Here is a 72,089-nt window from a genome sequence, read left to right on the forward strand (position 1 = left end):
TTTTGTTAGTGGGGTCTTGTTTCAGTTTCTTGTAAATTGTGGGATCTAGAAGTTGTCTGATTTTTTCTTTGTATTGTTTTGTTTCCATGATTACTGTGGCATTCCCCTTGTCAGCTGGAAGAATGATGATTTCAGGATCTGAGTTGAGATCTTTGATGGCCTGTCTTTCTTTTCTCGTTATGTTGCTGGGGGGGAGTTTTGCATTTCTCAGGATCCTTGCTGTTTCCATTCTTACCTCCTCTGCTTCTTCCTCAGGGAGCTGGTAAATTGCTGATTCAACATTGGCAATGATGTTTTCTACTGGGATCCTGGTGGTGGTGACTGCAAAATTTCCTCCTTTTTCTAGAATGGATACTTGGTCTTCAGTGAGTTGTCTGTCTGTCAGGTTGATGATGGTCCGTGATTTATCCAGTTCTGGCTTTGGCTGTTGCTTACGGCATTTGTCAAATTTTTGTTTTTGTCTCTTGGTGTGGAGAACCATGTCTTTCTCCATTTTCTTGTAGGTAAGGCTGTCTATTTTATCCCAGTCCTGGGTATTCATCTTTTGGCTGATGTTGATGTGGAGGTGCAGCAGTTGTTTGTCTGTGTTTGCGAGTTCTTTACGGATGGTGTGGATTCTCTCTCTCAAGAGGTTGCGTTCCAGGCGGTTGTAAATGCGATGAGCCTGTGGTGTTTTGAAGGTCCTTTTGGCTGCAAGAAATTGTGGGATGGTATCTGTGTCTCTGCAGCGTAGAAGGAAGGTCAGGGAGCACAGTAGATGTGCTTTCCTGGTCCTTAGTTTTTCCAATCTCCGTGTGTCTTGGAACAATTTCTCCCCGTAGAGATGTTCAATGTGTTGTCGAAGGCTTTCATGGCCAGAATCACAGGGTTGTTGTATGTCTTTCGGGCTGTGTGGCCATGTTCCAGAAGCATTCTCTCCTGACGTTTCAAGACCCCACTAACAAAATCAAGACCCCACTAACAAAATCACCAGAAAAACGAACACTCTAATCAAGAACTCCTCCATTAACTTTGACATACGCCAACAGCTGTGCAAATCAGAAGCCCTCCCACCCAGGCTTTACGGACTCCCCAAAATCCACAAGGACTCCATCCCACTCAGACCCATTGTAAGTGCCATTGGATCGCCGACTTACAACCTGGCAAAATTTCTGGCTACACAGCTAATAACCCACATTGGGCTCACTGCACATTATATCAAGGACTCTACACACTTTATAGAAAAGATCAGCAACCTCAATCTAAGTACCAAGGACATCCTGATCAGCTTTGATGTGGTGTCCCTTTTTACCAAAGTCCCAGTAGCTGACACCCTCACACTAATCAAACAAAACTTCCCAGAAGACATCACAGCCCTGTTTCACCATTGCCTCACCACTAGCTACTTTCAGTGGGACACTGGATTCTATGAACAGAAGGATGGAGTGGCCATGGGGAGCCCTCTCAGCCCAGTAGTAGCAAATTTCTATATGGAATACTTTGAAAAACAGGCCCTAGAAACAGCACCAAAAAAGCCAACTGTTTGGTTCAGATACGTAGATGACACCTTCACAATTTGGAGCCATGGAGAGGAAGAACTCAGCAAGTTCCTGGACCATCTTAACAGCATCCACCCAAACATCCAATTCACCATGGAAAAAGAAAAGGAAGGAAAACTGCCATTTCTAGATGTTCTGGTCATCCGCAAACCCAATCAACAATTGGGCCACACAGTTTACAGAAAACCTACACATACAGATAGATACCTTCATAAAAACTCCAACCATCACCCAAGTCAAAAAAGGAGCACAATCAAAGCCCTGACAGACCGTGCACAAAGAATCTGCGAACCTCACCTCCTCCAAGGTGAACTCAACCACCTAAACTGGGCTCTACAGGCCAATGGATACTCCACCACAGACATCAGAAGAGCTGCAAGGCCAAGAACAAGCCATGAGAGTCAAGACAAAGATCCACCCAGAGGAAAGGTGTTCTTACCATACATCAAGGGAACTACTGACCGCATAGGGAAGCTGATGAAGAAGCACAACCTACAAACTATCTACAGACCCACGAAGAAAATCCAACAAATGCTACGGTCAGCGAAGGACAAGAGGGATCCTCTCTCTTCTGCAGGAGTCTACCGGATACCATGCAGCTGTGGACAAGTCTACATAGGGACCACCAAACACAGCGCCCAAACAAGAGTCAAAGAACATGAAAGGCACTGCAGACTAATTCAACCAGAGAAATCAGCCATAGCAGAGCATTTGATGAACCAGCCTGGACACAGAATACTATTTGAGAACACAAAAATGCTGGACCATTCTAACAACTATCATGTCAGACTACACAGAGAAGCCATTGAAATCCACAAGCATGTGGACAACTTCAACAGAAAGGAAGAAACCATGAAAATGAACAAAATCTGGCTACCAGTATTACAAAACTCCAAAATCAAAACAGTAGATGGGAACCAACACAATGAGGACTTGACTGAACAAAGGATGCCCCCAGGCAAGGGACAAAACATTTCCAGTGCCAATTAGGGTGATTAACTGAAACATTAATGCTGGCTCCCAGTGACAAAGAACTCTTGCCACACCTTGGACTCTACACAGATATATATTCTTTCCTTTCCTGACTTAGTTTATCCATACCTCACAACCTCTGAGGATGCCTGCCATAGATGTGGGCGAAACGTCAGGAGAGAATGCTTCTGGAACATGGCCACACAGCCCGAAAGACATACAACAACCATAAGATCCATTTATTTTTTGAACATAAGGAAAATACTCAGTGTGGCAATTCTTAACCATTGGTCTCAATGGTATATTTATAAAGGTTTTCTGTCATTCATTCAGTTGCCTTTCAAGTGAATGGCAAACAGCTTGTCTAGGTTGGTTTTTTAAATCACATACCTTACTAATTGATCAGACTAATTACCAACAGATGGAATTCCAGATCATGCAGGCATTTGGGATAAACTTTATCAATTGTGTTTTAAGAAGAGGCAGTGCAGCTCTTTCATTATTCAGTATATTCCAATGATCTAAGAAATGTCATAGAAATATTGTCCTGCTTTCTCTTTTACTTGGTTCCCATTGAAGTAGAAAAGCTTTTCAATGCAGCACTTAACTATGCATTATAGAATTAGCCTAAATATAAGAGGAGTAGGAGTAGACTCACAACTCATTACATTTATCTTTTTTAAGGATGTGGTAAGTTGGGGGATGTTATCATGTAATAGGCTATAACTTGTGGCCGAGTATGATTTTTCCCTGAGTGTCTTGGGGATGGGCTTATAATTGTCTGTGGAGACCTAACCCAGATCTGCATGATCTTTTGCAGTGAGGGCATACTTTTCTAGATGGAAGGAGGTCCGGACAAGGGTTTGCGTGATGTGCCTTCCTCTTTCCATGTGTCTCCCTTTTGCCCTCTATTCATGCCAGATGGCGTGGTGGACTAAGTGACTTGAAGGTTGGGTTGCTGACCTGAAAGCTGCCAGGTTCGCATCCCACCTGGGGAGAGTGCGGTTGAGCTCCCTCTATCAGCTCCAGCTCCATGCGGGGACATGAGAGAAGCCTCCCACAAGGATGGTAAAAACATCAAAAACATCCGGGCGTCCCCTGGGCAACGTGCTTGCAGACGGCCAATTCTCTCACTCCAGAAGCGACTCAAGTTGCTCCTGACACGAAAAAAAATGCCTTCTCAAAAAGCATAGCAATGTTGGTAACAGCTGATTTCAAGTTAGAATGCTTGATGGCTAGGAATTCCCAGTTCTCAATGTTTATTCCACATTTTTAAGGTTAGTTTTAAGTCCATCGTTAAATCTCTTTTGCTGTCCTCTAACATTCTGCTTTCCTTTCTTGAGCAGAGAGTAAAGTAACTGCTTTGGGAGATGGTGATTGAGCATTTGGACAACGTGGCCAGCCCAGCAAAGTTAATGTCAAAGAATCATGGTTTCAGTGCTGGTAGTCTTTGCTTCTTTCAGAATGCTTATGTTTGTCTGCCTGTCTTCTCAAGAGATTTGCAGGATTTTTCAAAGGCAACACTGATGGAATCATTCCAGAAGCTGAGAGTGCCATTTGGAGATGGTCCATGTTTTGCAGGCCTATAATATAGTTGGAAGGACAATAGCTTTATAAACATTATCATCACCATTTTCAAAAGGGAGAAAGAATAAACTGTGGAAACTCTCAAGGTATCTCCCCTTTAACCTCCACTGGAAAAATCCCCACAAGAATCTTCGCAAACCACCTTCTACCTCCCTGAATCCCAGAATGGCTTCTGCCACTCTTGAGGAACAGTGGACATGATCTTCATTGCGTAACAGCTGCAAGAAAAATGCAGGGAATAAAATCAACCTCTGTACATTGACTTTGCAAAGATCTTCAACACAGTGAATCGTAATGCTCTCTGAACCATCCTCCTGAAAATCGGATGCCTTGATAAATTTGTGAACATCCTGTGGCTCCTCCATGATGACATGATGACAACAGTCTTAGGTGGCAATGGCTCCCAAAGTGATGCATGTGGTGTCAAACAGAGATGCGTTATTACTCCAACCTTATTTCTATCTTCAAAACTATGATTCTAGGCCTTGATGGGAAACTTCCCACTGATGTGGAAATCATATACTGTATCTAGATGGCAAACTTGTTAATCTCCGCAGGTTGAAGCCAAAAAGTAAGGTCACAACAACTTCTGTTATAGAACTCCAATACACTGATGATAATGTTGTCTGTGCTCATTCAGAGGAAGACCTACAACCACTTTAAAAATCTTTGCAGAAGCATATTAAAAGCTTGGTCTCTCAATGAACATTGATAAAACCCAAGTGTGCTACCAGCAGGCACCAACCAATCGCTCTGCAATGCCACAAATAAAGCTTAATAGTGTAATGCTAGAAAATGTTGACCACTTCTGCTACCTAAGCAGCCACCTCTCCATAAAAATCGATATCGATACAAAAATACACTACCATCTGAGCCCTGTCGGTAATGCTCACTCCAAGTAGTGAGGATGTACCGAATTTGGTTGCCAGAAGGCATGGCTGATGACACACAAGGTGCCCTCTCTTGGTAGAGATTGTTCCTGTCACAAAAGAGCCAGAAGATTTTGTCATGAATAGGTCAGATGTGCACATTAAGCATGACAATTGTGTTGATAGCACAACAGAAAAAATGGTATATACTTTCTCTATTTGTCTGTATAGGCTGTCAGTATAGTAAACATTCTTCTTGGGACTGATCCAATCGATAATTTAGTGCACTTTGCCAACAGCTGCACTATTAAATTGATAGCTATCAGAGGGAAATTTTGATGGCTAATAATGGAAAGGTCAGCAGTGAAACTATTTTTTCTAATAGGTAGTTCTTAGTTGTGGTGGATAAATAGGATATTATAGACATGTTTAATAGTTTCAGACTGGAAAGTGCTGATAGTTTGGGGGCATATGGTTGCCTTTTGGACCTTTCAATGACTTATTAACACACCATAACATTCCTCTTCCTTAGAAATCATTTTGTCAAACTATCACCTTCAAGAATGCCTCATGATTGGTCCTACAGTGTGCTTGGATAAACTTTTGGGGAAATGGTTGTGGGCAAACAGATTTGAAAAATCACTAGTGAATCTCCTCTTTTCCTGTTTTATGCAGTTTATCAATAAATCTTTGGTCTTGATTAAAGGCTGGGATGGCATATGATGGTGATAGTTCACATAGCTGAAGCTTTTACGTAGCATTATTATACATGCTGACATTTTAATTTTGATAAGTGGTTGATTTGCAGCCAATGAGAGACACTGAAGGGAAATTATTTTCAAAATGTCCTTTCTGCAAGTGATAAGGGACTCCACTTGTTAAGATTAGTCTTTCCTCCAGATCCTTGTAGAAGGGGAGGAAGCTCTAAAGCATTTACGAATTGAAACAGAAGCCTCTTAAACTTTCAGAGAGATTCGTAAAGATTTGCTGTTTTGGAGATAGGCCAGCACTGCTGGCAATATCTCCCACTTCCTGTGGTGAGTGTGTAAGATCTTGCCGGCACCTTCTCCTTTGTCAGTGGTTTCTCCTGAAACCAAAGCCAAGGCTCCCCTCTGAGGCAAATATGGATGCAACCAAAGCAACAAGCACAAATGGATGGGGCTGTGAGCAGAAACAATGATTGGTGGGAGGTGGGAGATGAGAGGTGAGAGGTGGAAGGTGAGAAGTAAGGAGGCCTATTAGCCCCTTTCTCCTCACTATCAGCTCCCCCTCAGCATCTGTGTGTCTTACCCCAATTTATATTTTCAAAATTCCTACTCCGTACTCAAACTTCACAGCCCTTCCCTTCCATTCTCTTAAAACTGCAGCCCTGTTCTCCTGGCTCAAGCAGAATTCTGGGAAATGTAGTTTGGGGAGGCAAGGACCTCTGTAGCAGAGTATTCAAGAGGCCCCACCCTAAACTACATTTCCCAGAATTCTTTTCACGCCAGGAGAATGGGGCTTCCCACATTAAAGCTCAGTGTAGGTTAATCACATTTCTAAAACTTTGCAGGCTTGATGGCCTGATTATATTGTTGTCGCACCTCAGACTAGTTCACCTTGCTATAGACACCAGGCAGCACACAGTAGATAGTCTTTTGTAATTTTATTGAGCAAAAGCAGAATATATATAGTATCAAAGTAGGCAGAAATATAGTTCCAAAAGTAGTTGCAAAATAGAGTCAGTAAATCCAATAATCCATAAAGAAACAATCCCAAAGATAGTCCATTCCCAAAGATACACAAATCCAAAGGTTACAAGGATTCATGAACAAGAATATATCCAAAGCAGAAGTAGCATGAAGACATAGACCATCCACCCTGATGAAGCAAGAATTTGCTTTGACAAAGATTTGCCCTTCAACACAGTTTTAAAAGCAACCCAAAAATGCATTCTTTTTCCCTTCACTGGCCTCCCTTTTCCCAGCTAATCTAAGACTTCGCCGTGGCATTCCTTTCCATTGTAAATGATCAGCCCGAGAGAGCAACGGGCCTTCAGACTCGCCCTGACCATCAAGGCCAAACTCCTCATTACCATTATCTTGCACCTGAACCTGAGCCTGAGACAGATGAAGCTCATTATTTCCCATGGGAATGTTTCCTTGTGGTTCTCATCCGTGACAGGCTGCATCTGGAACGCATCAACAGGCTGCACTTCTGAACCAGCCTGTGTCTGAATCCCAGAATTCCCCATAGCATCATCCTGAAACTCATCATGAAACCCATCATCTGACATCTGCATCTGTAATCCAAAATCCCCTTCCTCATCTTCACTCTGGAACTGCTGCTGAGTCACAACAATTGTCTCATAGTGCAGAAATTCAAGGGGATATATTTGTAGTTATTATTTTTAAAAATCTACTTGTAAAACCTTTAAAATTTTCCTAAAATTCAGTGGATGAACGAAATGTTCTGAAACTTGGCAGGCTTAAAGTTGTAAATGTTGCCTACAAGCGTTCCAAGTTTCATCCTGATAGCCATAAAATTATAGACAAATGAGCCTCACAATTTCCCCATTGCCGCTAATAGAATAAATATTAATGAACCAATTACAAAGCTTCAGAGATTTGGATTACGAATGGAATTCCTCCGAATCTTTACTAATTGAAGTGGGGCCCTTCCAAATCTCTGAAACAAATTACTAATCAAATTTTAGCCATTTTACATATCTCTATTAATTAGCTCCAAAGTTCGAGAGCCACCAATAAAAAGGTTCTTCCATGTATTGTCATCAATCTAATATACATTAGGAATGTGTCTATAATACTGGGTATATTGATGCCTCAAATATTAGAAGGGTTTCTGGGTATATTTGACCTGCTGATTCCAAAAAAGCTCTAGTTTTTCAGATAGAGAACATATGCCATATACCAGTCGCCATCTGCTCGCCCGTGGAAAATCATGATAACCATATTTAAGAAATGAGAGCTGATGTGGTCTATACAATGCCATTTTTTGACTCCAAATAACCCCAGGATCTGGTCTAAAAACCAACACCAAAGGTTTTTTTTTTTGTTGGTCTATGTAATCCAAGCTTTCATTATACAGGCAGTCCCTGAGTTACAAACATCCAATTTACAAATGACCCATAGTTAAGAATAGAGGTGAGACAATAGGATGTGAGAGAAATCTACCCCTAGGAAGGGAAATTCACTGTTGAAAGAGTTTGTTGTTTTTTTTAAAAAAAAAGCAAGTGTGGGTCACACAGAGTATGAAGATACATTTGTGATTGCTTAAGACTTATAATTTAGAATAATAAGCAAGTGTGATTTCCTGTTTATCTGTGTATGTTGTTTATTTCTAGAACAAGTTGTTTTTTCTATCATTGAACTGAATGGAAAAGTACAAATGCAATTTAATATAACATCCTGATTTGTAAATGAGCAGATATCATATCTCAAAGAAATTTCTTTAAAGTTATGTTTGCACCATATTTTTTCTGAAAGGAGAAATAATAGTTGCAATATGTCAGGCCTACTGTTCAGACTGGAATAAATTTGATTCAGCAATGCTAAATAATTAAAAGATACTTCACATTGGCTTTATTTTTTTAAACATATTTCATGGCTTTTTGGAGGTGTTAAAACTATTTCTAGTATTTGAGTTGTTTTGATGTGTTGCAGCTTGGCTCTACTTATAGCAAGAAAATTGTTTTTTAACATTTGAATTGTTTTGAAGTGTTGCAGCATTTAAATAACTTTTAAAAATATCACTGCAGTCTTTTCAGGCTCAGCACAAACTACTTCTGTCTTTTGAAGTGAGGGAGTGTTTAATAATGCTTTACAAAGTTTTAAAATGATGATGTAGCTTGGGGACAACCCACATATTTTGCTTCCTGGTGAAGAATATCAAATAACAAGCTCCCTCCTATTCACTCAAATCAACAGACATAGAATTTTATCACACAAACCCTCTATTTCATTGCAGTGGATCCATACTGTGTTGAGCACCTTTGGTATTACACCTCTCCTCAATTTCACAGTTGTACCCATTTGAAAAGCAAAAAGGCAAATTCAACATGTAAAATAAACAGAAAATGGAGTGCTCTGGAATAGCGGAGGAGGAAAATTCCATTCCCTAGTCACTTTACACTGTAAAAGTTTACAGCCACTATGCCGAAACAGAAGCAAAATGGATCTCTCTCACCAAAGCAGGAAATGGGAGACATTGTGTAATTGGGAGCTATGTATTTACCCATCAATAGTGAATAGTGGGATAGTCACAGGGAGAAGGCAGGCAGCAATGTACATTGCCAGTTTGGTTGCTCCATGCAATAAAATCCAAAATATCTATCCAAGTTATTTTAGTTCATGAAAAGACCGATCCCACTAATTCCCCTTCATACATGTATGTCTGATAGATGTGTGTGAAATGCCAAAACTCTGTTTCATTTTGAATCAAAAATTTCAAAACTTCATTATTAATTCCTATTAATTAATTCCGCCCATTGGCGCCAATGGAGAAATTTCTGGGGCCCATTTCTCTATCATTTTTAGGGCTATTGGGATTAAACTTGCTACAATCCTAGCACACTTTACCACTATAAGTCCTCCAAGTTTCAGAACGTTTCGCTCATCCACTGATTTTTGGGAAAATTTTGAAATTTTTACAAATAACATTTTAAAAACCTACAAGAGCTATCCCCTTGAATTACTCTACAATGACACCACATAACCAGTGCATCATTTCCCCAAATTTCAGAAAGATTTACACATCTACTGATTTTTAGAGAATTGTTAAACTTTCACCACATTTTTTTAAATAACCCCTATAAGACCTATCCCCTTGGATTTCTGTACAATGGCACAACATAACCAGGGCATCATTCCTGAATGATAGGGGCCAGGTTAATGCACTCAGACACAGATTATTTGCTGTGACCGACTGGTAGAGGCCCGAGTTAACTCACTCAGACAACAGGGGATTTTTTGCCTACATGATGAGATTTCAAAAACCAATGCCTCCACTCCAAATATTTTAGGGTCAAAATAAATCAAATTAAGCTCAAGATGGCATCAGTCCAGTTTTCAGACATTGCTGAGTCATAATATTTTGTTGATGAATATAAAGCAGCAACCAAATATAATGATGATTGGTGATCCAGAAGAGATGATTTCTTGTTAAAAATTTTGCATCTCTAATTCGTCCTTAAAGAAAATCAAATGTGGAGGAATGCCATTCTTGTGGAAATCTCGTGGATGCATGCTATTACCTATGAAAAATAGGTAATTTTTGAAGTTTGCAAGAATATGTTTGATTTGTTCGGTTGCCCCTGTCATGAATGGCTTTACTCTTTCTTGTTTTGTTTATTTGAGTTTGGTTTTGATTGTTTTGATGTATTCTTTGAGGTACATATTGTAAGACTCTTTAGTGAAAGTGTCTCCTGAAGGTGATGGTTTATTACAATGTCAATGCCAGTGTCAACTGTTGCTTCTGCTCCTTCACTTTCTAGACCTTCAACAGACGCATTTCCAACTATTAAAGCATCATCTATTTCACCTTCTTTTCTTTTCACCATCTTTCCCTCCACTTTCAGCCAGATTCCTTTGGCCACTTCTTTAATCTTTAAACCATGGTGATGCAGGTATGGTAGATAATCATGACTGAGGTGTTGGGTGAAGGTGGGCTGAGGCAGTGAGCATTCTGTGGCAGAGCAGCGGCTCAACAGTGGCCCCTAGTGTGAATAGGGGGGGGGCAAGCCCCAAGTGGCTCTCGCTTCTGGCTCCACTCTGGGGACAGCATCAGGTGGGGAGTTTGATTGGGGTGGTACAGCTGTCAAACCATAATGCAGGTGTGATAAGGTGAGCTCAGAAACCTTCCATGGAGCAGAAGGGCAAAAGTTCGCTTAATCTTGATTTTCAGTATAAATACAGACCATGAAAGCAGGGCCTCACAATCCTTCTGACTTTTTGGGTTTTAAGCAGGAGGTGTCGGAAAAGTTTCCACGGGGATAACTGGCTTGTGGCGGCCAAGCGTTCATAGTGATATCATTTTTTGATTCTTTGATGTTGGCTCTTCCTATCATTGTGAAGCAGAACTCACCAAGTGTTGGATTGTTCACCCACTAATAGGGAACGTGAGATAGGTTTAGACCGTGGTGAGGCAGGTTAGTTTTACCCTACTGATGACACATCGTTACACTAGTAATCCTGCTCGGTACAAAAGGAACAGCAGATTCAGACATCTGGGGAATGTACTTGGCTGAGGAGCCAATGGGGGAAGCTACCATCTGTGGGATTATGGCTGAATGCCTCTAAATCAGAATCCCCCCCTAAAGGAAATGATACTGCAGTGCCGAGGAGCCCCGTTGGGCCCTGGTGTGGAGAGCTAAATCATTCGTAGATTACCTGATTCTGGGTCTGGTTTTCATATGTAGGAGAGCAGCTCCCTAGCTGTGAGCTATTGAAATTCAGCCCTCGACACAAACTTTTGTGATTTTTTGTTGTGACTGATTGATAGGGGCCTGAGTTGATGCACTCAGACACTGAGTAGATTCTTTGCCGTTACTGACTGGTAGGGGCCCAAGTTAATGCATTCGGACACCAGAATATATTTTGTTCTTACTGACTGAAGATACCATGCTTGTGTGTAAGAATTAAATTACACCAAAATATTATTAATAATATGCCACTATGCTTTATTCCTGGCAAGGCTGTGTCATGGCAGGAAAAGTAAAGTAAGAAAAAACTGTACTTTCTAGACATATTACACCAAAAATATTATTAATGTGCTCAGGGTTTGAGGTTTTACACAACAAAATATTATTTTTATGCAGCATGCGATGATAAGCCAAAAATTTCTAGAGGTTTTAAGTAAAAAACTTTAAACAAGCACACAAGAAAATATGCAATTCCCAGAAAAAGCCCCCACCCAAAGTAATGGAGCCAAAATGGAGCCAAATAAGATCCAAAAAGGAGCCAGCTGAGGTTGGCTGCTTTCTGTGACTGGCTGGCTGACCTGCTATAGCATTTAAAAGGCTAGTAGGCTCAAGGTAGCAAGGCTATTGCTACTGCTGCTGCTAAAGCAAAAAGCAATGTGCTTTCTCTGTCTCTCTGTCGCTCTCTCTCTCTCTCTCTCTCTCTCTCTCTCTCTCTATATATATATATATATATATATATATATATATATATATATAGAGAGAGAGAGAGAGAGAGAGAGAGAGAGAGATGCTAAGATGGGTCAATGGAGCTCCATCTCACTTGCTCAGCTTTCCCCCTCCGAATGGTGACAACTATGCCACAAGCTTTCCTTTAAAGGTAACCATCGGGGCTCTGCCTCCTCTCCTTCTTCTTCTCTCTCAGACCTGATAGGCTGAGGAGAGCATGTGGTGAGGCAATGTTTGGCTGTGCCTCCAAAGAGGGTTTGCCTGAGTTAGCCAAAGAAGCTGACTCATGGCAACATACGAAATAGAATCGAACATTCCAAAAATTTCAGAGTGCCACCATTTTTTTGTCTGGGTTTGGAGGAGGGCGATCCACATTTGTATGTACGAAACTCCACCAAAATACTTACGAACACAGCAGAATTTTCAAACAGCTCTAATGTTGGACAATAAAATCATGAGTTCAGTAATTGTCAAATCACTGCTGTTCCATGGCACTCCGTGGCACTGGTCCTGATATCCTATAGAGTTTGCATTTTAAAATAAGATTATGATTTACTTGAAACACACACTCCAACATTTCACAGATGAAAACCAGGAGAGATGTGGGCAAACAACATTGCAGTCTAGTCAAGTTATTTATGAGGAAGAACATACAATGAGAAGTTTTATCTGTTTATTTTTGCCTGAGGCTACTGAGAAGAGAAACGACCCAGCCCCTGAGATAATTAACTGTAAACTATTACCTATTTGAACTCATTTTGCAACTACGTAAGTAGTCTGAAGATAAAGAGAGAAAATGGAATGAAGAAATGGAAGCTAGGCCATTGTAAAAGCAACTGAAAGCATGGGATAAAAGATTAATTGGGAGTGTTTCTGACAAATTGGGACATCTGGAAGGTATGATTTCAGCTCGGCCCCCTCAACAGTCTAAGGACCATGAATTGGTTCTCAGCTTTAAAAGTTTGAAGTCCCTTGTATTGCCAGCTATTTTTTTATATTGGTAACTGTAAAGATGTGGGGTAGAGGAGGAATCTTTTATTCACTTTAGATGGTAGCGTAACTTAAGTTAGAATATATGTGACAGAGGCTTAGATGTTAAAGAAAATTAATAAGTTTATTTCAGGTACAGAGCTTAGTGGTTACAATTTGTTTCACGGAGTTTAACTTTCTTAATCTGTTGCAAATATAACTTATGATGAATATTCTCTCAAATACTTCCTCCTTTCCTTTCAAACCAAAGCTATTAACTGATCACTTTGGATCTAACTGGGATTATTTCCCTTTCTCTTCAGACTCTACATATAAACTCAAACAAGTCTCCTAACTTGCTTAATTCAACATCACTAGAGATCTGAGTTTTTCTGGTTTCCCTAACTTGGAACCAGTGTCTTCCCTGTGACTAAAAATCACAGACTAAACTGTTTTTTTAAACATTCCCTCCAAATGGCGGTTGGCTCCGCCCTCGTTGCTATGGCAACCTGCCTCAGAATGCTGAGCTGGTTACCATCCCCCACGAAATAGCAACTAATACTTACCCTTATAAACATAGTTAAACCTGACTTTTAAAACACAATTAAACATGACATCTATAAACTAAAACATCACACTTCTTTACAGTAACCTATCTGTGAACCATAATAGTTAAAACTGATGTCGTTCTTTAGCTTTGAGTAATTGGGAATACTCATAAAATCACTAAATCAGGTTGAATAACTGGGCTGCATCTGGTGCAAAGTGAAGTTAAGGGTTGCATAGGTTCATGTATATGCATGAATACTCCATCTGTAAAAAGTTTCTTTTCTTTTTCTGGACCATAATTTCTAAAATCATCCCATTGTCTATGTCCAAAAATGTACCTTTTCTGAGTACAGAAACTTACCTACATATGCTCCCCCAATGTACTCACATCTGAGTATGTTAAAATAGGGAGGTTAAAATCTCTCCCCCATGCCTGCTAAAATCTTGGGATCAATTATGGAAAATTGCCCCTATCTTCAGCTACTGGAAGCAAGACAACAATGATCCAGCTATCCAAGCCCATACTATTCAAAATAGTGGCTGAAATTATAGCACTTGCTGAACTGCTATAAAATGACAATGCTGTGATCTTTGAAAAGAATATAAATGCAAGAAATAAATGTTCAAAATTGTACAGCAAATCTATACTTTTATTTCTTGGAGGAAAATGACCAGAAGGAACATGAATGAATATCTAGAGCAGGGGTCCCCAAACTAAGGCCCGGGGGCCGGATGCGGCCCATCGAAGCCATTTATCCGGCCCCCACGGCACAAGGGCAGAATGGGGTTGGGCTAAATGACCCAAGAGGTCCCTTCTTCTCTTACAACCCTTATTATTATTATTATTATTATTATTATTATTATTATTATTATTATTATTATTATTATTATTATTAACATTGATTCTGGGTGGTCATCTGTCAGGGGTGCTTTGCTTGTGCTTTTGGTGCACAAAGGCAAAGGGGGATTGGACTCAATGGCCCAAAGGGTCTCTTCCAACCCTCTTATTTATTATTATTGTTATTATTATGATTATTATTGCTCGGTAGCCAACTATAGTCCGGCCCTCCAATGGTCCGAAGGATCGTGAACTGGCCCCCTGTTTAAAAAGTTTGGGGACCCCTGATCTAGAGCATAGTTCTTTTGAAAGCATTATTTTGCAGCCTTGAAATTGACTGAAGGAGAGGAATTTTCTACGTATCAGAAATGACTTACTTTAAGGGTTGCCTGGGGACCCTAAACAGGCAAATGATTTTTGGAAAAAAATAATGGGAAAATATTTATGTTTTCCTTCCCTGGCCTTATCATTTTGAGCTTTCCGGAATTGTTTGTGCTTATTACTTCAGTAAATAGCCAAGCACGTCAAAATTTGCACAGTACCATCTTGAGGGATTTTTTTTGTTTCTATTTCATGCATCATTTAAGCTCTGAAGATAGGCACATACTTAACACAAGGTTAAGAAGTTCCCCCAGTGTTGTGTCTCCTTGAAGGTTTTCCCTATGAAAAAAGGAAACAGATCTCTGTTTTCATTCACTGTTTAAGTTTGTCATTTTTTCTACTCTGTATAAACATAAGATAAAATAAAACTACAAAACAAGTACAACTTTTAACATCCTGGATCACAACTTCCCTCTTCGTGTTACACATCTTAGGGAGTCTCGCCTGTCAGTGTGCTTCAATGCTCTGTTTCAGAAATGTCTGACATTCTAAGAAAGAAAACACCAGGATCTAGAATAATCAGAAATTCATGACAATCTCTCTCTTGTAAACCTACACTTCTCTCTCTGGCTGATTTATTAATTCTGATGGTATGACCCCAACACTGCTATGCTATAGATTCACATACAGTAGAGTCTCACATATCCAACATAAACGGGCTGGCAGAATGTTGGATAAGCGAATATGTTGGATAATAAGGAGAGATTAAGAAAAAGCCTATTAAACATCAAAATAGGTTATGATTTTACAAATTAAGCACCAAAACATCATGTTATGCAACAAACTTGACAGAAAAAGTTGTTGATTACGCATTAATGCTATGTTGTAATTACTGTATTTACGAATTTAGCACCAAAATATCATGATAAATTGAAAACATTGACTACAAAAATGCGTTGGATAATCCAGAACGTTGGATAAGTGAGTGTTGGATAAGTGAGACTCTACTGTACACACAAAAATGGTTCTGAAAAATTCAACGCAGCTCAGTACAACCACTGAATATGATAAAAATGGTGTTAAAAACACAGGCTCCATCTACACTGCCAAATAATGCAATTTGAAACTGCATTATAGGGTCAGCAGCTCAATGCAGTTAAACAGTATGATATTAATATACAGTGATCCTATAATGCAGTTTCAGACTATATTATAGGGGTCACAGAGACAAGAGTGTGGACATTCAGAGTCAAATCTGGCCCTTTGAGCGATCCCAGTATGCTCTCTGACCTTCTCCGGATGCCCCATGTCATCATTAGTTGTTTATTTCCAAGCTTTTGTGTAAGATTTCTTTCTAAAATCCTACCTGTTCTATACTGGCTTTAAAAAAATTGAATCAAAACAAATATTTTAGGGGTATTTTCATCTTGCACAATGATAACACTGTGATTCCATTTTAACTTCCCTGGCTGCATCCTGTGCAACCCCTGTATTTGTAGAAGAACTCTCTACTGAGAACTGTAAATGCCCGTTGCTAACCTGCTAACCATAGGATGCAATTGTGGCAATTAAAATGGAATCGCAGCACTATAGTTCTGTATTGAGGAAAAGGCCATTCATATTTGATGCCTCTCATGAAAATCTAGAATGCCCCCATCCCCATATGTTGTCAAAAACGGAACCTCAAAATAATGAACACCTCAAACCTTAGTGGATGGCTACACCTTAGTTAATATAATCCATTCACAATACCCCAGTAAGACACACAAAACATATAGTGGGTTTATGAAAGAGCCGATGGGTCTTTTCCTGTTTTTCCTGATATGATCTGATTTTATTCCTGGGAACATTTCCTCTCCTACGTTGCCAGATCAGACCCCTACCTGGGGTCTCCATTGAAATTGTCAACACCCTGAGCACCCTTCTTGTTTACCTGACTGGCATCCATTGTATTAACTAGAACTGAGATATCAAAACCCATTTTAGCCTGTTATCTCTTGTCCCACTGCATTCCTTTCCAGTCTCACTCTTCTTTTGGGTGAATCAATAAATGGACACAAACCTTCAAAATAACCCAATGACAGTTGGGACCGCAACTGGGACCAATCAGCAATGACATCAGAAAGAACCTTGGACCTGTCAGGAAGTGGATCGTAGCCTGCACTATTTTAGACCAGTCTTGAATAGCTGTTAAAGTGCTATAAATAAACCTGTATGTTCGCAATTGTGATATGTTAGTATTTGGAGCACAGACCTCTTTGACACCTTTTTGGCCAAGAAGAAAATGCTTTTGATATTGCCTTCAACTCATCTGTGTCTCATTTGATCCTTTGGGATCTAGACATTTTGACCCTGAACCTATGGTTTCAGTGGAACTGAAATATCATAACACATACATAAAGAAATTTGACTGAAATTGAATGTGGCCCTTAGTTTGCAATCTGTTTTTCACCCCTACTTAGCAGTATAGCTCAGAAGTGTGTATCAGGGTCCCCAAATATGAATCTTACCTCTTCAAATACAATTTTCACAAATTTGATTGAAGCAATGACTGACTAAGCAAAGGATGTGGAAGAGCAGAAGGAAAATAAAATATATAAGTCCAGTGAAACTCATACTGTTCCTTCCTGTTATAATGTGATTAGAAATTACTTGTGAGATTGACCTTCCACCTGTATGACAATCCAAATGACAACAGCAGACACAAGAGTTGAGAAGATAAGGCTACAGTCTTATTAATTTCAGAAGTCTGCAGTGCAGCAGGCAATGGGACATGCAGGTACATGTTTATATGTGGGAATCTGATTAAATCAAATTTCCCAGAGATCTTTGGACCTGAAATCCAACCTGAGAGCGGGAGCAGCGAAAATGCCGGAGCTAATGCCACACCACCATAAAGAGCCTAGAGCAGCCCACTCTAATACCAGCACCACAGTACACCCTGGCATAGTCATTGGCCTGGGGATGGCACAATCACCTATTGTAAGTCAGGGTTTTCAACTAACAAACTATAGGTTCATCCATGTCCTCCTGATCCCACCATCCTGGCAATTCCTTTATATGGTAATATTATTGGTTCAATGCATAGATTTTTCACTTTTTCATTTAACATTTCTAGGATCCAAAGAATCAAAGCACTCTGGATTTCTTTGGATGAGGATTACTGACTCGAACTGAATCATCTTGATCTGATCCAATGTAAATTGTTGAAATCAGGTCAATTTGGTTTGAATAGTCCCATTTTTGAAAACACGTATTTCCACATCCAGTGATACAGGTCCCATTAATTGTAATGTGATTTTTACAAACAATTTCCGATTTGTAAACAATTGCCTATTTCTTTTTTATAGGAACTCAGATTACATTGCACACTAAATATATATGAGAATGCATACACTATCTTTTATCCAAACTTATTATTAATCATGTTTTGCATGAATGAGACAACCTAGGGTTCTCCATATATTTCTAAAGAAATATGACATTCTACAAAAGAATATAATTGGCTTAAATATAGCTTATCACCACCACAGTTTTGGCATATTCATCAAGATCATTGGGCAATTTATCTTTCCAAAAATCAGAGTATAGTTTTTCAAACTAAAATCCTACTGATTCCTCGTTTACTTACATCTAGAAGATTATTTGACTTCTTATGATTACCAGTATTTATTTTGATGTCAGGGGCAAGAAAACTGCCAAAACCTGCAATTCTGTTTTAGATTTTGTAAGTGCTGAAACATCAAACAAAATGAAATGCATCACCAGACCAATGCTGCTGGTTATATATGAACAATCCAAGAAATCAATAATTCAGTAAATCATATCCAGATCATGTTTTGCAGGTGTAGGTCTCACTAAAGTGAACTCAGCTTGTAGGACTGACTTGTTTAAAAGAAAGAAAGAATTTGTCCTACAGACATTTGTTTTCTACTTACACACATTTATTAAAATCTCCTGAAAGGCAAAGTCATGTCTGATTTAAGAAATAGGACAGAAAAACTGAAATAGACCCAGAACAAACACTGCATTTCCTAAATGCCCCATCTTGACATGACTTTAGTCAATTTTGATTAGAAGGGCCAACCAACATTTTCATCTTTGCCTCATAATTGTTCTGGCCTCTAAGAACGTTATCACACAAGGCTCCTAAAATGAGCTGTGCCATTGGAAACTCATCTTGCTCAAGACCAGAATATTTGTGTCCCACCCTTCTTCTTACCACACCAAACATTACCAAAAATACTTTGAGAAAGCTCAAAGCACATTTAGCTACCCACTCTCATAACTGTTCCCATGCTGTGCATCCCCCTTCTTCATACATGCCCCCATTTATTTCTCTGAGAATTGCAGAATTCTGGGAATTTGGAGGTTCAGAGCTGCACACCATTCAAATGAATACTTAAAACATTAATTAAAATATAAATGAACATTTTGCAATTAAACTTTTCCCATTGTGTTTTTTCTGCAAGGGGGAGGTATAGTTTTGACTTTTAAACCTTTTTTTAGAGATGCATAATCATGCATGAGCAGGAAGTTTTGCAAAACAGTCTCGTCTTGCAAGAAAATGAAATATTTAATTAAGGTGGAAATTTATGTTAGCGGCTGGTTGCAGCCATAGAGCTCTGCAGTTCCTTAGTATATTTTAAGGATGCAATTGAGGAGAAAAGGATAACTTTTGGCTTTGCAGTCAGACATCTTCTCTGTTGCCTACTGGAATTGTCAATGGCAGTAGATTGGGAGAAAAAAAAAACAGCTGTGGGGAGAAGTAATACCCACAACATGCCCACAAAATGCATTACTAGCCCCAAAGTCACTACAGAATTTTGGGCATGTTGTTTATGAAAGTGAAATGTTTGGGGGGCAGTGATGTGTATTGTGGGCATGTTGCTTATGAAAATGGTCACATCCTAAAATGGGATGTGATCATTTTCATAAATTACTGCTCCAATACAACTGGAATATTTGTTTGCTGTGGATTTATGATGACATCATGCAATTGTAATGATTTTCATTTGTGGTTATGGCACATTATTATTGAAGGATATAAGGAGAAAAGATAGCAGAAATGATGGTTTCTTAAGTCTGGTGCCTTAAACCCAGGTCTAGTTGAAGGATATGAAAAGAAAAAATGACAGAAAGGGAAGCCTGGGAAGTTCCCCCATTGCTGCCAATGGGACAGATCTCAGAGCAAAAATGGATCTTTTGGCTGCCAGATCGAAACATTGAATTTTGCCCACCACTATTCGGGAGGCTGCCAAAGAACTGATCATGGGTGCCACCGAAATCTGGACACCAAAAATGGTATGGGGTTTAGCCAAATTGCACACTCCTACTAACCAGGGCTAATCCTGCTTAGTTTTCAAGGTTAGACAGTATGTAGTGCCCATAGGGTGCTAATTAACAGTGGCATGTATTTGCTACATAATGAGGGCAATCTTATGAACACTTCCTGATTAACTGCATAGAATTCAGTGGCATTTGCTTCTCAGTCAACATGTACAGGCTTACACTGAACGGCTACCTCTTAAGGTGACTGATAGGGGAAAGTGTCACTGGAGTTGGTTGATTTACCTCTAAGCAAACTTGTTTAAGATCATCTTAAAGCACAGATTAATATTTCTAGGTCTCACCAATCAGTTGGTCTGATTGGCAGTTGGAAATGGGAATTCTTGAAGGGTCTGATGCCATTATGTCTACAGAAAATGAAAATAAAACAGAATGAAAATAAAAAGTACATGTGTCTTTGCTTCCAAACTTCCATCCAAAGATATCTTTTGCTTAAAAGTGGGGCTGTTGTGTTTATAATATATACAATGTGTTAGATGCTTTGTTTTTAGATGAAGCCGATTATGGTGCTTATGCATCTCCATAATGGGGATGACCAATGTTGATGTTATTAAGGCCTAATCTGTATTCTAGACAGCAATCTGAAGTCTAAAGCTCTCTCTTACAATGCAAATCTATATATACAGGATTCATATTACTGCAGATAGCATTTAGCAATAAACGTTCTCACTCATGGAGCATCTTCACACACATAAATCATTAGTTGTAAATGAACATATATTAGACATCTGTCATACAGTTGCAAATTCATATATATATATATATATATATATATATATATATATATATAGTGGCAATGTTTGTTCCTTACAACTGGGAAACATTTCTTTTCCTTGAAGTGAAACTGGGATTTTACAAAATCATGACATTTTTATGGTTTGGCAACACAATCAGGAATAAGATACCATTGTTTCTGAGGCCCCTTTCAAACAGTAGACTCAGATAACCTAGTTCAAAGCAGATATTGTGGGGTTTTCTGCCTTGATATTTTGGGTTATATGACTGTGTGGAAGGGCCCTGAGGTATCCATGAAAGTGCATTTTACTGAATTAATGTGCTCTGTGCTAAAGCCTCAAAGGTACAATCCAAAGTGCTGAGCTTATTTAGAAACTGCCCAATGTTATGAGAGCCATCATAACTCATGGATGCATCCCAGCAACCTAAGTGTTGGTCAGAATTTAATTGGGGCTTTTGTCTGCATAGTATTGAGAAGTTCAACAACTTCTCTAGCAAGTGACAATGTTGCGCTATTACATAGGGGACCCAGTAAAATAGTCATTGTGCATCGGAATCAAGACATTCTGTTATGAATCCCTACTATATTTTGTAGGAGAAAATTAAGAGTTTGGAGAAAAGTGGGCTTAACTTCCCACATTTTCCTAGTTTGCATGGCCAGTGGTCTTATTGACTACTGGGACAGCTAAGAAGTCTTGTTCAAACAAGTACTTTTTCCAAGCTGTATTAATATTTGTGGAGTTTGTTTCCAAAAGGTACCAAATCCACCCAAAATGAGAAGCGAGTTATAGGTGGCAGCACATTGTTGGCTATGAGTAGAACATTATGTACAGATCAAAACTATCAAAATGTATCAGATCATTTTGGCACACATACAGATAGATACCTTCATAAAAACTCCAACCATCACCCAAGTCAAAAAAGGAGCACAATCAAAGCCCTGACAGACCGTGCACAAAGAATCTGCGAACCTCACCTCCTCCAAGGTGAACTCAACCACCTAAACTGGGCTCTACAGGCCAATGGATACTCCACCACAGACATCAGAAGAGCTGCAAGGCCAAGAACAAGCCATGAGAGTCAAGACAAAGATCCACCCAGAGGAAAGGTGTTCTTACCATACATCAAGGGAACTACTGACCGCATAGGGAAGCTGATGAAGAAGCACAACCTACAAACTATCTACAGACCCACGAAGAAAATCCAACAAATGCTACGGTCAGCGAAGGACAAGAGGGATCCTCTCTCTTCTGCAGGAGTCTACCGGATACCATGCAGCTGTGGACAAGTCTACATAGGGACCACCAAACACAGCGCCCAAACAAGAGTCAAAGAACATGAAAGGCACTGCAGACTAATTCAACCAGAGAAATCAGCCATAGCAGAGCATTTGATGAACCAGCCTGGACACAGAATACTATTTGAGAACACAAAAATGCTGGACCATTCTAACAACTATCATGTCAGACTACACAGAGAAGCCATTGAAATCCACAAGCATGTGGACAACTTCAACAGAAAGGAAGAAACCATGAAAATGAACAAAATCTGGCTACCAGTATTACAAAACTCCAAAATCAAAACAGTAGATGGGAACCAACACAATGAGGACTTGACTGAACAAAGGATGCCCCCAGGCAAGGGACAAAACATTTCCAGTGCCAATTAGGGTGATTAACTGAAACATTAATGCTGGCTCCCAGTGACAAAGAACTCTTGCCACACCTTGGACTCTACACAGATATATATTCTTTCCTTTCCTGACTTAGTTTATCCATACCTCACAACCTCTGAGGATGCCTGCCATAGATGTGGGCGAAACGTCAGGAGGGAATGCTTCTGGAACATGGCCACACAGCCCGAAAGACATACAACAACCATAAGATCCATTTATTTTTTGAACATAAGGAAAATACTCAGTGTGGCAATTCTTAACCATTGGTCTCAATGGTATATTTATAAAGGTTTTCTGTCATTCATTCAGTTGCCTTTCAAGTGAATGGCAAACAGCTTGTCCAGGTTGGTTTTTTAAATCACATACCTTACTAATTGATCAGACTAATTACCAACAGATGGAATTCCAGATCATGCAGGCATTTGGGATAAACTTTATCAATTGTGTTTTAAGAAGAGGCAGTGCAGCTCTTTCATTATTCAGTATATTCCAATGATCTAAGAAATGTCATAGAAATATTGTCCTGCTTTCTCTTTTACTTGGTTCCCATTGAAGTAGAAAAGCTTTTCAATGCAGCACTTAACTATGCATTATAGAATTAGCCTAAATATAAGAGGAGTAGGAGTAGACTCACAACTCATTACATTTATCTTTTTTAAGGATGTGGTAAGTTGGGGGATGTTATCATGTAATAGGCTATAACTTGTGGCCGAGTATGATTTTTCCCTGAGTGTCTTGGGGATGGGCTTATAATTGTCTGTGGAGACCTAACCCAGATCTGCATGATCTTTTGCAGTGAGGGCATACTTTTCTAGATGGAAGGAGGTCCGGACAAGGGTTTGCGTGATGTGCCTTCCTCTTTCCATGTGTCTCCCTTTTGCCCTCTATTCATGCCAGATGGCGTGGTGGACTAAGTGACTTGAAGGTTGGGTTGCTGACCTGAAAGCTGCCAGGTTCGCATCCCACCTGGGGAGAGTGCGGTTGAGCTCCCTCTATCAGCTCCAGCTCCATGCGGGGACATGAGAGAAGCCTCCCACAAGGATGGTAAAAACATCAAAAACATCCGGGCGTCCCCTGGGCAACGTGCTTGCAGACGGCCAATTCTCTCACTCCAGAAGCGACTCAAGTTGCTCCTGACACGAAAAAAAATGCCTTCTCAAAAAGCATAGCAATGTTGGTAACAGCTGATTTCAAGTTAGAATGCTTGATGGCTAGGAATTCCCAGTTCTCAATGTTTATTCCACATTTTTAAGGTTAGTTTTAAGTCCATCGTTAAATCTCTTTTGCTGTCCTCTAACATTCTGCTTTCCTTTCTTGAGCAGAGAGTAAAGTAACTGCTTTGGGAGATGGTGATTGAGCATTTGGACAACGTGGCCAGCCCAGCAAAGTTAATGTCAAAGAATCATGGTTTCAGTGCTGGTAGTCTTTGCTTCTTTCAGAATGCTTATGTTTGTCTGCCTGTCTTCTCAAGAGATTTGCAGGATTTTTCAAAGGCAACACTGATGGAATCATTCCAGAAGCTGAGAGTGCCATTTGGAGATGGTCCATGTTTTGCAGGCCTATAATATAGTTGGAAGGACAATAGCTTTATAAACATTATCATCACCATTTTCAAAAGGGAGAAAGAATAAACTGTGGAAACTCTCAAGGTATCTCCCCTTTAACCTCCACTGGAAAAATCCCCACAAGAATCTTCGCAAACCACCTTCTACCTCCCTGAATCCCAGAATGGCTTCTGCCACTCTTGAGGAACAGTGGACATGATCTTCATTGCGTAACAGCTGCAAGAAAAATGCAGGGAATAAAATCAACCTCTGTACATTGACTTTGCAAAGATCTTCAACACAGTGAATCGTAATGCTCTCTGAACCATCCTCCTGAAAATCGGATGCCTTGATAAATTTGTGAACATCCTGTGGCTCCTCCATGATGACATGATGACAACAGTCTTAGGTGGCAATGGCTCCCAAAGTGATGCATGTGGTGTCAAACAGAGATGCGTTATTACTCCAACCTTATTTCTATCTTCAAAACTATGATTCTAGGCCTTGATGGGAAACTTCCCACTGATGTGGAAATCATATACTGTATCTAGATGGCAAACTTGTTAATCTCCGCAGGTTGAAGCCAAAAAGTAAGGTCACAACAACTTCTGTTATAGAACTCCAATACACTGATGATAATGTTGTCTGTGCTCATTCAGAGGAAGACCTACAACCACTTTAAAAATCTTTGCAGAAGCATATTAAAAGCTTGGTCTCTCAATGAACATTGATAAAACCCAAGTGTGCTACCAGCAGGCACCAACCAATCGCTCTGCAATGCCACAAATAAAGCTTAATAGTGTAATGCTAGAAAATGTTGACCACTTCTGCTACCTAAGCAGCCACCTCTCCATAAAAATCGATATCGATACAAAAATACACTACCATCTGAGCCCTGTCGGTAATGCTCACTCCAAGTAGTGAGGATGTACCGAATTTGGTTGCCAGAAGGCATGGCTGATGACACACAAGGTGCCCTCTCTTGGTAGAGATTGTTCCTGTCACAAAAGAGCCAGAAGATTTTGTCATGAATAGGTCAGATGTGCACATTAAGCATGACAATTGTGTTGATAGCACAACAGAAAAAATGGTATATACTTTCTCTATTTGTCTGTATAGGCTGTCAGTATAGTAAACATTCTTCTTGGGACTGATCCAATCGATAATTTAGTGCACTTTGCCAACAGCTGCACTATTAAATTGATAGCTATCAGAGGGAAATTTTGATGGCTAATAATGGAAAGGTCAGCAGTGAAACTATTTTTTCTAATAGGTAGTTCTTAGTTGTGGTGGATAAATAGGATATTATAGACATGTTTAATAGTTTCAGACTGGAAAGTGCTGATAGTTTGGGGGCATATGGTTGCCTTTTGGACCTTTCAATGACTTATTAACACACCATAACATTCCTCTTCCTTAGAAATCATTTTGTCAAACTATCACCTTCAAGAATGCCTCATGATTGGTCCTACAGTGTGCTTGGATAAACTTTTGGGGAAATGGTTGTGGGCAAACAGATTTGAAAAATCACTAGTGAATCTCCTCTTTTCCTGTTTTATGCAGTTTATCAATAAATCTTTGGTCTTGATTAAAGGCTGGGATGGCATATGATGGTGATAGTTCACATAGCTGAAGCTTTTACGTAGCATTATTATACATGCTGACATTTTAATTTTGATAAGTGGTTGATTTGCAGCCAATGAGAGACACTGAAGGGAAATTATTTTCAAAATGTCCTTTCTGCAAGTGATAAGGGACTCCACTTGTTAAGATTAGTCTTTCCTCCAGATCCTTGTAGAAGGGGAGGAAGCTCTAAAGCATTTACGAATTGAAACAGAAGCCTCTTAAACTTTCAGAGAGATTCGTAAAGATTTGCTGTTTTGGAGATAGGCCAGCACTGCTGGCAATATCTCCCACTTCCTGTGGTGAGTGTGTAAGATCTTGCCGGCACCTTCTCCTTTGTCAGTGGTTTCTCCTGAAACCAAAGCCAAGGCTCCCCTCTGAGGCAAATATGGATGCAACCAAAGCAACAAGCACAAATGGATGGGGCTGTGAGCAGAAACAATGATTGGTGGGAGGTGGGAGATGAGAGGTGAGAGGTGGAAGGTGAGAAGTAAGGAGGCCTATTAGCCCCTTTCTCCTCACTATCAGCTCCCCCTCAGCATCTGTGTGTCTTACCCCAATTTATATTTTCAAAATTCCTACTCCGTACTCAAACTTCACAGCCCTTCCCTTCCATTCTCTTAAAACTGCAGCCCTGTTCTCCTGGCTCAAGCAGAATTCTGGGAAATGTAGTTTGGGGAGGCAAGGACCTCTGTAGCAGAGTATTCAAGAGGCCCCACCCTAAACTACATTTCCCAGAATTCTTTTCACGCCAGGAGAATGGGGCTTCCCACATTAAAGCTCAGTGTAGGTTAATCACATTTCTAAAACTTTGCAGGCTTGATGGCCTGATTATATTGTTGTCGCACCTCAGACTAGTTCACCTTGCTATAGACACCAGGCAGCACACAGTAGATAGTCTTTTGTAATTTTATTGAGCAAAAGCAGAATATATATAGTATCAAAGTAGGCAGAAATATAGTTCCAAAAGTAGTTGCAAAATAGAGTCAGTAAATCCAATAATCCATAAAGAAACAATCCCAAAGATAGTCCATTCCCAAAGATACACAAATCCAAAGGTTACAAGGATTCATGAACAAGAATATATCCAAAGCAGAAGTAGCATGAAGACATAGACCATCCACCCTGATGAAGCAAGAATTTGCTTTGACAAAGATTTGCCCTTCAACACAGTTTTAAAAGCAACCCAAAAATGCATTCTTTTTCCCTTCACTGGCCTCCCTTTTCCCAGCTAATCTAAGACTTCGCCGTGGCATTCCTTTCCATTGTAAATGATCAGCCCGAGAGAGCAACGGGCCTTCAGACTCGCCCTGACCATCAAGGCCAAACTCCTCATTACCATTATCTTGCACCTGAACCTGAGCCTGAGACAGATGAAGCTCATTATTTCCCATGGGAATGTTTCCTTGTGGTTCTCATCCGTGACAGGCTGCATCTGGAACGCATCAACAGGCTGCACTTCTGAACCAGCCTGTGTCTGAATCCCAGAATTCCCCATAGCATCATCCTGAAACTCATCATGAAACCCATCATCTGACATCTGCATCTGTAATCCAAAATCCCCTTCCTCATCTTCACTCTGGAACTGCTGCTGAGTCACAACAATTGTCTCATAGTGCAGAAATTCAAGGGGATATATTTGTAGTTATTATTTTTAAAAATCTACTTGTAAAACCTTTAAAATTTTCCTAAAATTCAGTGGATGAACGAAATGTTCTGAAACTTGGCAGGCTTAAAGTTGTAAATGTTGCCTACAAGCGTTCCAAGTTTCATCCTGATAGCCATAAAATTATAGACAAATGAGCCTCACAATTTCCCCATTGCCGCTAATAGAATAAATATTAATGAACCAATTACAAAGCTTCAGAGATTTGGATTACGAATGGAATTCCTCCGAATCTTTACTAATTGAAGTGGGGCCCTTCCAAATCTCTGAAACAAATTACTAATCAAATTTTAGCCATTTTACATATCTCTATTAATTAGCTCCAAAGTTCGAGAGCCACCAATAAAAAGGTTCTTCCATGTATTGTCATCAATCTAATATACATTAGGAATGTGTCTATAATACTGGGTATATTGATGCCTCAAATATTAGAAGGGTTTCTGGGTATATTTGACCTGCTGATTCCAAAAAAGCTCTAGTTTTTCAGATAGAGAACATATGCCATATACCAGTCGCCATCTGCTCGCCCGTGGAAAATCATGATAACCATATTTAAGAAATGAGAGCTGATGTGGTCTATACAATGCCATTTTTTGACTCCAAATAACCCCAGGATCTGGTCTAAAAACCAACACCAAAGGTTTTTTTTTTTGTTGGTCTATGTAATCCAAGCTTTCATTATACAGGCAGTCCCTGAGTTACAAACATCCAATTTACAAATGACCCATAGTTAAGAATAGAGGTGAGACAATAGGATGTGAGAGAAATCTACCCCTAGGAAGGGAAATTCACTGTTGAAAGAGTTTGTTGTTTTTTTTAAAAAAAAAGCAAGTGTGGGTCACACAGAGTATGAAGATACATTTGTGATTGCTTAAGACTTATAATTTAGAATAATAAGCAAGTGTGATTTCCTGTTTATCTGTGTATGTTGTTTATTTCTAGAACAAGTTGTTTTTTCTATCATTGAACTGAATGGAAAAGTACAAATGCAATTTAATATAACATCCTGATTTGTAAATGAGCAGATATCATATCTCAAAGAAATTTCTTTAAAGTTATGTTTGCACCATATTTTTTCTGAAAGGAGAAATAATAGTTGCAATATGTCAGGCCTACTGTTCAGACTGGAATAAATTTGATTCAGCAATGCTAAATAATTAAAAGATACTTCACATTGGCTTTATTTTTTTAAACATATTTCATGGCTTTTTGGAGGTGTTAAAACTATTTCTAGTATTTGAGTTGTTTTGATGTGTTGCAGCTTGGCTCTACTTATAGCAAGAAAATTGTTTTTTAACATTTGAATTGTTTTGAAGTGTTGCAGCATTTAAATAACTTTTAAAAATATCACTGCAGTCTTTTCAGGCTCAGCACAAACTACTTCTGTCTTTTGAAGTGAGGGAGTGTTTAATAATGCTTTACAAAGTTTTAAAATGATGATGTAGCTTGGGGACAACCCACATATTTTGCTTCCTGGTGAAGAATATCAAATAACAAGCTCCCTCCTATTCACTCAAATCAACAGACATAGAATTTTATCACACAAACCCTCTATTTCATTGCAGTGGATCCATACTGTGTTGAGCACCTTTGGTATTACACCTCTCCTCAATTTCACAGTTGTACCCATTTGAAAAGCAAAAAGGCAAATTCAACATGTAAAATAAACAGAAAATGGAGTGCTCTGGAATAGCGGAGGAGGAAAATTCCATTCCCTAGTCACTTTACACTGTAAAAGTTTACAGCCACTATGCCGAAACAGAAGCAAAATGGATCTCTCTCACCAAAGCAGGAAATGGGAGACATTGTGTAATTGGGAGCTATGTATTTACCCATCAATAGTGAATAGTGGGATAGTCACAGGGAGAAGGCAGGCAGCAATGTACATTGCCAGTTTGGTTGCTCCATGCAATAAAATCCAAAATATCTATCCAAGTTATTTTAGTTCATGAAAAGACCGATCCCACTAATTCCCCTTCATACATGTATGTCTGATAGATGTGTGTGAAATGCCAAAACTCTGTTTCATTTTGAATCAAAAATTTCAAAACTTCATTATTAATTCCTATTAATTAATTCCGCCCATTGGCGCCAATGGAGAAATTTCTGGGGCCCATTTCTCTATCATTTTTAGGGCTATTGGGATTAAACTTGCTACAATCCTAGCACACTTTACCACTATAAGTCCTCCAAGTTTCAGAACGTTTCGCTCATCCACTGATTTTTGGGAAAATTTTGAAATTTTTACAAATAACATTTTAAAAACCTACAAGAGCTATCCCCTTGAATTACTCTACAATGACACCACATAACCAGTGCATCATTTCCCCAAATTTCAGAAAGATTTACACATCTACTGATTTTTAGAGAATTGTTAAACTTTCACCACATTTTTTTAAATAACCCCTATAAGACCTATCCCCTTGGATTTCTGTACAATGGCACAACATAACCAGGGCATCATTCCTGAATGATAGGGGCCAGGTTAATGCACTCAGACACAGATTATTTGCTGTGACCGACTGGTAGAGGCCCGAGTTAACTCACTCAGACAACAGGGGATTTTTTGCCTACATGATGAGATTTCAAAAACCAATGCCTCCACTCCAAATATTTTAGGGTCAAAATAAATCAAATTAAGCTCAAGATGGCATCAGTCCAGTTTTCAGACATTGCTGAGTCATAATATTTTGTTGATGAATATAAAGCAGCAACCAAATATAATGATGATTGGTGATCCAGAAGAGATGATTTCTTGTTAAAAATTTTGCATCTCTAATTCGTCCTTAAAGAAAATCAAATGTGGAGGAATGCCATTCTTGTGGAAATCTCGTGGATGCATGCTATTACCTATGAAAAATAGGTAATTTTTGAAGTTTGCAAGAATATGTTTGATTTGTTCGGTTGCCCCTGTCATGAATGGCTTTACTCTTTCTTGTTTTGTTTATTTGAGTTTGGTTTTGATTGTTTTGATGTATTCTTTGAGGTACATATTGTAAGACTCTTTAGTGAAAGTGTCTCCTGAAGGTGATGGTTTATTACAATGTCAATGCCAGTGTCAACTGTTGCTTCTGCTCCTTCACTTTCTAGACCTTCAACAGACGCATTTCCAACTATTAAAGCATCATCTATTTCACCTTCTTTTCTTTTCACCATCTTTCCCTCCACTTTCAGCCAGATTCCTTTGGCCACTTCTTTAATCTTTAAACCATGGTGATGCAGGTATGGTAGATAATCATGACTGAGGTGTTGGGTGAAGGTGGGCTGAGGCAGTGAGCATTCTGTGGCAGAGCAGCGGCTCAACAGTGGCCCCTAGTGTGAATAGGGGGGGGGGGCAAGCCCCAAGTGGCTCTCGCTTCTGGCTCCACTCTGGGGACAGCATCAGGTGGGGAGTTTGATTGGGGTGGTACAGCTGTCAAACCATAATGCAGGTGTGATAAGGTGAGCTCAGAAACCTTCCATGGAGCAGAAGGGCAAAAGTTCGCTTAATCTTGATTTTCAGTATAAATACAGACCATGAAAGCAGGGCCTCACAATCCTTCTGACTTTTTGGGTTTTAAGCAGGAGGTGTCGGAAAAGTTTCCACGGGGATAACTGGCTTGTGGCGGCCAAGCGTTCATAGTGATATCATTTTTTGATTCTTTGATGTTGGCTCTTCCTATCATTGTGAAGCAGAACTCACCAAGTGTTGGATTGTTCACCCACTAATAGGGAACGTGAGATAGGTTTAGACCGTGGTGAGGCAGGTTAGTTTTACCCTACTGATGACACATCGTTACACTAGTAATCCTGCTCGGTACAAAAGGAACAGCAGATTCAGACATCTGGGGAATGTACTTGGCTGAGGAGCCAATGGGGGAAGCTACCATCTGTGGGATTATGGCTGAATGCCTCTAAATCAGAATCCCCCCCTAAAGGAAATGATACTGCAGTGCCGAGGAGCCCCGTTGGGCCCTGGTGTGGAGAGCTAAATCATTCGTAGATTACCTGATTCTGGGTCTGGTTTTCATATGTAGGAGAGCAGCTCCCTAGCTGTGAGCTATTGAAATTCAGCCCTCGACACAAACTTTTGTGATTTTTTGTTGTGACTGATTGATAGGGGCCTGAGTTGATGCACTCAGACACTGAGTAGATTCTTTGCCGTTACTGACTGGTAGGGGCCCAAGTTAATGCATTCGGACACCAGAATATATTTTGTTCTTACTGACTGAAGATACCATGCTTGTGTGTAAGAATTAAATTACACCAAAATATTATTAATAATATGCCACTATGCTTTATTCCTGGCAAGGCTGTGTCATGGCAGGAAAAGTAAAGTAAGAAAAAACTGTACTTTCTAGACATATTACACCAAAAATATTATTAATGTGCTCAGGGTTTGAGGTTTTACACAACAAAATATTATTTTTATGCAGCATGCGATGATAAGCCAAAAATTTCTAGAGGTTTTAAGTAAAAAACTTTAAACAAGCACACAAGAAAATATGCAATTCCCAGAAAAAGCCCCCACCCAAAGTAATGGAGCCAAAATGGAGCCAAATAAGATCCAAAAAGGAGCCAGCTGAGGTTGGCTGCTTTCTGTGACTGGCTGGCTGACCTGCTATAGCATTTAAAAGGCTAGTAGGCTCAAGGTAGCAAGGCTATTGCTACTGCTGCTGCTAAAGCAAAAAGCAATGTGCTTTCTCTGTCTCTCTGTCGCTCTCTCTCTCTCTCTCTCTCTCTCTCTCTCTCTATATATATATATATATATATATATATATATATATATAGAGAGAGAGAGAGAGAGAGAGAGAGAGAGAGAGAGAGAGATGCTAAGATGGGTCAATGGAGCTCCATCTCACTTGCTCAGCTTTCCCCCTCCGAATGGTGACAACTATGCCACAAGCTTTCCTTTAAAGGTAACCATCGGGGCTCTGCCTCCTCTCCTTCTTCTTCTCTCTCAGACCTGATAGGCTGAGGAGAGCATGTGGTGAGGCAATGTTTGGCTGTGCCTCCAAAGAGGGTTTGCCTGAGTTAGCCAAAGAAGCTGACTCATGGCAACATACGAAATAGAATCGAACATTCCAAAAATTTCAGAGTGCCACCATTTTTTTGTCTGGGTTTGGAGGAGGGCGATCCACATTTGTATGTACGAAACTCCACCAAAATACTTACGAACACAGCAGAATTTTCAAACAGCTCTAATGTTGGACAATAAAATCATGAGTTCAGTAATTGTCAAATCACTGCTGTTCCATGGCACTCCGTGGCACTGGTCCTGATATCCTATAGAGTTTGCATTTTAAAATAAGATTATGATTTACTTGAAACACACACTCCAACATTTCACAGATGAAAACCAGGAGAGATGTGGGCAAACAACATTGCAGTCTAGTCAAGTTATTTATGAGGAAGAACATACAATGAGAAGTTTTATCTGTTTATTTTTGCCTGAGGCTACTGAGAAGAGAAACGACCCAGCCCCTGAGATAATTAACTGTAAACTATTACCTATTTGAACTCATTTTGCAACTACGTAAGTAGTCTGAAGATAAAGAGAGAAAATGGAATGAAGAAATGGAAGCTAGGCCATTGTAAAAGCAACTGAAAGCATGGGATAAAAGATTAATTGGGAGTGTTTCTGACAAATTGGGACATCTGGAAGGTATGATTTCAGCTCGGCCCCCTCAACAGTCTAAGGACCATGAATTGGTTCTCAGCTTTAAAAGTTTGAAGTCCCTTGTATTGCCAGCTATTTTTTTATATTGGTAACTGTAAAGATGTGGGGTAGAGGAGGAATCTTTTATTCACTTTAGATGGTAGCGTAACTTAAGTTAGAATATATGTGACAGAGGCTTAGATGTTAAAGAAAATTAATAAGTTTATTTCAGGTACAGAGCTTAGTGGTTACAATTTGTTTCACGGAGTTTAACTTTCTTAATCTGTTGCAAATATAACTTATGATGAATATTCTCTCAAATACTTCCTCCTTTCCTTTCAAACCAAAGCTATTAACTGATCACTTTGGATCTAACTGGGATTATTTCCCTTTCTCTTCAGACTCTACATATAAACTCAAACAAGTCTCCTAACTTGCTTAATTCAACATCACTAGAGATCTGAGTTTTTCTGGTTTCCCTAACTTGGAACCAGTGTCTTCCCTGTGACTAAAAATCACAGACTAAACTGTTTTTTTAAACATTCCCTCCAAATGGCGGTTGGCTCCGCCCTCGTTGCTATGGCAACCTGCCTCAGAATGCTGAGCTGGTTACCATCCCCCACGAAATAGCAACTAATACTTACCCTTATAAACATAGTTAAACCTGACTTTTAAAACACAATTAAACATGACATCTATAAACTAAAACATCACACTTCTTTACAGTAACCTATCTGTGAACCATAATAGTTAAAACTGATGTCGTTCTTTAGCTTTGAGTAATTGGGAATACTCATAAAATCACTAAATCAGGTTGAATAACTGGGCTGCATCTGGTGCAAAGTGAAGTTAAGGGTTGCATAGGTTCATGTATATGCATGAATACTCCATCTGTAAAAAGTTTCTTTTCTTTTTCTGGACCATAATTTCTAAAATCATCCCATTGTCTATGTCCAAAAATGTACCTTTTCTGAGTACAGAAACTTACCTACATATGCTCCCCCAATGTACTCACATCTGAGTATGTTAAAATAGGGAGGTTAAAATCTCTCCCCCATGCCTGCTAAAATCTTGGGATCAATTATGGAAAATTGCCCCTATCTTCAGCTACTGGAAGCAAGACAACAATGATCCAGCTATCCAAGCCCATACTATTCAAAATAGTGGCTGAAATTATAGCACTTGCTGAACTGCTATAAAATGACAATGCTGTGATCTTTGAAAAGAATATAAATGCAAGAAATAAATGTTCAAAATTGTACAGCAAATCTATACTTTTATTTCTTGGAGGAAAATGACCAGAAGGAACATGAATGAATATCTAGAGCAGGGGTCCCCAAACTAAGGCCCGGGGGCCGGATGCGGCCCATCGAAGCCATTTATCCGGCCCCCACGGCACAAGGGCAGAATGGGGTTGGGCTAAATGACCCAAGAGGTCCCTTCTTCTCTTACAACCCTTATTATTATTATTATTATTATTATTATTATTATTATTATTATTATTATTATTATTATTATTATTAACATTGATTCTGGGTGGTCATCTGTCAGGGGTGCTTTGCTTGTGCTTTTGGTGCACAAAGGCAAAGGGGGATTGGACTCAATGGCCCAAAGGGTCTCTTCCAACCCTCTTATTTATTATTATTGTTATTATTATGATTATTATTGCTCGGTAGCCAACTATAGTCCGGCCCTCCAATGGTCCGAAGGATCGTGAACTGGCCCCCTGTTTAAAAAGTTTGGGGACCCCTGATCTAGAGCATAGTTCTTTTGAAAGCATTATTTTGCAGCCTTGAAATTGACTGAAGGAGAGGAATTTTCTACGTATCAGAAATGACTTACTTTAAGGGTTGCCTGGGGACCCTAAACAGGCAAATGATTTTTTGAAAAAAATAATGGGAAAATATTTATGTTTTCCTTCCCTGGCCTTATCATTTTGAGCTTTCCGGAATTGTTTGTGCTTATTACTTCAGTAAATAGCCAAGCACGTCAAAATTTGCACAGTACCATCTTGAGGGATTTTTTTTGTTTCTATTTCATGCATCATTTAAGCTCTGAAGATAGGCACATACTTAACACAAGGTTAAGAAGTTCCCCCAGTGTTGTGTCTCCTTGAAGGTTTTCCCTATGAAAAAAGGAAACAGATCTCTGTTTTCATTCACTGTTTAAGTTTGTCATTTTTTCTACTCTGTATAAACATAAGATAAAATAAAACTACAAAACAAGTACAACTTTTAACATCCTGGATCACAACTTCCCTCTTCGTGTTACACATCTTAGGGAGTCTCGCCTGTCAGTGTGCTTCAATGCTCTGTTTCAGAAATGTCTGACATTCTAAGAAAGAAAACACCAGGATCTAGAATAATCAGAAATTCATGACAATCTCTCTCTTGTAAACCTACACTTCTCTCTCTGGCTGATTTATTAATTCTGATGGTATGACCCCAACACTGCTATGCTATAGATTCACATACAGTAGAGTCTCACATATCCAACATAAACGGGCTGGCAGAATGTTGGATAAGCGAATATGTTGGATAATAAGGAGAGATTAAGAAAAAGCCTATTAAACATCAAAATAGGTTATGATTTTACAAATTAAGCACCAAAACATCATGTTATGCAACAAACTTGACAGAAAAAGTTGTTGATTACGCATTAATGCTATGTTGTAATTACTGTATTTACGAATTTAGCACCAAAATATCATGATAAATTGAAAACATTGACTACAAAAATGCGTTGGATAATCCAGAACGTTGGATAAGTGAGTGTTGGATAAGTGAGACTCTACTGTACACACAAAAATGGTTCTGAAAAATTCAACGCAGCTCAGTACAACCACTGAATATGATAAAAATGGTGTTAAAAACACAGGCTCCATCTACACTGCCAAATAATGCAATTTGAAACTGCATTATAGGGTCAGCAGCTCAATGCAGTTAAACAGTATGATATTAATATACAGTGATCCTATAATGCAGTTTCAGACTATATTATAGGGGTCACAGAGACAAGAGTGTGGACATTCAGAGTCAAATCTGGCCCTTTGAGCGATCCCAGTATGCTCTCTGACCTTCTCCGGATGCCCCATGTCATCATTAGTTGTTTATTTCCAAGCTTTTGTGTAAGATTTCTTTCTAAAATCCTACCTGTTCTATACTGGCTTTAAAAAAATTGAATCAAAACAAATATTTTAGGGGTATTTTCATCTTGCACAATGATAACACTGTGATTCCATTTTAACTTCCCTGGCTGCATCCTGTGCAACCCCTGTATTTGTAGAAGAACTCTCTACTGAGAACTGTAAATGCCCGTTGCTAACCTGCTAACCATAGGATGCAATTGTGGCAATTAAAATGGAATCGCAGCACTATAGTTCTGTATTGAGGAAAAGGCCATTCATATTTGATGCCTCTCATGAAAATCTAGAATGCCCCCATCCCCATATGTTGTCAAAAACGGAACCTCAAAATAATGAACACCTCAAACCTTAGTGGATGGCTACACCTTAGTTAATATAATCCATTCACAATACCCCAGTAAGACACACAAAACATATAGTGGGTTTATGAAAGAGCCGATGGGTCTTTTCCTGTTTTTCCTGATATGATCTGATTTTATTCCTGGGAACATTTCCTCTCCTACGTTGCCAGATCAGACCCCTACCTGGGGTCTCCATTGAAATTGTCAACACCCTGAGCACCCTTCTTGTTTACCTGACTGGCATCCATTGTATTAACTAGAACTGAGATATCAAAACCCATTTTAGCCTGTTATCTCTTGTCCCACTGCATTCCTTTCCAGTCTCACTCTTCTTTTGGGTGAATCAATAAATGGACACAAACCTTCAAAATAACCCAATGACAGTTGGGACCGCAACTGGGACCAATCAGCAATGACATCAGAAAGAACCTTGGACCTGTCAGGAAGTGGATCGTAGCCTGCACTATTTTAGACCAGTCTTGAATAGCTGTTAAAGTGCTATAAATAAACCTGTATGTTCGCAATTGTGATATGTTAGTATTTGGAGCACAGACCTCTTTGACACCTTTTTGGCCAAGAAGAAAATGCTTTTGATATTGCCTTCAACTCATCTGTGTCTCATTTGATCCTTTGGGATCTAGACATTTTGACCCTGAACCTATGGTTTCAGTGGAACTGAAATATCATAACACATACATAAAGAAATTTGACTGAAATTGAATGTGGCCCTTAGTTTGCAATCTGTTTTTCACCCCTACTTAGCAGTATAGCTCAGAAGTGTGTATCAGGGTCCCCAAATATGAATCTTACCTCTTCAAATACAATTTTCACAAATTTGATTGAAGCAATGACTGACTAAGCAAAGGATGTGGAAGAGCAGAAGGAAAATAAAATATATAAGTCCAGTGAAACTCATACTGTTCCTTCCTGTTATAATGTGATTAGAAATTACTTGTGAGATTGACCTTCCACCTGTATGACAATCCAAATGACAACAGCAGACACAAGAGTTGAGAAGATAAGGCTACAGTCTTATTAATTTCAGAAGTCTGCAGTGCAGCAGGCAATGGGACATGCAGGTACATGTTTATATGTGGGAATCTGATTAAATCAAATTTCCCAGAGATCTTTGGACCTGAAATCCAACCTGAGAGCGGGAGCAGCGAAAATGCCGGAGCTAATGCCACACCACCATAAAGAGCCTAGAGCAGCCCACTCTAATACCAGCACCACAGTACACCCTGGCATAGTCATTGGCCTGGGGATGGCACAATCACCTATTGTAAGTCAGGGTTTTCAACTAACAAACTATAGGTTCATCCATGTCCTCCTGATCCCACCATCCTGGCAATTCCTTTATATGGTAATATTATTGGTTCAATGCATAGATTTTTCACTTTTTCATTTAACATTTCTAGGATCCAAAGAATCAAAGCACTCTGGATTTCTTTGGATGAGGATTACTGACTCGAACTGAATCATCTTGATCTGATCCAATGTAAATTGTTGAAATCAGGTCAATTTGGTTTGAATAGTCCCATTTTTGAAAACACGTATTTCCACATCCAGTGATACAGGTCCCATTAATTGTAATGTGATTTTTACAAACAATTTCCGATTTGTAAACAATTGCCTATTTCTTTTTTATAGGAACTCAGATTACATTGCACACTAAATATATATGAGAATGCATACACTATCTTTTATCCAAACTTATTATTAATCATGTTTTGCATGAATGAGACAACCTAGGGTTCTCCATATATTTCTAAAGAAATATGACATTCTACAAAAGAATATAATTGGCTTAAATATAGCTTATCACCACCACAGTTTTGGCATATTCATCAAGATCATTGGGCAATTTATCTTTCCAAAAATCAGAGTATAGTTTTTCAAACTAAAATCCTACTGATTCCTCGTTTACTTACATCTAGAAGATTATTTGACTTCTTATGATTACCAGTATTTATTTTGATGTCAGGGGCAAGAAAACTGCCAAAACCTGCAATTCTGTTTTAGATTTTGTAAGTGCTGAAACATCAAACAAAATGAAATGCATCACCAGACCAATGCTGCTGGTTATATATGAACAATCCAAGAAATCAATAATTCAGTAAATCATATCCAGATCATGTTTTGCAGGTGTAGGTCTCACTAAAGTGAACTCAGCTTGTAGGACTGACTTGTTTAAAAGAAAGAAAGAATTTGTCCTACAGACATTTGTTTTCTACTTACACACATTTATTAAAATCTCCTGAAAGGCAAAGTCATGTCTGATTTAAGAAATAGGACAGAAAAACTGAAATAGACCCAGAACAAACACTGCATTTCCTAAATGCCCCATCTTGACATGACTTTAGTCAATTTTGATTAGAAGGGCCAACCAACATTTTCATCTTTGCCTCATAATTGTTCTGGCCTCTAAGAACGTTATCACACAAGGCTCCTAAAATGAGCTGTGCCATTGGAAACTCATCTTGCTCAAGACCAGAATATTTGTGTCCCACCCTTCTTCTTACCACACCAAACATTACCAAAAATACTTTGAGAAAGCTCAAAGCACATTTAGCTACCCACTCTCATAACTGTTCCCATGCTGTGCATCCCCCTTCTTCATACATGCCCCCATTTATTTCTCTGAGAATTGCAGAATTCTGGGAATTTGGAGGTTCAGAGCTGCACACCATTCAAATGAATACTTAAAACATTAATTAAAATATAAATGAACATTTTGCAATTAAACTTTTCCCATTGTGTTTTTTCTGCAAGGGGGAGGTATAGTTTTGACTTTTAAACCTTTTTTTAGAGATGCATAATCATGCATGAGCAGGAAGTTTTGCAAAACAGTCTCGTCTTGCAAGAAAATGAAATATTTAATTAAGGTGGAAATTTATGTTAGCGGCTGGTTGCAGCCATAGAGCTCTGCAGTTCCTTAGTATATTTTAAGGATGCAATTGAGGAGAAAAGGATAACTTTTGGCTTTGCAGTCAGACATCTTCTCTGTTGCCTACTGGAATTGTCAATGGCAGTAGATTGGGAGAAAAAAAAAACAGCTGTGGGGAGAAGTAATACCCACAACATGCCCACAAAATGCATTACTAGCCCCAAAGTCACTACAGAATTTTGGGCATGTTGTTTATGAAAGTGAAATGTTTGGGGGGCAGTGATGTGTATTGTGGGCATGTTGCTTATGAAAATGGTCACATCCTAAAATGGGATGTGATCATTTTCATAAATTACTGCTCCAATACAACTGGAATATTTGTTTGCTGTGGATTTATGATGACATCATGCAATTGTAATGATTTTCATTTGTGGTTATGGCACATTATTATTGAAGGATATAAGGAGAAAAGATAGCAGAAATGATGGTTTCTTAAGTCTGGTGCCTTAAACCCAGGTCTAGTTGAAGGATATGAAAAGAAAAAATGACAGAAAGGGAAGCCTGGGAAGTTCCCCCATTGCTGCCAATGGGACAGATCTCAGAGCAAAAATGGATCTTTTGGCTGCCAGATCGAAACATTGAATTTTGCCCACCACTATTCGGGAGGCTGCCAAAGAACTGATCATGGGTGCCACCGAAATCTGGACACCAAAAATGGTATGGGGTTTAGCCAAATTGCACACTCCTACTAACCAGGGCTAATCCTGCTTAGTTTTCAAGGTTAGACAGTATGTAGTGCCCATAGGGTGCTAATTAACAGTGGCATGTATTTGCTACATAATGAGGGCAATCTTATGAACACTTCCTGATTAACTGCATAGAATTCAGTGGCATTTGCTTCTCAGTCAACATGTACAGGCTTACACTGAACGGCTACCTCTTAAGGTGACTGATAGGGGAAAGTGTCACTGGAGTTGGTTGATTTACCTCTAAGCAAACTTGTTTAAGATCATCTTAAAGCACAGATTAATATTTCTAGGTCTCACCAATCAGTTGGTCTGATTGGCAGTTGGAAATGGGAATTCTTGAAGGGTCTGATGCCATTATGTCTACAGAAAATGAAAATAAAACAGAATGAAAATAAAAAGTACATGTGTCTTTGCTTCCAAACTTCCATCCAAAGATATCTTTTGCTTAAAAGTGGGGCTGTTGTGTTTATAATATATACAATGTGTTAGATGCTTTGTTTTTAGATGAAGCCGATTATGGTGCTTATGCATCTCCATAATGGGGATGACCAATGTTGATGTTATTAAGGCCTAATCTGTATTCTAGACAGCAATCTGAAGTCTAAAGCTCTCTCTTACAATGCAAATCTATATATACAGGATTCATATTACTGCAGATAGCATTTAGCAATAAACGTTCTCACTCATGGAGCATCTTCACACACATAAATCATTAGTTGTAAATGAACATATATTAGACATCTGTCATACAGTTGCAAATTCATATATATATATATATATATATATATATATATATATATATATATAGTGGCAATGTTTGTTCCTTACAACTGGGAAACATTTCTTTTCCTTGAAGTGAAACTGGGATTTTACAAAATCATGACATTTTTATGGTTTGGCAACACAATCAGGAATAAGATACCATTGTTTCTGAGGCCCCTTTCAAACAGTAGACTCAGATAACCTAGTTCAAAGCAGATATTGTGGGGTTTTCTGCCTTGATATTTTGGGTTATATGACTGTGTGGAAGGGCCCTGAGGTATCCATGAAAGTGCATTTTACTGAATTAATGTGCTCTGTGCTAAAGCCTCAAAGGTACAATCCAAAGTGCTGAGCTTATTTAGAAACTGCCCAATGTTATGAGAGCCATCATAACTCATGGATGCATCCCAGCAACCTAAGTGTTGGTCAGAATTTAATTGGGGCTTTTGTCTGCATAGTATTGAGAAGTTCAACAACTTCTCTAGCAAGTGACAATGTTGCGCTATTACATAGGGGACCCAGTAAAATAGTCATTGTGCATCGGAATCAAGACATTCTGTTATGAATCCCTACTATATTTTGTAGGAGAAAATTAAGAGTTTGGAGAAAAGTGGGCTTAACTTCCCACATTTTCCTAGTTTGCATGGCCAGTGGTCTTATTGACTACTGGGACAGCTAAGAAGTCTTGTTCAAACAAGTACTTTTTCCAAGCTGTATTAATATTTGTGGAGTTTGTTTCCAAAAGGTACCAAATCCACCCAAAATGAGAAGCGAGTTATAGGTGGCAGCACATTGTTGGCTATGAGTAGAACATTATGTACAGATCAAAACTATCAAAATGTATCAGATCATTTTGGCACACATACAGATAGATACCTTCATAAAAACTCCAACCATCACCCAAGTCAAAAAAGGAGCACAATCAAAGCCCTGACAGACCGTGCACAAAGAATCTGCGAACCTCACCTCCTCCAAGGTGAACTCAACCACCTAAACTGGGCTCTACAGGCCAATGGATACTCCACCACAGACATCAGAAGAGCTGCAAGGCCAAGAACAAGCCATGAGAGTCAAGACAAAGATCCACCCAGAGGAAAGGTGTTCTTACCATACATCAAGGGAACTACTGACCGCATAGGGAAGCTGATGAAGAAGCACAACCTACAAACTATCTACAGACCCACGAAGAAAATCCAACAAATGCTACGGTCAGCGAAGGACAAGAGGGATCCTCTCTCTTCTGCAGGAGTCTACCGGATACCATGCAGCTGTGGACAAGTCTACATAGGGACCACCAAACACAGCGCCCAAACAAGAGTCAAAGAACATGAAAGGCACTGCAGACTAATTCAACCAGAGAAATCAGCCATAGCAGAGCATTTGATGAACCAGCCTGGACACAGAATACTATTTGAGAACACAAAAATGCTGGACCATTCTAACAACTATCATGTCAGACTACACAGAGAAGCCATTGAAATCCACAAGCATGTGGACAACTTCAACAGAAAGGAAGAAACCATGAAAATGAACAAAATCTGGCTACCAGTATTACAAAACTCCAAAATCAAAACAGTAGATGGGAACCAACACAATGAGGACTTGACTGAACAAAGGATGCCCCCAGGCAAGGGACAAAACATTTCCAGTGCCAATTAGGGTGATTAACTGAAACATTAATGTTGGCTCCCAGTGACAAAGAACTCTTGCCACACCTTGGACTCTACACAGATATATATTCTTTCCTTTCCTGACTTAGTTTATCCATACCTCACAACCTCTGAGGATGCCTGCCATAGATGTGGGCGAAACGTCAGGAGGGAATGCTTCTGGAACATGGCCACACAGCCCGAAAGACATACAACAACCATAAGATCCATTTATTTTTTGAACATAAGGAAAATACTCAGTGTGGCAATTCTTAACCATTGGTCTCAATGGTATATTTATAAAGGTTTTCTGTCATTCATTCAGTTGCCTTTCAAGTGAATGGCAAACAGCTTGTCCAGGTTGGTTTTTTAAATCACATACCTTACTAATTGATCAGACTAATTACCAACAGATGGAATTCCAGATCATGCAGGCATTTGGGATAAACTTTATCAATTGTGTTTTAAGAAGAGGCAGTGCAGCTCTTTCATTATTCAGTATATTCCAATGATCTAAGAAATGTCATAGAAATATTGTCCTGCTTTCTCTTTTACTTGGTTCCCATTGAAGTAGAAAAGCTTTTCAATGCAGCACTTAACTATGCATTATAGAATTAGCCTAAATATAAGAGGAGTAGGAGTAGACTCACAACTCATTACATTTATCTTTTTTAAGGATGTGGTAAGTTGGGGGATGTTATCATGTAATAGGCTATAACTTGTGGCCGAGTATGATTTTTCCCTGAGTGTCTTGGGGATGGGCTTATAATTGTCTGTGGAGACCTAACCCAGATCTGCATGATCTTTTGCAGTGAGGGCATACTTTTCTAGATGGAAGGAGGTCCGGACAAGGGTTTGCGTGATGTGCCTTCCTCTTTCCATGTGTCTCCCTTTTGCCCTCTATTCATGCCAGATGGCGTGGTGGACTAAGTGACTTGAAGGTTGGGTTGCTGACCTGAAAGCTGCCAGGTTCGCATCCCACCTGGGGAGAGTGCGGTTGAGCTCCCTCTATCAGCTCCAGCTCCATGCGGGGACATGAGAGAAGCCTCCCACAAGGATGGTAAAAACATCAAAAACATCCGGGCGTCCCCTGGGCAACGTGCTTGCAGACGGCCAATTCTCTCACTCCAGAAGCGACTCAAGTTGCTCCTGACACGAAAAAAAATGCCTTCTCAAAAAGCATAGCAATGTTGGTAACAGCTGATTTCAAGTTAGAATGCTTGATGGCTAGGAATTCCCAGTTCTCAATGTTTATTCCACATTTTTAAGGTTAGTTTTAAGTCCATCGTTAAATCTCTTTTGCTGTCCTCTAACATTCTGCTTTCCTTTCTTGAGCAGAGAGTAAAGTAACTGCTTTGGGAGATGGTGATTGAGCATTTGGACAACGTGGCCAGCCCAGCAAAGTTAATGTCAAAGAATCATGGTTTCAGTGCTGGTAGTCTTTGCTTCTTTCAGAATGCTTATGTTTGTCTGCCTGTCTTCTCAAGAGATTTGCAGGATTTTTCAAAGGCAACACTGATGGAATCATTCCAGAAGCTGAGAGTGCCATTTGGAGATGGTCCATGTTTTGCAGGCCTATAATATAGTTGGAAGGACAATAGCTTTATAAACATTATCATCACCATTTTCAAAAGGGAGAAAGAATAAACTGTGGAAACTCTCAAGGTATCTCCCCTTTAACCTCCACTGGAAAAATCCCCATAAGAATCTTCGCAAACCACCTTCTACCTCCCTGAATCCCAGAATGGCTTCTGCCACTCTTGAGGAACAGTGGACATGATCTTCATTGCGTAACAGCTGCAAGAAAAATGCAGGGAATAAAATCAACCTCTGTACATTGACTTTGCAAAGATCTTCAACACAGTGAATCGTAATGCTCTCTGAACCATCCTCCTGAAAATCGGATGCCTTGATAAATTTGTGAACATCCTGTGGCTCCTCCATGATGACATGATGACAACAGTCTTAGGTGGCAATGGCTCCCAAAGTGATGCATGTGGTGTCAAACAGAGATGCGTTATTACTCCAACCTTATTTCTATCTTCAAAACTATGATTCTAGGCCTTGATGGGAAACTTCCCACTGATGTGGAAATCATATACTGTATCTAGATGGCAAACTTGTTAATCTCCGCAGGTTGAAGCCAAAAAGTAAGGTCACAACAACTTCTGTTATAGAACTCCAATACACTGATGATAATGTTGTCTGTGCTCATTCAGAGGAAGACCTACAACCACTTTAAAAATCTTTGCAGAAGCATATTAAAAGCTTGGTCTCTCAATGAACATTGATAAAACCCAAGTGTGCTACCAGCAGGCACCAACCAATCGCTCTGCAATGCCACAAATAAAGCTTAATAGTGTAATGCTAGAAAATGTTGACCACTTCTGCTACCTAAGCAGCCACCTCTCCATAAAAATCGATATCGATACAAAAATACACTACCATCTGAGCCCTGTCGGTAATGCTCACTCCAAGTAGTGAGGATGTACCGAATTTGGTTGCCAGAAGGCATGGCTGATGACACACAAGGTGCCCTCTCTTGGTAGAGATTGTTCCTGTCACAAAAGAGCCAGAAGATTTTGTCATGAATAGGTCAGATGTGCACATTAAGCATGACAATTGTGTTGATAGCACAACAGAAAAAATGGTATATACTTTCTCTATTTGTCTGTATAGGCTGTCAGTATAGTAAACATTCTTCTTGGGACTGATCCAATCGATAATTTAGTGCACTTTGCCAACAGCTGCACTATTAAATTGATAGCTATCAGAGGGAAATTTTGATGGCTAATAATGGAAAGGTCAGCAGTGAAACTATTTTTTCTAATAGGTAGTTCTTAGTTGTGGTGGATAAATAGGATATTATAGACATGTTTAATAGTTTCAGACTGGAAAGTGCTGATAGTTTGGGGGCATATGGTTGCCTTTTGGACCTTTCAATGACTTATTAACACACCATAACATTCCTCTTCCTTAGAAATCATTTTGTCAAACTATCACCTTCAAGAATGCCTCATGATTGGTCCTACAGTGTGCTTGGATAAACTTTTGGGGAAATGGTTGTGGGCAAACAGATTTGAAAAATCACTAGTGAATCTCCTCTTTTCCTGTTTTATGCAGTTTATCAATAAATCTTTGGTCTTGATTAAAGGCTGGGATGGCATATGATGGTGATAGTTCACATAGCTGAAGCTTTTACGTAGCATTATTATACATGCTGACATTTTAATTTTGATAAGTGGTTGATTTGCAGCCAATGAGAGACACTGAAGGGAAATTATTTTCAAAATGTCCTTTCTGCAAGTGATAAGGGACTCCACTTGTTAAGATTAGTCTTTCCTCCAGATCCTTGTAGAAGGGGAGGAAGCTCTAAAGCATTTACGAATTGAAACAGAAGCCTCTTAAACTTTCAGAGAGATTCGTAAAGATTTGCTGTTTTGGAGATAGGCCAGCACTGCTGGCAATATCTCCCACTTCCTGTGGTGAGTGTGTAAGATCTTGCCGGCACCTTCTCCTTTGTCAGTGGTTTCTCCTGAAACCAAAGCCAAGGCTCCCCTCTGAGGCAAATATGGATGCAACCAAAGCAACAAGCACAAATGGATGGGGCTGTGAGCAGAAACAATGATTGGTGGGAGGTGGGAGATGAGAGGTGAGAGGTGGAAGGTGAGAAGTAAGGAGGCCTATTAGCCCCTTTCTCCTCACTATCAGCTCCCCCTCAGCATCTGTGTGTCTTACCCCAATTTATATTTTCAAAATTCCTACTCCGTACTCAAACTTCACAGCCCTTCCCTTCCATTCTCTTAAAACTGCAGCCCTGTTCTCCTGGCTCAAGCAGAATTCTGGGAAATGTAGTTTGGGGAGGCAAGGACCTCTGTAGCAGAGTATTCAAGAGGCCCCACCCTAAACTACATTTCCCAGAATTCTTTTCACGCCAGGAGAATGGGGCTTCCCACATTAAAGCTCAGTGTAGGTTAATCACATTTCTAAAACTTTGCAGGCTTGATGGCCTGATTATATTGTTGTCGCACCTCAGACTAGTTCACCTTGCTATAGACACCAGGCAGCACACAGTAGATAGTCTTTTGTAATTTTATTGAGCAAAAGCAGAATATATATAGTATCAAAGTAGGCAGAAATATAGTTCCAAAAGTAGTTGCAAAATAGAGTCAGTAAATCCAATAATCCATAAAGAAACAATCCCAAAGATAGTCCATTCCCAAAGATACACAAATCCAAAGGTTACAAGGATTCATGAACAAGAATATATCCAAAGCAGAAGTAGCATGAAGACATAGACCATCCACCCTGATGAAGCAAGAATTTGCTTTGACAAAGATTTGCCCTTCAACACAGTTTTAAAAGCAACCCAAAAATGCATTCTTTTTCCCTTCACTGGCCTCCCTTTTCCCAGCTAATCTAAGACTTCGCCGTGGCATTCCTTTCCATTGTAAATGATCAGCCCGAGAGAGCAACGGGCCTTCAGACTCGCCCTGACCATCAAGGCCAAACTCCTCATTACCATTATCTTGCACCTGAACCTGAGCCTGAGACAGATGAAGCTCATTATTTCCCATGGGAATGTTTCCTTGTGGTTCTCATCCGTGACAGGCTGCATCTGGAACGCATCAACAGGCTGCACTTCTGAACCAGCCTGTGTCTGAATCCCAGAATTCCCCATAGCATCATCCTGAAACTCATCATGAAACCCATCATCTGACATCTGCATCTGTAATCCAAAATCCCCTTCCTCATCTTCACTCTGGAACTGCTGCTGAGTCACAACAATTGTCTCATAGTGCAGAAATTCAAGGGGATATATTTGTAGTTATTATTTTTAAAAATCTACTTGTAAAACCTTTAAAATTTTCCTAAAATTCAGTGGATGAACGAAATGTTCTGAAACTTGGCAGGCTTAAAGTTGTAAATGTTGCCTACAAGCGTTCCAAGTTTCATCCTGATAGCCATAAAATTATAGACAAATGAGCCTCACAATTTCCCCATTGCCGCTAATAGAATAAATATTAATGAACCAATTACAAAGCTTCAGAGATTTGGATTACGAATGGAATTCCTCCGAATCTTTACTAATTGAAGTGGGGCCCTTCCAAATCTCTGAAACAAATTACTAATCAAATTTTAGCCATTTTACATATCTCTATTAATTAGCTCCAAAGTTCGAGAGCCACCAATAAAAAGGTTCTTCCATGTATTGTCATCAATCTAATATACATTAGGAATGTGTCTATAATACTGGGTATATTGATGCCTCAAATATTAGAAGGGTTTCTGGGTATATTTGACCTGCTGATTCCAAAAAAGCTCTAGTTTTTCAGATAGAGAACATATGCCATATACCAGTCGCCATCTGCTCGCCCGTGGAAAATCATGATAACCATATTTAAGAAATGAGAGCTGATGTGGTCTATACAATGCCATTTTTTGACTCCAAATAACCCCAGGATCTGGTCTAAAAACCAACACCAAAGGTTTTTTTTTTTGTTGGTCTATGTAATCCAAGCTTTCATTATACAGGCAGTCCCTGAGTTACAAACATCCAATTTACAAATGACCCATAGTTAAGAATAGAGGTGAGACAATAGGATGTGAGAGAAATCTACCCCTAGGAAGGGAAATTCACTGTTGAAAGAGTTTGTTGTTTTTTTTAAAAAAAAAGCAAGTGTGGGTCACACAGAGTATGAAGATACATTTGTGATTGCTTAAGACTTATAATTTAGAATAATAAGCAAGTGTGATTTCCTGTTTATCTGTGTATGTTGTTTATTTCTAGAACAAGTTGTTTTTTCTATCATTGAACTGAATGGAAAAGTACAAATGCAATTTAATATAACATCCTGATTTGTAAATGAGCAGATATCATATCTCAAAGAAATTTCTTTAAAGTTATGTTTGCACCATATTTTTTCTGAAAGGAGAAATAATAGTTGCAATATGTCAGGCCTACTGTTCAGACTGGAATAAATTTGATTCAGCAATGCTAAATAATTAAAAGATACTTCACATTGGCTTTATTTTTTTAAACATATTTCATGGCTTTTTGGAGGTGTTAAAACTATTTCTAGTATTTGAGTTGTTTTGATGTGTTGCAGCTTGGCTCTACTTATAGCAAGAAAATTGTTTTTTAACATTTGAATTGTTTTGAAGTGTTGCAGCATTTAAATAACTTTTAAAAATATCACTGCAGTCTTTTCAGGCTCAGCACAAACTACTTCTGTCTTTTGAAGTGAGGGAGTGTTTAATAATGCTTTACAAAGTTTTAAAATGATGATGTAGCTTGGGGACAACCCACATATTTTGCTTCCTGGTGAAGAATATCAAATAACAAGCTCCCTCCTATTCACTCAAATCAACAGACATAGAATTTTATCACACAAACCCTCTATTTCATTGCAGTGGATCCATACTGTGTTGAGCACCTTTGGTATTACACCTCTCCTCAATTTCACAGTTGTACCCATTTGAAAAGCAAAAAGGCAAATTCAACATGTAAAATAAACAGAAAATGGAGTGCTCTGGAATAGCGGAGGAGGAAAATTCCATTCCCTAGTCACTTTACACTGTAAAAGTTTACAGCCACTATGCCGAAACAGAAGCAAAATGGATCTCTCTCACCAAAGCAGGAAATGGGAGACATTGTGTAATTGGGAGCTATGTATTTACCCATCAATAGTGAATAGTGGGATAGTCACAGGGAGAAGGCAGGCAGCAATGTACATTGCCAGTTTGGTTGCTCCATGCAATAAAATCCAAAATATCTATCCAAGTTATTTTAGTTCATGAAAAGACCGATCCCACTAATTCCCCTTCATACATGTATGTCTGATAGATGTGTGTGAAATGCCAAAACTCTGTTTCATTTTGAATCAAAAATTTCAAAACTTCATTATTAATTCCTATTAATTAATTCCGCCCATTGGCGCCAATGGAGAAATTTCTGGGGCCCATTTCTCTATCATTTTTAGGGCTATTGGGATTAAACTTGCTACAATCCTAGCACACTTTACCACTATAAGTCCTCCAAGTTTCAGAACGTTTCGCTCATCCACTGATTTTTGGGAAAATTTTGAAATTTTTACAAATAACATTTTAAAAACCTACAAGAGCTATCCCCTTGAATTACTCTACAATGACACCACATAACCAGTGCATCATTTCCCCAAATTTCAGAAAGATTTACACATCTACTGATTTTTAGAGAATTGTTAAACTTTCACCACATTTTTTTAAATAACCCCTATAAGACCTATCCCCTTGGATTTCTGTACAATGGCACAACATAACCAGGGCATCATTCCTGAATGATAGGGGCCAGGTTAATGCACTCAGACACAGATTATTTGCTGTGACCGACTGGTAGAGGCCCGAGTTAACTCACTCAGACAACAGGGGATTTTTTGCCTACATGATGAGATTTCAAAAACCAATGCCTCCACTCCAAATATTTTAGGGTCAAAATAAATCAAATTAAGCTCAAGATGGCATCAGTCCAGTTTTCAGACATTGCTGAGTCATAATATTTTGTTGATGAATATAAAGCAGCAACCAAATATAATGATGATTGGTGATCCAGAAGAGATGATTTCTTGTTAAAAATTTTGCATCTCTAATTCGTCCTTAAAGAAAATCAAATGTGGAGGAATGCCATTCTTGTGGAAATCTCGTGGATGCATGCTATTACCTATGAAAAATAGGTAATTTTTGAAGTTTGCAAGAATATGTTTGATTTGTTCGGTTGCCCCTGTCATGAATGGCTTTACTCTTTCTTGTTTTGTTTATTTGAGTTTGGTTTTGATTGTTTTGATGTATTCTTTGAGGTACATATTGTAAGACTCTTTAGTGAAAGTGTCTCCTGAAGGTGATGGTTTATTACAATGTCAATGCCAGTGTCAACTGTTGCTTCTGCTCCTTCACTTTCTAGACCTTCAACAGACGCATTTCCAACTATTAAAGCATCATCTATTTCACCTTCTTTTCTTTTCACCATCTTTCCCTCCACTTTCAGCCAGATTCCTTTGGCCACTTCTTTAATCTTTAAACCATGGTGATGCAGGTATGGTAGATAATCATGACTGAGGTGTTGGGTGAAGGTGGGCTGAGGCAGTGAGCATTCTGTGGCAGAGCAGCGGCTCAACAGTGGCCCCTAGTGTGAATAGGGGGGGGGGGCAAGCCCCAAGTGGCTCTCGCTTCTGGCTCCACTCTGGGGACAGCATCAGGTGGGGAGTTTGATTGGGGTGGTACAGCTGTCAAACCATAATGCAGGTGTGATAAGGTGAGCTCAGAAACCTTCCATGGAGCAGAAGGGCAAAAGTTCGCTTAATCTTGATTTTCAGTATAAATACAGACCATGAAAGCAGGGCCTCACAATCCTTCTGACTTTTTGGGTTTTAAGCAGGAGGTGTCGGAAAAGTTTCCACGGGGATAACTGGCTTGTGGCGGCCAAGCGTTCATAGTGATATCATTTTTTGATTCTTTGATGTTGGCTCTTCCTATCATTGTGAAGCAGAACTCACCAAGTGTTGGATTGTTCACCCACTAATAGGGAACGTGAGATAGGTTTAGACCGTGGTGAGGCAGGTTAGTTTTACCCTACTGATGACACATCGTTACACTAGTAATCCTGCTCGGTACAAAAGGAACAGCAGATTCAGACATCTGGGGAATGTACTTGGCTGAGGAGCCAATGGGGGAAGCTACCATCTGTGGGATTATGGCTGAATGCCTCTAAATCAGAATCCCCCCCTAAAGGAAATGATACTGCAGTGCCGAGGAGCCCCGTTGGGCCCTGGTGTGGAGAGCTAAATCATTCGTAGATTACCTGATTCTGGGTCTGGTTTTCATATGTAGGAGAGCAGCTCCCTAGCTGTGAGCTATTGAAATTCAGCCCTCGACACAAACTTTTGTGATTTTTTGTTGTGACTGATTGATAGGGGCCTGAGTTGATGCACTCAGACACTGAGTAGATTCTTTGCCGTTACTGACTGGTAGGGGCCCAAGTTAATGCATTCGGACACCAGAATATATTTTGTTCTTACTGACTGAAGATACCATGCTTGTGTGTAAGAATTAAATTACACCAAAATATTATTAATAATATGCCACTATGCTTTATTCCTGGCAAGGCTGTGTCATGGCAGGAAAAGTAAAGTAAGAAAAAACTGTACTTTCTAGACATATTACACCAAAAATATTATTAATGTGCTCAGGGTTTGAGGTTTTACACAACAAAATATTATTTTTATGCAGCATGCGATGATAAGCCAAAAATTTCTAGAGGTTTTAAGTAAAAAACTTTAAACAAGCACACAAGAAAATATGCAATTCCCAGAAAAAGCCCCCACCCAAAGTAATGGAGCCAAAATGGAGCCAAATAAGATCCAAAAAGGAGCCAGCTGAGGTTGGCTGCTTTCTGTGACTGGCTGGCTGACCTGCTATAGCATTTAAAAGGCTAGTAGGCTCAAGGTAGCAAGGCTATTGCTACTGCTGCTGCTAAAGCAAAAAGCAATGTGCTTTCTCTGTCTCTCTGTCGCTCTCTCTCTCTCTCTCTCTCTCTCTCTCTCTATATATATATATATATATATATATATATATATATATATATATATAGAGAGAGAGAGAGAGAGAGAGAGAGAGAGAGAGAGATGCTAAGATGGGTCAATGGAGCTCCATCTCACTTGCTCAGCTTTCCCCCTCCGAATGGTGACAACTATGCCACAAGCTTTCCTTTAAAGGTAACCATCGGGGCTCTGCCTCCTCTCCTTCTTCTTCTCTCTCAGACCTGATAGGCTGAGGAGAGCATGTGGTGAGGCAATGTTTGGCTGTGCCTCCAAAGAGGGTTTGCCTGAGTTAGCCAAAGAAGCTGACTCATGGCAACATACGAAATAGAATCGAACATTCCAAAAATTTCAGAGTGCCACCATTTTTTTGTCTGGGTTTGGAGGAGGGCGATCCACATTTGTATGTACGAAACTCCACCAAAATACTTACGAACACAGCAGAATTTTCAAACAGCTCTAATGTTGGACAATAAAATCATGAGTTCAGTAATTGTCAAATCACTGCTGTTCCATGGCACTCCGTGGCACTGGTCCTGATATCCTATAGAGTTTGCATTTTAAAATAAGATTATGATTTACTTGAAACACACACTCCAACATTTCACAGATGAAAACCAGGAGAGATGTGGGCAAACAACATTGCAGTCTAGTCAAGTTATTTATGAGGAAGAACATACAATGAGAAGTTTTATCTGTTTATTTTTGCCTGAGGCTACTGAGAAGAGAAACGACCCAGCCCCTGAGATAATTAACTGTAAACTATTACCTATTTGAACTCATTTTGCAACTACGTAAGTAGTCTGAAGATAAAGAGAGAAAATGGAATGAAGAAATGGAAGCTAGGCCATTGTAAAAGCAACTGAAAGCATGGGATAAAAGATTAATTGGGAGTGTTTCTGACAAATTGGGACATCTGGAAGGTATGATTTCAGCTCGGCCCCCTCAACAGTCTAAGGACCATGAATTGGTTCTCAGCTTTAAAAGTTTGAAGTCCCTTGTATTGCCAGCTATTTTTTTATATTGGTAACTGTAAAGATGTGGGGTAGAGGAGGAATCTTTTATTCACTTTAGATGGTAGCGTAACTTAAGTTAGAATATATGTGACAGAGGCTTAGATGTTAAAGAAAATTAATAAGTTTATTTCAGGTACAGAGCTTAGTGGTTACAATTTGTTTCACGGAGTTTAACTTTCTTAATCTGTTGCAAATATAACTTATGATGAATATTCTCTCAAATACTTCCTCCTTTCCTTTCAAACCAAAGCTATTAACTGATCACTTTGGATCTAACTGGGATTATTTCCCTTTCTCTTCAGACTCTACATATAAACTCAAACAAGTCTCCTAACTTGCTTAATTCAACATCACTAGAGATCTGAGTTTTTCTGGTTTCCCTAACTTGGAACCAGTGTCTTCCCTGTGACTAAAAATCACAGACTAAACTGTTTTTTTAAACATTCCCTCCAAATGGCGGTTGGCTCCGCCCTCGTTGCTATGGCAACCTGCCTCAGAATGCTGAGCTGGTTACCATCCCCCACGAAATAGCAACTAATACTTACCCTTATAAACATAGTTAAACCTGACTTTTAAAACACAATTAAACATGACATCTATAAACTAAAACATCACACTTCTTTACAGTAACCTATCTGTGAACCATAATAGTTAAAACTGATGTCGTTCTTTAGCTTTGAGTAATTGGGAATACTCATAAAATCACTAAATCAGGTTGAATAACTGGGCTGCATCTGGTGCAAAGTGAAGTTAAGGGTTGCATAGGTTCATGTATATGCATGAATACTCCATCTGTAAAAAGTTTCTTTTCTTTTTCTGGACCATAATTTCTAAAATCATCCCATTGTCTATGTCCAAAAATGTACCTTTTCTGAGTACAGAAACTTACCTACATATGCTCCCCCAATGTACTCACATCTGAGTATGTTAAAATAGGGAGGTTAAAATCTCTCCCCCATGCCTGCTAAAATCTTGGGATCAATTATGGAAAATTGCCCCTATCTTCAGCTACTGGAAGCAAGACAACAATGATCCAGCTATCCAAGCCCATACTATTCAAAATAGTGGCTGAAATTATAGCACTTGCTGAACTGCTATAAAATGACAATGCTGTGATCTTTGAAAAGAATATAAATGCAAGAAATAAATGTTCAAAATTGTACAGCAAATCTATACTTTTATTTCTTGGAGGAAAATGACCAGAAGGAACATGAATGAATATCTAGAGCAGGGGTCCCCAAACTAAGGCCCGGGGGCCGGATGCGGCCCATCGAAGCCATTTATCCGGCCCCCACGGCACAAGGGCAGAATGGGGTTGGGCTAAATGACCCAAGAGGTCCCTTCTTCTCTTACAACCCTTATTATTATTATTATTATTATTATTATTATTATTATTATTATTATTATTATTATTATTATTATTAACATTGATTCTGGGTGGTCATCTGTCAGGGGTGCTTTGCTTGTGCTTTTGGTGCACAAAGGCAAAGGGGGATTGGACTCAATGGCCCAAAGGGTCTCTTCCAACCCTCTTATTTATTATTATTGTTATTATTATGATTATTATTGCTCGGTAGCCAACTATAGTCCGGCCCTCCAATGGTCCGAAGGATCGTGAACTGGCCCCCTGTTTAAAAAGTTTGGGGACCCCTGATCTAGAGCATAGTTCTTTTGAAAGCATTATTTTGCAGCCTTGAAATTGACTGAAGGAGAGGAATTTTCTACGTATCAGAAATGACTTACTTTAAGGGTTGCCTGGGGACCCTAAACAGGCAAATGATTTTTTGAAAAAAATAATGGGAAAATATTTATGTTTTCCTTCCCTGGCCTTATCATTTTGAGCTTTCCGGAATTGTTTGTGCTTATTACTTCAGTAAATAGCCAAGCACGTCAAAATTTGCACAGTACCATCTTGAGGGATTTTTTTTGTTTCTATTTCATGCATCATTTAAGCTCTGAAGATAGGCACATACTTAACACAAGGTTAAGAAGTTCCCCCAGTGTTGTGTCTCCTTGAAGGTTTTCCCTATGAAAAAAGGAAACAGATCTCTGTTTTCATTCACTGTTTAAGTTTGTCATTTTTTCTACTCTGTATAAACATAAGATAAAATAAAACTACAAAACAAGTACAACTTTTAACATCCTGGATCACAACTTCCCTCTTCGTGTTACACATCTTAGGGAGTCTCGCCTGTCAGTGTGCTTCAATGCTCTGTTTCAGAAATGTCTGACATTCTAAGAAAGAAAACACCAGGATCTAGAATAATCAGAAATTCATGACAATCTCTCTCTTGTAAACCTACACTTCTCTCTCTGGCTGATTTATTAATTCTGATGGTATGACCCCAACACTGCTATGCTATAGATTCACATACAGTAGAGTCTCACATATCCAACATAAACGGGCTGGCAGAATGTTGGATAAGCGAATATGTTGGATAATAAGGAGAGATTAAGAAAAAGCCTATTAAACATCAAAATAGGTTATGATTTTACAAATTAAGCACCAAAACATCATGTTATGCAACAAACTTGACAGAAAAAGTTGTTGATTACGCATTAATGCTATGTTGTAATTACTGTATTTACGAATTTAGCACCAAAATATCATGATAAATTGAAAACATTGACTACAAAAATGCGTTGGATAATCCAGAACGTTGGATAAGTGAGTGTTGGATAAGTGAGACTCTACTGTACACACAAAAATGGTTCTGAAAAATTCAACGCAGCTCAGTACAACCACTGAATATGATAAAAATGGTGTTAAAAACACAGGCTCCATCTACACTGCCAAATAATGCAATTTGAAACTGCATTATAGGGTCAGCAGCTCAATGCAGTTAAACAGTATGATATTAATATACAGTGATCCTATAATGCAGTTTCAGACTATATTATAGGGGTCACAGAGACAAGAGTGTGGACATTCAGAGTCAAATCTGGCCCTTTGAGCGATCCCAGTATGCTCTCTGACCTTCTCCGGATGCCCCATGTCATCATTAGTTGTTTATTTCCAAGCTTTTGTGTAAGATTTCTTTCTAAAATCCTACCTGTTCTATACTGGCTTTAAAAAAATTGAATCAAAACAAATATTTTAGGGGTATTTTCATCTTGCACAATGATAACACTGTGATTCCATTTTAACTTCCCTGGCTGCATCCTGTGCAACCCCTGTATTTGTAGAAGAACTCTCTACTGAGAACTGTAAATGCCCGTTGCTAACCTGCTAACCATAGGATGCAATTGTGGCAATTAAAATGGAATCGCAGCACTATAGTTCTGTATTGAGGAAAAGGCCATTCATATTTGATGCCTCTCATGAAAATCTAGAATGCCCCCATCCCCATATGTTGTCAAAAACGGAACCTCAAAATAATGAACACCTCAAACCTTAGTGGATGGCTACACCTTAGTTAATATAATCCATTCACAATACCCCAGTAAGACACACAAAACATATAGTGGGTTTATGAAAGAGCCGATGGGTCTTTTCCTGTTTTTCCTGATATGATCTGATTTTATTCCTGGGAACATTTCCTCTCCTACGTTGCCAGATCAGACCCCTACCTGGGGTCTCCATTGAAATTGTCAACACCCTGAGCACCCTTCTTGTTTACCTGACTGGCATCCATTGTATTAACTAGAACTGAGATATCAAAACCCATTTTAGCCTGTTATCTCTTGTCCCACTGCATTCCTTTCCAGTCTCACTCTTCTTTTGGGTGAATCAATAAATGGACACAAACCTTCAAAATAACCCAATGACAGTTGGGACCGCAACTGGGACCAATCAGCAATGACATCAGAAAGAACCTTGGACCTGTCAGGAAGTGGATCGTAGCCTGCACTATTTTAGACCAGTCTTGAATAGCTGTTAAAGTGCTATAAATAAACCTGTATGTTCGCAATTGTGATATGTTAGTATTTGGAGCACAGACCTCTTTGACACCTTTTTGGCCAAGAAGAAAATGCTTTTGATATTGCCTTCAACTCATCTGTGTCTCATTTGATCCTTTGGGATCTAGACATTTTGACCCTGAACCTATGGTTTCAGTGGAACTGAAATATCATAACACATACATAAAGAAATTTGACTGAAATTGAATGTGGCCCTTAGTTTGCAATCTGTTTTTCACCCCTACTTAGCAGTATAGCTCAGAAGTGTGTATCAGGGTCCCCAAATATGAATCTTACCTCTTCAAATACAATTTTCACAAATTTGATTGAAGCAATGACTGACTAAGCAAAGGATGTGGAAGAGCAGAAGGAAAATAAAATATATAAGTCCAGTGAAACTCATACTGTTCCTTCCTGTTATAATGTGATTAGAAATTACTTGTGAGATTGACCTTCCACCTGTATGACAATCCAAATGACAACAGCAGACACAAGAGTTGAGAAGATAAGGCTACAGTCTTATTAATTTCAGAAGTCTGCAGTGCAGCAGGCAATGGGACATGCAGGTACATGTTTATATGTGGGAATCTGATTAAATCAAATTTCCCAGAGATCTTTGGACCTGAAATCCAACCTGAGAGCGGGAGCAGCGAAAATGCCGGAGCTAATGCCACACCACCATAAAGAGCCTAGAGCAGCCCACTCTAATACCAGCACCACAGTACACCCTGGCATAGTCATTGGCCTGGGGATGGCACAATCACCTATTGTAAGTCAGGGTTTTCAACTAACAAACTATAGGTTCATCCATGTCCTCCTGATCCCACCATCCTGGCAATTCCTTTATATGGTAATATTATTGGTTCAATGCATAGATTTTTCACTTTTTCATTTAACATTTCTAGGATCCAAAGAATCAAAGCACTCTGGATTTCTTTGGATGAGGATTACTGACTCGAACTGAATCATCTTGATCTGATCCAATGTAAATTGTTGAAATCAGGTCAATTTGGTTTGAATAGTCCCATTTTTGAAAACACGTATTTCCACATCCAGTGATACAGGTCCCATTAATTGTAATGTGATTTTTACAAACAATTTCCGATTTGTAAACAATTGCCTATTTCTTTTTTATAGGAACTCAGATTACATTGCACACTAAATATATATGAGAATGCATACACTATCTTTTATCCAAACTTATTATTAATCATGTTTTGCATGAATGAGACAACCTAGGGTTCTCCATATATTTCTAAAGAAATATGACATTCTACAAAAGAATATAATTGGCTTAAATATAGCTTATCACCACCACAGTTTTGGCATATTCATCAAGATCATTGGGCAATTTATCTTTCCAAAAATCAGAGTATAGTTTTTCAAACTAAAATCCTACTGATTCCTCGTTTACTTACATCTAGAAGATTATTTGACTTCTTATGATTACCAGTATTTATTTTGATGTCAGGGGCAAGAAAACTGCCAAAACCTGCAATTCTGTTTTAGATTTTGTAAGTGCTGAAACATCAAACAAAATGAAATGCATCACCAGACCAATGCTGCTGGTTATATATGAACAATCCAAGAAATCAATAATTCAGTAAATCATATCCAGATCATGTTTTGCAGGTGTAGGTCTCACTAAAGTGAACTCAGCTTGTAGGACTGACTTGTTTAAAAGAAAGAAAGAATTTGTCCTACAGACATTTGTTTTCTACTTACACACATTTATTAAAATCTCCTGAAAGGCAAAGTCATGTCTGATTTAAGAAATAGGACAGAAAAACTGAAATAGACCCAGAACAAACACTGCATTTCCTAAATGCCCCATCTTGACATGACTTTAGTCAATTTTGATTAGAAGGGCCAACCAACATTTTCATCTTTGCCTCATAATTGTTCTGGCCTCTAAGAACGTTATCACACAAGGCTCCTAAAATGAGCTGTGCCATTGGAAACTCATCTTGCTCAAGACCAGAATATTTGTGTCCCACCCTTCTTCTTACCACACCAAACATTACCAAAAATACTTTGAGAAAGCTCAAAGCACATTTAGCTACCCACTCTCATAACTGTTCCCATGCTGTGCATCCCCCTTCTTCATACATGCCCCCATTTATTTCTCTGAGAATTGCAGAATTCTGGGAATTTGGAGGTTCAGAGCTGCACACCATTCAAATGAATACTTAAAACATTAATTAAAATATAAATGAACATTTTGCAATTAAACTTTTCCCATTGTGTTTTTTCTGCAAGGGGGAGGTATAGTTTTGACTTTTAAACCTTTTTTTAGAGATGCATAATCATGCATGAGCAGGAAGTTTTGCAAAACAGTCTCGTCTTGCAAGAAAATGAAATATTTAATTAAGGTGGAAATTTATGTTAGCGGCTGGTTGCAGCCATAGAGCTCTGCAGTTCCTTAGTATATTTTAAGGATGCAATTGAGGAGAAAAGGATAACTTTTGGCTTTGCAGTCAGACATCTTCTCTGTTGCCTACTGGAATTGTCAATGGCAGTAGATTGGGAGAAAAAAAAAACAGCTGTGGGGAGAAGTAATACCCACAACATGCCCACAAAATGCATTACTAGCCCCAAAGTCACTACAGAATTTTGGGCATGTTGTTTATGAAAGTGAAATGTTTGGGGGGCAGTGATGTGTATTGTGGGCATGTTGCTTATGAAAATGGTCACATCCTAAAATGGGATGTGATCATTTTCATAAATTACTGCTCCAATACAACTGGAATATTTGTTTGCTGTGGATTTATGATGACATCATGCAATTGTAATGATTTTCATTTGTGGTTATGGCACATTATTATTGAAGGATATAAGGAGAAAAGATAGCAGAAATGATGGTTTCTTAAGTCTGGTGCCTTAAACCCAGGTCTAGTTGAAGGATATGAAAAGAAAAAATGACAGAAAGGGAAGCCTGGGAAGTTCCCCCATTGCTGCCAATGGGACAGATCTCAGAGCAAAAATGGATCTTTTGGCTGCCAGATCGAAACATTGAATTTTGCCCACCACTATTCGGGAGGCTGCCAAAGAACTGATCATGGGTGCCACCGAAATCTGGACACCAAAAATGGTATGGGGTTTAGCCAAATTGCACACTCCTACTAACCAGGGCTAATCCTGCTTAGTTTTCAAGGTTAGACAGTATGTAGTGCCCATAGGGTGCTAATTAACAGTGGCATGTATTTGCTACATAATGAGGGCAATCTTATGAACACTTCCTGATTAACTGCATAGAATTCAGTGGCATTTGCTTCTCAGTCAACATGTACAGGCTTACACTGAACGGCTACCTCTTAAGGTGACTGATAGGGGAAAGTGTCACTGGAGTTGGTTGATTTACCTCTAAGCAAACTTGTTTAAGATCATCTTAAAGCACAGATTAATATTTCTAGGTCTCACCAATCAGTTGGTCTGATTGGCAGTTGGAAATGGGAATTCTTGAAGGGTCTGATGCCATTATGTCTACAGAAAATGAAAATAAAACAGAATGAAAATAAAAAGTACATGTGTCTTTGCTTCCAAACTTCCATCCAAAGATATCTTTTGCTTAAAAGTGGGGCTGTTGTGTTTATAATATATACAATGTGTTAGATGCTTTGTTTTTAGATGAAGCCGATTATGGTGCTTATGCATCTCCATAATGGGGATGACCAATGTTGATGTTATTAAGGCCTAATCTGTATTCTAGACAGCAATCTGAAGTCTAAAGCTCTCTCTTACAATGCAAATCTATATATACAGGATTCATATTACTGCAGATAGCATTTAGCAATAAACGTTCTCACTCATGGAGCATCTTCACACACATAAATCATTAGTTGTAAATGAACATATATTAGACATCTGTCATACAGTTGCAAATTCATATATATATATATATATATATATATATATATATATATATATATAGTGGCAATGTTTGTTCCTTACAACTGGGAAACATTTCTTTTCCTTGAAGTGAAACTGGGATTTTACAAAATCATGACATTTTTATGGTTTGGCAACACAATCAGGAATAAGATACCATTGTTTCTGAGGCCCCTTTCAAACAGTAGACTCAGATAACCTAGTTCAAAGCAGATATTGTGGGGTTTTCTGCCTTGATATTTTGGGTTATATGACTGTGTGGAAGGGCCCTGAGGTATCCATGAAAGTGCATTTTACTGAATTAATGTGCTCTGTGCTAAAGCCTCAAAGGTACAATCCAAAGTGCTGAGCTTATTTAGAAACTGCCCAATGTTATGAGAGCCATCATAACTCATGGATGCATCCCAGCAACCTAAGTGTTGGTCAGAATTTAATTGGGGCTTTTGTCTGCATAGTATTGAGAAGTTCAACAACTTCTCTAGCAAGTGACAATGTTGCGCTATTACATAGGGGACCCAGTAAAATAGTCATTGTGCATCGGAATCAAGACATTCTGTTATGAATCCCTACTATATTTTGTAGGAGAAAATTAAGAGTTTGGAGAAAAGTGGGCTTAACTTCCCACATTTTCCTAGTTTGCATGGCCAGTGGTCTTATTGACTACTGGGACAGCTAAGAAGTCTTGTTCAAACAAGTACTTTTTCCAAGCTGTATTAATATTTGTGGAGTTTGTTTCCAAAAGGTACCAAATCCACCCAAAATGAGAAGCGAGTTATAGGTGGCAGCACATTGTTGGCTATGAGTAGAACATTATGTACAGATCAAAACTATCAAAATGTATCAGATCATTTTGGCACAGTCTTTTATAGCAAAAGAATGTATATCCTTGGCAAGTTTCCCCCCAATTCCCAAAAAAAATGGTTCAGATTGATTGGGTACCTTTTGGAAACAAGCTCACATTTGTGCAACTGGGCATCATGGCTATGAGAAGTTTTGGCCTTAAGCTGAGAAATTAAATGATAAATACAAAATGGTAAAAACACTCAAGACTTTACAATTAAGGAATAAAGGTTAAAACTAGATGCAGCAAAAGAACCAGTAAAAACAGTAAACAAAGATGGATTCTATGAGCAAAACTGTATGCTGTATGCTGAAATCACAGAATTTAGAACAGAAACTGGAGTTTAAGATGGGAGAAAAGGAAGATCAGAACAGCCAAATATTGCACTAACTCAAATGAGAAATAATCAAAGCCAGAATCAGAATACTAGAACTGAATAAAAGAACGGAAACAGAAGATATAACTGCCGATGTCTTAGGAAAAATTAAAAATAATCACAGTGCTGCAATAGTTAACATGGTTACTAGGAACTGCATTTACAAAATCATTTGTTCAGATTGAACCCTGACTTTCTTCCCAGAATTGTATTTGAGATCCTTTAGAGTAGGATAATTAACACATAAAATGAACAGAATCATTACAATGTTTTTTAAAAAATAACTTTAAAAGCATGTTGATAATAACAATAATACAAAATGAAGCAACCACCCATTTCAAAAGCCCCTTTTGTACTAAGCAAGGTCAGTTGTCATAGAGACTGCCTTGTATAAATATGTTTGCCTGAAGGACAAAAGGCACCAGGGAAGGAATCTTTTGGCAGGAAATTCTAGGGCTTAGGGTCTTGGAGTACCCACAGAGATGGTCTATCTACAAGAGACATTAGAATTATAACTAGAAAAAGGGAGTTGTGGTAATAGCAAGAATCTAAGGAAAAGAAACTTTTCCTCCTAAAATTTGTTTGCTATTGCCTTCCTCCCAGGCTGACTGTGACTTGCCAAGTGTCACCTATGGAATTTCTATTGCTGAGAGGGGATTCAAACCCTGGTGTCCCAGGCCAAAATGAATACCAGTAGAACTAGATAACTTTTGTAATAGCATCTTATAAGGATATAATATACGTCCCATTATGAAATATATTTATTCTTAGTATCTGTATAAGAATGGAGAAGCAGCCACGAGGCAGGTAAACCTGTTTCTGTCTGCTTGTTGGCATCACCTTTCTTAACAAGTCTTTCCAAGGGCATTTCAAGTAACACTGGAAGTAAGGAAGATTATTGGTGAAGTTATGTTGAAGGTTATTTGGAAGTTATTTGATGTGAAATGGTGGGAAGAGAAAGTGTTAAGCATATTTTCCCAAGTCTTTAGCCCAGTAGTTCTCAACCTGGGGTCCCCAGATGTTTTTGGCCTTCAACTCCCAGAAATCCTAACAACTGGCAAACTGGCTGGGATTTCTGGGAGTTGTAGGCCAAAAACATCTGGGGACCCCAGGTTGAGAACCACTGCTAGCCTTTTCTTTTCTTAATTTAATGCATTGTAAAAGTTCAGATAGTGTTGGATTTCAGGTTCATATGTTTTCATGTCACAGCTGACTTAGTCCAAAAAGAACACAGTGCTCAGTTTGTCAATGCACTTTACTCAAAATTTGGCTTTCTTTTCTGATTAGCCAAGTTCTGGGAAGTTGAGAGCAAATCATGGTCAGAAGCCACAACTTTCTTCCAGAAGCCTAGGAGTCCATTCTGAAACTTGAAGTAACATTATACAGCACACTGAGTACTAACATGGCAAAATACAGCTTGCATGTCCACCCACAATGTGATTCAAAATGAGTGATGTGATATCAGTTCACTGCCTACGCTATACCATATTGATTTACATTTACATTTCAGTCACCCAAATGAAATAACAGCATGCATATTTGTCTCACTAGTATCAGCTTAGAAAGAAGTGGAGGACTTTTAGAACTACCCCTCTCCTTGTTGTAATATGGTTTTATGTGTCGCAATGTCGTTATCCTTTATTCATTGGTTAGGGTTTCCTCCACAAAGCATTGTACAGAGCACTCCTGCTTGTTGGTGAGTCTGAAACACAAAGAACAACAAAAAAGGAATAAATAATAACAGGACTTGGTCTAATCTGAATCTAATCAATATGTCATGCAAGTTCATTTCTTTGGTGACCCTAGTTACTGATGAAGAAGATAAATCATAACTATCTGTTCCTGCTAAGCATAATTATTGTCCCTTCTCTAAGTTAAAAAGCCACAGATATTTGAAGGGTTTTATCACAGAGAAGAGACCAGGAGGAATTTGTTTACATCACTTGCTAACCAAAAAGGAGATGACCTCAGGGTACTCATTCATTTCTTAAGCATGAATATTAACACTGTTTGCCCACAGATACATGGACGTATATATATGCTGATACATTAGCCATTAATGCTCAGCTTTGGTGTATGTTATGTTTCCACTATAGCTCATCTCTGTCCACATTTAAAATATAAATGGCAAGTTTTCTGTAGCAATAACATATCCTCTTAAAGTGATTTACAGCATCTAGTCAAAGAGAGTTGGGAGCAAGAATATTTCAAAGTAATCAAACCTGCATATTTTATAGCTTCAGGCCTTGGCATCTGCAAACAGCCAAATGCCTCCAGTTTATTAATGACAAAAATGTGTAAATTAGCTCTGCAAACTTTGATGTTTTATGTTTTCCTGATAACCCCCAAATAGTTTGCAAGATGAAAATTGCAAAGCAAATACAAGATCTTTTGTGGCCTGTTTTAAATTCCAAAGCAGTCTGACCAAATTGATATGGTTTTATTTAGTTCAATGCATGACTCCCAGAAAAAAGACTATAGTTTTATCTCATGTGTGTTCCCTGCCTCTCCCATAGGCCTATTTGGACCAACACACACACACATATACACACTCCTACTCAGCCTGCCACTTGAATAGCTTTGCCACTACTTCTATTTATTCATTCTTGAGCTTAGAATACTTCCTTATAATCAAGTCCCAAACATACGACACAGAACATTAGTTTCAGTGGATTTATTTCCAAATAAAGCATACAGATACAGGAAACAAATGATACATGACTAAATGTAACTGCCTCTTTTCCCTCTATCAAGCAGAAGAAGAAACTACCTGCACCACTAGAAGAGATTAAGCTCCACTGATTCATTACCCTCAACTGGCCCCTCAGGTTTCCTGCACATAAAACTGAATTTTCTGTGCTTAAAATTATATTTTATGTGAAGGAAATTTATTTTCTCTGCAGAAAATTCTGTGTGTATTTTCCACAGAGGACAAGTCCTGATCTACAAATATTCTTGCTCAACTAGGATTCTCCTATAAAAGTTTCCTGACACTCCAGATTTTTCAAATATTTTTGAACACCCCTTTAGATCTCGATTGGTTAGTCTTCTTACAGCACTTCCAGACAGTGTCAAAATGTGGGACAAAAAGGTAAGGCAAAACAATTGTAGGACCTGGCAGCAAGTACAAACAGACCTGTCAGTCCTGGTAAATGGTCACCCACCAGCCTGACACCTTCATTTATAGAGGATTGTAGAGGATTTTAGAAATCCACAAGTTGGATGGGGGACATCCAGCAGAAGTTTACTTTTTTTAACAAATTGACACTCCGAGATGCACTAGACCTCATATGCACTCATGAGGCAAGCTATTTAATTTCAGCAGACTGAAAACCAAAACCAAGGTCACAATAACATCTGTTATAGAACTCCAATATCCTCATGATAACATAGTCTGTGCACATTCAGAGGAAGATCTATGAGTCACCCTAAATACCTTTGCAGAAGCATATGAGAAGCTCGGCCTCTCATTGAACATCAAGAAAACCAAAGTGCTCTTCCAGCAGTCTTCAGCCAATCCCTCTGCACTGAAATCCAACATCATCTGAGCTCTGCAAGTGCAGCACTCCTCCGAATGAAGCAAAGAGTGTTGGAGGATTAGGACATCCATAGGGATACCAAGGTGCTTGTTTATAAAGCTATTGTCCTCCCAATCCTGCTATACACCTGTGAAACAGGCCTGTATACGGACACCACACTCAACTCCTGGAAAGATTCCATCAGCGTTGCCTCCGAAAAATCCTGCAAATCTCTTGGGAAGACAGGCAACAAAAGTCAGCGTGCTGGAAAAAGCAAAGACCACCAGCATTGAAGCAATTCTCCCACGGCATCAACTTCTCTGGATTGGCCACGTTGGCTGAATGCGCAATCACCATCTCTCAAAGCAGCTACTCTACTCCCAATTCAATGGAAAACAGAATGTTGTTGAACAGGAAAAGAGATTTAAAGATGGGCTCAAAGCTAACCTTAAAAACTGTGGCATAGACACCGAGAACTGGGAAGCCCTGGCCTTTGAGCACTCTAATTGGAGGTTAGCTGTTACCAACAGTGCTGCAGAATTCGAAGAGGAATGAATGGAGGGCTTCAGGGAGAAATGTGCCAAGAGGAAAGCACGTCAAGCCATTCCTGACAAGGACCACCTTCCATTTTCACTGTGGAAGAACATGCGGGTCAAGAATAGGTCTCCACAGGCACCTACGCATCCACCGCCAAGACACTACACCTGGAGGACCATTGTTCTTGAGCTATGAGGGATCACCTAATTAAGTAAGCATGAGGCTAACTAAATGTGCACAAAGGCAGATTTCTTATCAGCTCTCCTCACCCTACCATAAATTAAAGCTCTGTTTAATTTTATAAAGATCAGGAATGGTTGCAGAGAATTCTCATTGTAATTGTTTTCCATTTGTGCATCCATATAGCCACCTGTGTGTCAGTGACTCCATATGTTTACAGCCCAGATCAACTGTTTTAGGATATTAAAATGCACACATGAGCTAGAGCAATCCACATCAGGGTATACTAATGAAATCATGTGTTTGCCTTGACTGTCATTCGAATATGAGCATTTTTTGGTTGAAATAAGGTTTTAAGCACACCTTTTTAACACATGTTTTTCAGCGGTTGTGATGACCCATGGGCCTTGTAGTCCTGCTCAGGACATTGTAATCCCTGTTGAAGATGAAAACTTGGGTCTTTTACCTTCCCAGTCTGAACTGGATTCCTCTCAGCCAGATCTTCCCCAGGCAGATCTGGGAACCTTGCACCTGCAAGAAAGTTGTGTCCCAGAAGTATGTCAAACAACCCCAGAGCCTACTTCTCCCGTGTTCTTGCGCCGGGAGTTTTGTAAACAACAGAGAAGTTTGGAATCAGCTTCGCGCAGGAGTGCGAGGATAGCAGCTAAGAATGTTGCCAATTAAGACTGTTTCTCGTGAGAATCTTTAAGGAGTTTAACATCTGGTCTCGGAGTTTAGCTTTCGTTTCTGTTTCCCAGAGAACGGCTTCGGTGAGAAAGTTAGACTCTATATAGGTGTTTTGCCCGCGTAGTAACTTCGCGGAGTCAATTCGTCAGCCTACGGAGCGAGTTGTGTCTGGACAGCGCGCTCCGATTCAAGCCTCGCTCCTGCCCAAGCCTTGCCTTGCTATCCAGCCTTCGCCTTGCTTCCCAGCCTTTGTTTATCTGCGGACCTTGCCTTGTTTCCCAGGATCAATCCTTGCCTTGTTCACGGATTTTACCAAGTTATCCCACGGACCTTGTTCTTGTTCCTAGTTACCTTGTTCCACGTTCAAGCCTTGTTTCAAGTATCAAGTTATTTCCTAGCCACGCTCAAGTTTTATGGACTAAAGGACCTTGTCATCTCCCCTCACTTTGCTTGGCAAAGTGAGTGTTTCGGTTATTGGATTACAACTTTGGACCTTAATATTTCCTATTGGACATTGCTTTTTTGGACTATTTCTGACCTTTCCTGAAAGGTCTATTTCTGGACTATTTTCTACACTTGTTCTTATTAACTTTATATATTCCTTCAATAAAGATATTAGTTAGATTCTGGCCTCTGTGTATGGTTATTGGTGCTCTGCAGCCTGGGTCGTGACAGTTTGACTCCGCCGCCCTAAGCACCAATTAACCTCGGCCAGAATGTCCACCGGAGACGTACCTGGGCCGAGCGGCCAGCCGATTACCTACACCATCGACAAGGAAGAGGTGGATCGCATCCGCGACAGACTCAACGCCCAGGATGGAGAAATAAAGGGCTTGCGGGAGCGCGGAGTCCGCCTCCCGGCCATGGCGTTGCCCACCAAGTTTACTGGAGAAGCTTCTAAGGTTCATGTTTTCCGTCGCCAATGTCAAGCTTATCTAGAGGCCCGAGATGCCGAGTTTCCCCAAGAAGACATCAAAGTGGCGTGGGTTTACAGTCTTCTAGACGGGCCAGCGGCCAATTGGGCGACGGCACTGTTCGACCAAGCCTCTCCACACCTAAGATCAGCGCAACACTTCTTGGACCACCTCAAGGAGACTTGGGGAATCGAGGACAATTTGGAGGCAGCCGGTCACAAACTCCGTCGCCTTTTCCAAGGAGACAGACCTATGTCTCAGTATATAGCCGAGTTCCGAGTGCTGGCCCACAATACCGGCTGGAACGATGTAGCCCTCAGAGGACAATTCCGGGAGGGTCTCAACATTGAAATGCTGGAAGAAATCTCCAAGGTGGACCCTCCCCAGACCCTCGAGGCACTCATTGATCAATGTTTACGGGCTGAAGTCATGATTGCCAACAGGAAACAGTGGGTTCGAGGCCAGGGCAGTAGAGCCGGGGCAAATCCCCCCGCTCCCGCCAGCGTTCAGCCACGACCAGTATGGAGACCCCCACCACCAACCCCATACCCCAGAGGAGGCGAGGAGGTGCCGATGCAGTTGGGCAATGTGCGTTCCAGACTAGATGCCGCCGAGAAGGCCCGTCGTCAACGCTTAAACCTCTGCTGGTACTGCGGGAACGGGGGCCACTTCGCCAGAGAGTGCCCAGCCAAAGGGAAGCCGGCCGCCCGTCTTGCGGCGGCGTCCTCCACGGAGACGAAGGCGTCTGAGCCGACTGGTACACAGCCGGCGGGGGAAGCCAACGACCGGGTGTAGAGAGGCTCGCCAACCCGGTCAAAACATCCATCCAAGAGCCGCCAACCGGGGTCCTGTTCCTTCTCGTGGTCACTTTATGGTCAGCAAAAAGGGGACCCGTCATGATCCACGCCATGATAGACTCTGGAGCTACCAACAATTTCATCGATAGAGAGTATGCCGACTCTCTGGGATTACAATATCATGATTTCAAGAATGCCCGTGTGGTGCAAGCCATAGACGGCCGCCCCCTCACGACGGGCCCCGTAAGTCAGTGGTCGGAACCCACCAGGATGTGGATAAGGGAACACATGGAAGAGATCTCCTTCTTTGTTACCGAGGTCCCCCATTTCCCTGTGATTTTGGGAATTCCATGGCTGACTCTCCACGACCCTAACATCTCCTGGTCCAACAGAGAACTGCAGTTTGCTTCACCGTACTGCCAAAACCATTGCCTCGTAGCCAAGGTATGCCATGCCACAGACACCGAACCCATCATCACCTTGCCAAAGAAGTACTCCGAGTACTGGGATGTATTCAATGAGAAAGAAGCCGAAAAATTACCCCCACATAGACCTTATGACTGTGCCATTGACTTGGTGGAGGGGGCCCCGATCCCGCGAGGGCATCTCTACTCCCTGACTGAACCAGAGCAAGAAGCTCTCAGGGAATTCCTAGAGACAAACCTTCGCAAGGGATTCATCAGACCCTCTCAATCCCCAGCCGCCTCCCCAGTGATGTTTGTGAAGAAAAAGTCAGGGGAACTACGCTTGGTGGTGGACTACAGAGCATTGAACAATATCACCAAGCGGAACAGCTATCCCCTGCCCTTAATCTCGGATCTACTGGATCGGCTTCGAGGAGCTAAGGTTTACACCAAGCTGGATCTTCGGGGGGCTTACAACTTAGTTCGCATCAGGGAAGGGGACGAGTGGAAGACCGCCTTCCAGACCAAATTCGGATTATTTGAGTCCCGAGTTATGAATTTCGGTTTATGCGGAGCCCCCGCAACGTTCCAGCATTTTGTCAATGACATTTTTCAGGACTATCTAGACAGGTTCTTGATAATCTACCTGGACGATTTTTTGGTGTTTTCCAGATCACAATCAGAACATGAGAACCACGTCAAAATGGTGTTACAACGATTGCGGGATCATGGACTTTATGCCAAGCTGGAAAAATGCGCCTTTGATCTACAAGAGGTAGATTTCCTTGGTTACCGCATCTCGCCTCTAGGGCTTTCCATGGATCCAGCCAAGGTCTCAGCAGTGTTGGAATGGCGGGCGCCAACTAACAAGAAAGAGGTGCAGCGTTTCTTGGGGTTCGCGAACTATTACCGCAAGTTCATTCCAGATTTTGCCCGCTGGTCCGACCCCATCACTAGCTGCATCCGTGGAAAGCAGCCTTTCCGCTGGACTGATCAAGCAGAGAAAGGGTTCCAGCAACTAAAGAAACTATTCACCTCCCAGCCAATTCTACAACACCCAAATCCTGGAACCCCCTTTGTGGTGCAAGCGGACGCCTCTGATGTGGCAATTGGGGCTGTACTCTTACAACCGGAGGGAGATCACCTCCACCCCTGTGCCTTTTATTCTCGTCAACTAACCACACCAGAGAGGAATTACACCATTTGGGAAAAGGAACTACTGGCTATAAAGGCAGCCTTTGAAACTTGGAGACATTGGCTAGAAGGGGCCAAATTTCCCATTGAAGTCCACACTGATCATCGTAATCTAGAACATCTAAGAACTGCCCGCAAACTAAATCAGAGGCAGCAACGTTGGGCTTTATTCTTCGAACGTTTCAACTTCCAGATCCATTATGTGACTCCAGCCCAAACCAAGCAAGCAGACGCCCTGTCACGTAAACCGGAGTACGCTGCAGGACGCAAGGAGACCTTTGAATCCCAACTGCTACAACCCGAGAACTTTGCCACGCTCACGGTGGGGAACACCAAATCCATTCCCATTGGTTCAACTTCCCCTACTCCAGGACCCATCTGTGCTCAAGAAATCCGGGCTAGTCAGCAAGCAGATGCCTGGGCGCAGGACCAACTTCGCCAAGGTCTGCATTTTCCCTTTTCGCTTAAAGATGGACTGCTATGCTATAGAAATCATGTTTATATCCCACCCGGACCGGGCAGGGAGAAAGCGCTTCGTCTGTGTCATGACTGCAAACCAGCTGGGCATTTCGGACTATTTAAAACCATGCATCTGATCCTAAGGGATTTTTGGTGGCCCAAGATCCGCAAGGATGTGGAAAAATATGTCAACACCTGCCCAGTATGCCAGCGCTCCAAGATAAGAAGGGAGAAGCCCTCAGGGCTTCTGCATCCCCTTCCTACCCCATCTCGGCCATGGGAAATAATTTCTGCGGATTTTATCACTGACTTACCACCTTCCTGTGGTTTCACCACGATCCTAGTGGTGGTGGACCTTTTCACCAAGTTAGCCCATTTCATTCCCTGCGAAGGTCTTCCCACGGCCAAAGAGACTGCAGATCTATTCCTTCAACATGTTTTCAGACTACATGGATTGCCCAAGAGTTTAGTCACAGACCGTGGATCTCAATTCACCTCTCGTTTTTGGAAGGCACTACAAAAACTATTGGGCATAGACTCTCGCTTATCTTCAGCTCATCATCCCCAAACAGATGGGCAAACGGAGCGCACCAATGCCACTTTGGAGCAGTATCTTCGCTGTTATGTAAACTATCAACAGGACAATTGGGCTTCTCTGTTACCACTGTCTGAGTTTGCCTACAACAATGGAGTTCAAGCTTCTACAAAAGAAACGCCGTTCTTTGCAAACTACGGCTTCCATCCACGTTTCTTCCCCCCTGTCATTGAAACTTCAGAAGTTCCCGCAGCAGAGGATTGGCTGCAGGAACTCACAGCGGTGCAACAACTTTTGCTCCAGCAACTGGACCAAGCCAAGGAGGACTATAAACGCCACGCTGACAAACATCGCCAGCCGGGCCCCGAAATCAAGGTAGGAGATCGGGTTTTCCTGTCCACTCGCTTTCTGCCCTCCCACCGCCCTTGCCGGAAGTTAGATGCCCGTTTCATTGGCCCCTATCCAGTGGTGGCGCAATTAAACCCCGTGACTTTCAAACTCCAACTTCCGCGTTCAATGCGCATTCACCCAGTGTTTCACCGTTCCCTGCTCCTTCCGGCGGATGGTGTGCGTCCTGATTCAGACCAACCGGCCCCCCCTCCTGTGTTGATGAATGGGGAGGAGGAGTTTGAGGTTGAGGACATTTTGGATTCTCGCTTTCATCGCCGCCGCCTACAATATCTCATTGACTGGGTGGGTTTTGGCCCTGAGGAACGCTCTT

At 39.9% G+C, this 72,089-nt stretch overlaps 3 pseudogenes; all 3 read right to left on the reverse strand.

Moving 5' to 3' along the window:
• Positions 1-9,950: 9,950 nt before the first annotated feature.
• On the reverse strand, positions 9,951-10,887 carry LOC134295619 (translationally-controlled tumor protein homolog; annotated as a pseudogene).
• A 19,075-nt stretch (positions 10,888-29,962) lies between these two features.
• LOC134295621 (translationally-controlled tumor protein homolog) lies at positions 29,963-30,695 on the reverse strand (annotated as a pseudogene).
• A 19,291-nt stretch (positions 30,696-49,986) lies between these two features.
• Positions 49,987-50,715, reverse strand: LOC107982382 (translationally-controlled tumor protein homolog; annotated as a pseudogene).
• Positions 50,716-72,089: the final 21,374 nt, after the last annotated feature.

The sequence above is a fragment of the Anolis carolinensis genome, chromosome 1, assembly GCF_035594765.1.
Source record: "Anolis carolinensis isolate JA03-04 chromosome 1, rAnoCar3.1.pri, whole genome shotgun sequence".
Lineage (NCBI taxonomy): Eukaryota > Metazoa > Chordata > Lepidosauria > Squamata > Dactyloidae > Anolis > Anolis carolinensis.